This window comes from Rhynchophorus ferrugineus, unplaced genomic scaffold, assembly GCF_030347505.1.
Source record: "Rhynchophorus ferrugineus isolate W39M unplaced genomic scaffold, kcgeb_rfMv2 rfM2, whole genome shotgun sequence".
NCBI classification, from domain to species: Eukaryota; Metazoa; Arthropoda; class Insecta; order Coleoptera; family Curculionidae; genus Rhynchophorus; species Rhynchophorus ferrugineus.
Genome location: NW_027472581.1, coordinates 40643234 through 40715322, shown reverse-complemented (window position 1 = coordinate 40715322; position 72089 = coordinate 40643234).

Genomic DNA, 72089 nt, shown 5'->3' with positions numbered 1-72089 from the left:
ACATCTCGGACGCAGAACTATTAATTACGTGGAGATGTATTTTTCATCATTAGAGACACGATTCTCTCCTACTGAAGAATTCATTGAAATTTCTTTCCTTTTGTAACTTGGAGGTAATTTTTTTACACTGTTTAAGATAACATCGAATAACGGTCGGGAGATTAGTTCCTTATGTGCGTCTTGTTTAATTTTTTGAATATATCGCCGTTTAATTGTTATAGTGATTAAGGAATATTTTTTTATATTTTTCGGAATTATTTAAAAATCAACACAAAAAATGTTTAATTTTCAAGTATAATCTATTATTTTTTGATTACAATAGTTGATATTAATGAGATGATATTTCCTCGTATGATTCTTAAAACAATTTGGTCAAAATCTCGAATATGGTCTTCAGATTCTTAAAGATAGTAATTCTATATTGGTTATAATTTATTTCTAATCTATACTATAAAACAGCCAATACACGTCATCAAAATTTATGACGTTCACACATCGCAATGTTGCCTCATCAACTTTGACTTACGGTTTACAACGTTTACAGGTTTATAACCTCTAATTTTATTACTAATGCTTTGAAGTATGTTGTATTTTTGTACATTTGAGAACAGGGTTGAACGGTACCAAGACAAGTCGAATTTTATAGACTGATTCAATTACATGTTCCTATGCGTCAGGCAACGTTCTGTCTCTTTTTAACTAGGAGACCTTAACTAGTAAAATGAAAAGGAAAAAACTAATTTTAAATTTTTACAACTGTATTTGTCACTATATTCGACGTCATATATTATGTCCCATAGCTGTTTTATTGGAGGGACTATATGTATGTAATTTTTATATGTTTTAGGTTTAACACTTTGTTGTTTCAAAAAATTGATTTCTTGATTGTACAGAAAAATGCATGTACTTTATACAGTAAGTTATATATTAGATATTTCGATATATCCATATTTTTTATATATTTTAATATTAAGTACCAAAATGTTATTAAATATAATTGAAACGTTTTTAAAATATTTTAAATTCTTTTTTACAATAATATAGAGAAATATTGGCTAACAAAAATATCGATAATTTTTTAAATAACGATATTTTTCGACATCCCTACGATACATAGTTATAGTTCAAATATGTTGCACTCCCCAGGTATAATGCTTTCTAATTTTTACTTGTTTAGATGGATTCATCATGGCTTCATTGGTACACGGTTTCGAAATGCTGACGAAAATGGTCGATCATCATGCTGTCAGAAAAGTTGAAGAAAGTTATGGAAAATATTTTGATTTATCATACATATTAATCAAACTTACTAGTTAACTCAATAAATGCCTTTTTAAAATGAAAGAAGTCATCAGAGTACATGCAAGTACCTAATATAATACAGCATTTAATATTTGGCAAATAGTTTTTGCGACATAAGAACGAAAACAAGCAAAATGTATTTATTTCGAGAAACCTAAAATGAAATCCAGATGCTTGGCAAAAATCGTCAATTAGGTTAAAGTTTAAATTTTTAACTTAATTTTTTTAAAAAAGAAACACAGACAAAACAGAAGAATAATTATCGGACGTTAACTAATTACAGAAAACTAATTTCATATTGAAATTACCGTGAACAAATTAATCGTTCGAGTTTCCATATATTGTTTCTACCGCTATAACCTAACGAAATCGAATCTTTTTAAGCAAATACGATATAGGCCGCGGAAAGTGGATGAGGTATGATAACACTATGATAATAATGAATAACGAACTATGAATCAGAAAATATGAATAGAACGTTAGAAAAACACAGAACACCGTTATTAGAAAATATGAAACAGCGAAAAATAAATATAGAATCCTATAATACAAAATTATAGACACTAAATTATTTAATAAAACACTTTAAGATAAATATCTAAATGATTCTTGATAATATAACTCAATCAGTATCAGCATGTGCATCGACTTTTTTCATGAAGTGCCAATTTCAAACAAAAAGATCTATCGTTGATAAATGACTCCCTTCAAGACAAATCAATTATATACAAGAAAAAAGTGAAAATGCAGCTAGTTTTTATCATTAAACAGACGAAGGAGACTAGGGGGAAACTTAACTAATCACAGTATGCAGGAAAAGATGGGAGAACGAAGCAGGGGAGAAGTTTCATCAGGTGCATTAAAACCCGTCTCATAGGGTGGACTACCTAAAGTGACGTCTGCTAATTATTTCTTCATTTTCTCCCAAACCATTAATTTTGAATAAATGGATGCAGGATAAATCGATAGCAAACTTAATTAAACAAGATATAGCACTGATGTTACAGAAAATATCAGGCTATTTAATAAAATATGCTTAATAATATTTTAGAAATAACTTACTATTATTAGGTTAATTATAAATTATTAAGAAATCTCTATTAAGCCTAAAATAAATTTAAAGTTAAGATATATTTCAAAATAACTTAATATATAAATAAGCATGATTTAAAAATGTTGGAATATATTGTTCGATAAAAGTATAATCTAACAATAAAAATTTGTTTTCTAAATATTTTTATAGAAAAAAACAATAATCTAATATCTCTACATCTTTTTGGTTTTATAAACAATATTTATCAATTGTTGCAATTAGTTGAATAGAATCACAGACAAAAGCCTACGGAGATAAAAATCCCGCTCAGCTTTTTTTCTTAGGTGTAGTCCCAGCTTTCAAGATAGGTTGGCATGCGAAGTTTACCCACAAAATTCAGAAACTGTTAATAAAACAAAACACTGAACTCTTACACTCTTACATCTTAACCAAAATATTTGCACTCAAAGAAGGAATCTGATCTAGATTAAAATAAGGTAAAGCAGGTGCACAAGGAATTACAATTTTTTACCTACCTTGCACATATAACATACCTGAAATGGAATATATCTGCGAAGAAGCATATTATAATAGCGAAGTGGCAATATAAATAACTGGACACTGGCATGGATATTAAAATATAACGAAACAAATTGGTGCATATTGAGATTTTACATAATAAAACTGAACATACAACAATAACAATGAATAATTCTATCACTCATCTAGAAACAACATTGGAAGGAACACATTAAAAGTAAAATAACTGTGTAAATCCAGTTATACAAAAATATATTGGTCAAACGGGAGAAGCTCTCAACTGTACGTACATAATTTGTACTGTAATTTGCAACAAGAACTTTTGGATAACACTCGAGCAGGATATGGAATCCGAAGAATCAAACTATTTGATCTTGTAGTATATGTTAACATTAAAAAAAATATTTTTGAAAAATAATTTCAAGGATTCATTCATTGATTCAAATTCATTCATTCAAATTAATATTAATTGTTAATCAATCAATTTACAGAAATATCTGAAAAATATTTTTTTAATATTACTGATTTTATTGTCATATTCAACATCGGTCTATTTTAACGAAAAAAAACATCCAAAATAAATTGGTTCTGTTTTACTTTCCTTCAGTTACCTACTTCATTGGCCAGACCATGTACAAACTCTAAAAGCGCCACGCTAATCGAAAAGTTACGAGGGAATTTTCTCCAACGAGCTATGAGTTCGACGCAACCAACCGAAAAATTGAATATTTTCAAAATGCGATCGAACCTAAAAAGCGAAAAATGTGCACGCCTCCTATCATCAAGTTTTACGTATAAGGAAATCATATTTAGAGCAACTGACGAGGGCAGAATATTAAAGACAATATTTACCGACTGTTTTTCAATGGGAATTATTCCGTATCAACTTTAAGGCTTTTTGTTTTAATTTTTTGAAACGGAATTTCTTTTGGATATCTGGAAATACCAATGCTTATGTTTTAATTTAAACTCTTACCAGCATTTGAATATTGTAAGTAATGTCTATACTTTTAATAACATATATTATATATCATATTTATTATGAGATATTTATAATTATTTTTCTGCTATTTAATATTTATTGCGTCTATTTAAAATATATATAATATATATATATATATATATATATATATATATATATATATATATATATGTATATACATATATATAAAGCTTCGGTAGGTTATTTATTGTTTAATTTTTTTCCACTCTTTTCGACATATTTTCGACAGTCGTGATAAAATCTTCCTCCTCCTCTGCTCCTGAGAGACCTGGAATCTTTGAAGCAATCTCCATCTTTAGGACTTTACAATTGCTTCATCATTCAGTTTCAGTTTATTCGGTTTACTTAATGTGGCGGTAAAATAACTTTATATGGAAGTAAAAATGTTATGAATGACTAACCGTAACACTTCATATATTCATGTTTTATATGATTGAACATATGTATTTAATCTATTTAATTATTGTTTTGATGTATAATAGATTGACGCTTTTTCAAAATTATGATATGATGTAAACCTGATACGCGAAAATTTTCATAAATTCCTTAAGTTAGCTGGATTTTTGCCAAAAGTTAGCAGCGATTTTCAATTTCTAACATATATTCAAAGATTTTTTAGCCAGACATTTACAAATTCAATATAATACTAATTACATAATAAAAGAGAATATACTTGAAAAATATTATTTTATTTACAGACCATTAACGAGACAAATATGTTATCTTATATACGTTCAAACATAAAAACTTTTTGTTGTTCCCAGTGGCTCTTTATAAATGTTCGGTTGTGGGAAGGATCTAGAAAGTTTTTCCATTCTCCTAACCTAACCTAACCTTCCTTTCTTTAATGTCCTGGTGAAGTCGTACAGCTAGATCTTCACCCAAATTTTTGGAAAATAGTCGAGGTGGAAATGAACAAAATGTACCTCTAGACCCATTACGCAATTTCATTCTTCAATTTCAATCTTGAAATGCTTTTAACATACTTTTGACGATTTATTTATCGTTAGGGTTTTTATAGTTCCCTATAAATTTCTCTGTGACCTTCTTAAAAGCAATACACCTTTCTTTCTAGTGGTCGACCATAGTCGTGATAAAATCTTCCTCCTCCTCTGCTCTTGAGAGACCTGGAATCTTTGAAGCAATCTCCATCTTTAGGATTTTACATTTGCTTCATCATTCAGTTTCAGTTTATTCAGTTTATATAATGTGGCGGTAAAATAACTTTATATGGAAGTAGAAATGTTCCATGGAAGACGTTCTTTTCGCCAACTTCAAGCTGCCTCGGCGGTATTTTTTTTTCTTTCTTTTTTGCTATAGTGATTTGGTCGTCTCTGATTTTCCATAAACACTAAAAGCAAGGGAATTTAGTAAACTAAGCTTGTTATTAGAGAAACATGAACAATATTTTAAAATTACTGCACACCTGCATTGTTTACGTATTTCAAAAACTCAATTCCAAATTCTTGTAGATTTCTTTGAGTTGTATTTAAGTTACCTATAACAATGAAAGATCTGTTTAAAGGCTTCCTTTGATGAACTTATGAAAAAAATCCTGAAGAAAATATCTATTAAATCCTGACGTCCTGGAATTGTTTCCATTTTATTTTCGTTTTCAGAATACCAACATACATAGAAATCACTTGAAAATACTCAAAAACTTTTTTTCAGACCTGTGTTATCCATTTTAATATATTTTGTATAGACTATCAGAATAAGTCTATACTATTTATTGTATAATAAATAATATACAATGGTATTTATTACATCCAAGTTATATTTAACATAAAACCATGAACAAATTCTCAATATTTCATGTAAAAAGCAATACTTTACTGCTAAATAAATGATATTTAAGGTAATAATGAGCTATTGAATAGTATGAAATACTTTTCAGCTATTTAAGCATTTCCAAGTCGGCGTCCACGGACTTGGCAATATGTAACCTTACAACATATCATTATTACATTTAGCCACGTTTATTTATTTGATAGGCATGAAAATAACCTTTCGCATTATTTTCTAAATATAAATACGTATTTTTCAAAAGGAACTGTTTGAATGGAAAAATTGTTAACAATGAAAAAGGAATCAGTCTGGTATGATATATTGTGGTAATGTGACATAGTATTATTATGAGTTATTTAAGTTAATTGCGTTATTGGAAGAGTCAATAGTTAACGACGAATTTATGTTATAACTAATTTAGAAGGAAAATTTTTAAAAAATTATCAAAATTTTTTTTTTCTTAAAAAAACATTTTTGCATAGGAGGGATTTTTAATTATATAAATTGAAAGAAATAGACGAAAACTTCTTATATATATTGTCTGCAAATATATAAAAAAAAGTCTCACACAATTACTGTAATCTCTAAGGGCTTGTTTAAAAAATATAAAAGAATAATTTTTATTTAGGGCTCATTCATATAGCCCGAAAATAATAGTACAAAACCTAATAAAATATTAAAATAAACAATAATTTATTTTACAGTTAACATGTAAATACAAGCATGGCTGCAACATAATAGAAATGCAAAGCGCGGAAAAATAATATGAATATCCCATCGATTTTCGTACTCCTGCTGAAATATTTGATACAAACGATAAATGATTCCATTATGATATTGAAATTCCATTTTCATACAAAAGAATGGTTATGTCGCTTTTATTTCCAGTCAAATAATTTCACATTTCTGGGTAATTCTTTTATTTATATTTGCATGTGTTTTTGGTATATGTATCCCATATAAAGATAAGAAAAATGCATAGGACATATCAGCCAAATAAATTAAAGCAATATAAGGCTAATGATAATAAAAATAAATTAATAAAAATTTACCCCATTCTCCATTTCAGCAAATTTTATTTGGATAAAGAATATATAACAATAATTCATATTTTTTCAAATATGTAGAAGCTACTTCTGTGAGAAGTTTTTTACTATTTTAGATTTTACTATTTTAATATATATTTTTCTTTGATTGGTCATGCAAGGTACAAACCAGACAGACAGCCGATAATGTTCAGTGATAAAAAATTTGAAGAATTGCTTTATGAATTATTATACTATATAAATTAGTAAGATTTATAAAGGTTTAGTTCTTCATTCAGATCATTCTTAATGTGGCAAATATACATCATAGGCAATATAAACATTTTCTTTCATCAAGGAATAATTGAAATTAATAAATCACATTGTAACTATGATTTGTTTTTTAGGGTTAAATGATATGGCTCACTGAATGGATGCAAAGCGAAATGAAACAGTGGTGTTATATTATGTGACCGTTATTTATTGTCGATATAAAATAAAATGTGAAAATACTAGTGATAAAAAGGATCGGCGCTGGGTTTACCTTTTAACAAGGCTTGGGCAGTGGATGGTGGCACGTCTAAACCAAGCGATGGTCGGTTATTGAATGATTGAAAGTACCCTTCAATAACATTCCAGACAAAAGTCTCGGGGTTGCCAGATAATCGTTATCGTTTCATAGTTGATGCTGCTAGCACCCCGCCCGTGTTATATTTCTCTCGGATTATATTTCTGGGTATTTTGTAGACCGTTATTCCACGATGTAAAATTCGACATGCCTCAAGGTCGCCACAGTAAATTTGTTGCTTTTGAACCGTGTATTGAAGGATAATGAATAAAAGACAACAACAACAAGAACAAAAAAGTTATGTTCATCTCACTAATGATTAGCGTTACCCCTCAAAATTATACAAAAGCATTTGCAGACATCCAAATGGAATTTTTATTCTACTTACCATATTCTTCGGGTATATGTTGGTCCACATTATTACCATTTGTTCTGATCAGTGGCACATAGCTCCTCTACAAATCATTCTGATGAAAAATTGCAAGAATTAAACGAAAGCTTTTTTAAGAACTGTTCAAAAATGGAAACAGTAACAATTTTAATGTGTTCAAACATAGCAAAAAATAAATAATGAGTTTTCAGTTAAAAAAAATTAGGTAAAAGATGTTGTTAATTAGGTACAGTCGTCGCTTTGATCTATTGTAGAAACACAACTGAAAACAGTCAATAGTCGCAAAACAGTCGAAACAGTCGATAGTCAAAAATCTAGCAAATGTACGCTTCAACTGCTTTGTTTAATTCGTGACGTCAGACGAACATGTACGTACCCTTTCCTGTATAAATTATGAGAGAGGAAAAGAAGGAGATAACTGCTTGGAGCAGTTAATTTTTTATGTGCTTATGTTCTCCAACGGTAGCATAAGCGAGACGGAGATGTACATATTCCTTCACACGTACTAACTTTAAAAAAGAAAAGGAAAAAAAATTACTGAATACTATTAACATGCAAGTAATAATTTCATTTTAAACGTAGTAGTAGTTTAGTTAAAAGTTGAGTTACTTTTATATTTGAATATTCTGTGGATCTGTAAAAAGGATTGGAATTTTTCTATGTAATGGGATAATGTTTTAACACATAACAATGTTTTAACCCCACAAATGTTTTATCGCATTTTAATATGTTAATTGCTGTTTTCAAATAATATACTATGATAACTATGCACTATACAATAGAACTTAAACAAAACCTAAAAACTAAAGATGTACAATAATCAAAAATCCTAAATAAAAATTACACATATACCTAATCATAGAAAAAAAACTAATTCATGACATAATTAAAAATGATCGCACAATAACTACTAGAGCTTCTTTAAATAAAGTAAATGCTTTATTAATTATTGAACGGAAATATTTTTTTACAAAAATCGAGAGACTAATCGAAATATTACCTATTATTGCTATAAAAACAGTCTTCAAAAGTATGTTACTATTTATCATTCATAATTTTAATCTTTTTACCTTGTTACATTAACAATCTAGAAAAATATCGTTCCAAAATGCTGCTATATTAATATACAATATATTGTTATTTACAAGCAAACTACCAAAAAAATGATAAAACTATATATACTACATATAAATCTATGTAAGCATAAATTGGGTACATTTTTGTCAAGGTGGCGGCTAGGACGACAGAGCCAGAACGTTAAAAACCAGTCGATTGAAACTAGTAGAACCAAAAATAGTAACTAAATAGTACACCACTGAAACAGCCGATAGTAAATAGTAACAAAATCCGTCGGGCCGAAAATAGCGACTGAAAACAGTCGACTGAAACAGTCACTGGTAAAAAGTAGTAAAATCATTCGAACCAAAAATAGCGACAGAAACAGTCGATAGTAAAAGATAGTCAATTACTAAACAGTGGGATAGTTCTCAACACTAGTTTTAGTAGAAGTAGTCTCATTAGACTGTTTGAGTAATATTTCGACTTATATTTCGAAGTATTGGGTTTCAAAAAACTATGTGTATAATGGGTGTCATTTTCACTAATAATCCAAATGATAATACATTTTAATATATCCTTAAAAAGCAATGAAGGGACTTCTATTTATTACTATAGATGAGATTTAAACTTACGAACACTGGCGTAAGGACGGATTCCCTGGACACTCTCACATTATAAAAAGATGCTGCGTTCATTTACGAAAAGTATTATGGTTAGGTGAAGAACCTAAAACATTTATGAAGACGGCGTCTATTGTCAACAGATTACCCAGGATTGTGGTTCGACGAAGGATCAATATCGCTGAGATGGAAATGTACCAAAAGTTCAAGTTTAATTTCAAATTGTTCACCGAGGGACTCAGTTACCTTTTCAAACAACCCCCTCCCCCCAGTTGAAAATTATATATCTGTTATATTTTATAGTCTCCTTTTCACCAGGTAGTGTTTACAGAACCTGGTGTTTAATGTGGGTTTAGAACCAGAGTCCTCAGCATTAAACTTACCGACTGGCAAATGGCAAGCTTAGAAGATATCCGGTCTTACCCAGTCTGGTTATTGCCGTGACTAGGATCATTTTTCATTGTCGAGTTTTGCTCTCCTCTTGCCTTAAGGATAATCAAAATAATAAAGAATCACAAACATAAATTTACGGCTATGTCACAGCAGGATTCGAACCACTACTATGGCAACAGTAGGAGAAACGTCCTATCGCCTTGACCACTACGCCAACCAGGCCGACAGAAATTTATATTGAATAATATTTTATTATTCTTCGAACAACAAGAGTTAAACTACTATAAACGTACACTACAATTATTTGATTAGTAATACTCAACTAAAATTTTGCTCGAATCTATTTGAACATAAATTAATTAAACTGTATTTGCTTTGAGAGTTTTAATATTTATCTGGGAAATACGGTCGTCTAGACCAACGCGGAATTGGTCAATTACACACAGCGCAATAAAAAACGAATTTATTCAGTAATGCAAATATTTAATGCAAATTCTTGCCCAATACGGAAACTTTACCTCTCGAATATATCCTATGTTTCTGCATATCAATAAATGAGATTTAATTCACACTGAATCAATGCTTTTTATAAATATTAAACCTCATCTGCAAAATTCGCAAATTTACATTATTACGTAAATATTTTAATGTTGGTTCTTTATTGAGTAATTCACATATATAATTTTTGAATGTACTATTCAGTTCTGGAATTTTATATTAATGAAATACGCAAATATGTCAATTATTGGATAAAAACAGGTCTATTGACTGACTTACATTCATCTTTTTCTCACAGTGCACATAAAAAATGTTATGACAATTTAAGGATTCGGTCGCAAATGTATTTAATCATCGCTTCTTATTAACATGTCTAACTATATCACAAAATCATTAAAATTAATAACATAAATAACAAATGTATCCGTAGAAAGCGTCCGGTGCGACCAAAACAACTACATCACCCCCATATTTGGAGCGTTTTAGCGGACATTTTAAAGTTATATTATTTCAAACGTGTCAATTTTTTCTTCAAATCCATTTTCTTATCAGAAATTATATTTATTCTAGATAAATTAACTACGTAGGATTGTCATAAAGCAGTTTTTTTAAAAATAGCCCCTAGTCTATTAAAGAACTGTTTGATACCTCTAAATTATCATTTGAGTCAACTCAATTTATTTTAAAGTAATTTCGGGCTTTACTTTTGTACCAAAAACCTGTTTTTAAGTTAAAGGTGTCATGTCAATAATTAATTCTTGATTATCGAAACATTTTCAAGTATAATATTACGATATGTTCCAATATAAACCTCTAATTTATATTAATTTTATAGATTTTCAAATGTTTTTAAAGAGAATAAACAATTCTGAAGTGATATCAATAACAGTTATGGTCCACAGTAGCAATGTGCATTCAACAGTCTTTCCTATGATTTACAACTGTTTTATTTTCTGTATATTGTACAATCATACGTAGTAGATCACTTTAGTAATTCAATCAAATTATATGTTATTCTAAAAACTATTCTGTTCTTATGTCTATTAATCAGTTTGCCTTGGATATATATTAACCTACGTACTTCACTGACATCGTGCTCATTGTTTGACAAGTGCGTCGGGGTGAATTGACATCCTTTCCTAGTACTTTACACTGCCACTTTGGATCACACGCATTATGGATTCTAGGGGTATATCAGGCAGAATTAATTTGTTAGAGACGTAACACGGAGTGTCAACGAGGACACGCAGCACTTTCTTTGGCAGCTCTTTATCTTAATTACTGGAACAATGTTATTTTATGTTGTTTTATTTTAAAAATTATCATTGATTTGTTACATTAATATTGGAAGTATAATTTAGTTTGATCTCTTTATTTTTTAAAAAATTAGCGTTTATTGTGAAAGGAACTTTCTGTTTCAATGAATATTCCTATATAATACTTTTCCCATCTTTATGGTGGAAAAGTGTGGCAATGGTTTGAGTTTGTTAGTCTCACCCATGATAATGTCAATTTTTAAATCCTTTGGAAACACCCACGGTTATTTCAGGATTTAACGCATTACACTACACAATTTCAACGTAAAAAGTAACGATGATACAGAATTAGTTTCTCGAACTTATGTGGATCCTTCATAACATAAATAGACCAAGAAGTAGTTTTTAAAAGCTATCGAAATGTCAAACTCAGCGACAACTTGACAATAATAAAAGTATCTTCCAGTTTGAGATAATGTTAAAGATTAAAATTAATTTCCAAATCACATTAATATAAGAAATATTAATATAGTGTCGTTTTAGACCGCAGATTTATGTATTATAACAAATTTATGAAATTACATTAAAACATATGTGCCTTTGTTAACATAACCAAACAGTCAAGCGAAAAATAATTCATCCCAAAAGAAGCATTATGACCTGCGTCAGGTGTAAATAACATTAATTTTAATTTTCTCGGTCTTTCTTGCAAGAAAATTACGTGAAAAATGTCGAGGAAAGTACACTATTTGTGTAAGATTTATACGACGAGGGTTTCTTCGGGGACAAGGGAAATTTACGGGAAAAAGGTTAAAGGATCCCTGTGTTTGGCTGATGTTTAGGAAGGGGTGGAGAGGGACAAATTGCACAAGAAAATTTGGTGTTTTATCAATCGCGTAGTTCGCATACCTTTTCAGATATTGCATCAGAACCTTGATTTAATATGTGATGTGAATTCTTGAAAACATGCCTCATACAAATAACGGTAATTGATTCTGTGAATATGATACGACATATTGACTGGTTTTATCACGGAGCCGAATTCTAATAATTTTACAATTAGTTACATCGATTGTTTGAAAGAAGTATTATTGCAATTTATACATTTATTGACACATGAAATAAAATATCCCAACATACAGTAAGTAACACTTAGCACAACACTTACAACATACATATTTCGCTTAATCATATTTCAAACCATTATTAGTTTCAAATGAACGATTAACATTATTTCGCAATAATGAAAAACACTTTTAATAACGGAAAATTAATTCGAGAAATATCCATGTTTCCGAAAATTGTGACTCTGTGACAAGAAAGAAAATTGATTTTTTTATACATTATATTGGAATAAATGAATTTATTTTAATAATATCAAGAACTCTGAATTATGATCATAGAATATATTTAAGTAACCCAACAATCTCTTTGGCGATATAAGCATATAGGTATTTGAATCAAACAATATTTCATGGCAACGACTGTGGAAATATGAATGGAAATGAAACAGTCTTTATTTATTATTTTACCACACAACAACATCACACCAACTAACCATATACCTCTAACTTATTGCACCGTTGCTAAAGTTGTACAATATTTATTTTTACCAAAATTAAAAAAACAAAATTCTTATTCCAAGGCATGAAATCCTCCAAGGCATAACCATCTTATTGACGATATTAACCCACTTTACGAAGATAAATAAATAAATAAAACTCAACCTCTGATGATTAGACTATTCAATATATCATGTGGGAAATTATGATTTAAATTGTATTTATTTAACAATAAGGGTTCTTTATATATAAACGGTCTATAAAGGAATATCTTTAAAAAGAACGAATTTTTAATAAAACTGAAGTCATAATTTAGAATAAATTATTTCGACAATTTTATAAAATTATGGCTTTAAAATAAAATAAAAGTAAACCTCCACCTGATTCTTGTTAATATTGGTGGGTCTTTGGTGGGTTCAGTTAATAAAGTAACCACACTATCGATCGTTCCCTCTCTAATGAATTATAAAATATTACTCACTCGAAATTATTTATCTCACGTGTGTGATAGTTACAAAAAATTATTGTATTTAAAATAACGGTCATATCTCTTTGACTATTTACAGTCATCAAGCAAAAATCTGAAATCTGGTAAGTTATTATTGCCCAGTCACGCTAGCAAGTAATTTGTGTAAAGCAGGAAGTATAGGTTTATAACCGGACCAATGCGTGTGCTGATAAGGTTTGATGGTATACCTGTAACCGTTGTTCAAATTGAGCAGGAAGAATATAAGTAAAGCTACATAACTAGTAACTAAAAGAATGTCCAGTTAATTTTTAAAATTTGAAAAATAAAAACTTTTTTATTACAATAAAATAATATAAGAAAAATATATTAATGATAATAATGTAAAATATAATCAAAATGTAATTTATTCCAAATACACCACATATTATTGTAATGGAAAATTAGAATACTTTGATAAAGAATGTCCGAAATTTATTGACATTCCTGTTCAAATAAATTTTAGATTCAGATAATTAACTGTGCATATAAATTAATTAACTAAATAAATTAACAAATAAATTATCATATGGGTTTTACCAGACAAAATTGTTTTACTGGTAATTTTTGAACTATTGAGTATCTTCTAATTTGACTTAAAATAGTTAAACGTATATATCACCATGTTGTGCAGTTTGTACGATGCACCATCTTCAGACGAATGCCCTTCGCCAGCCCTCCGAAACTGCAGGGCGCCTGCTCAAGGCCAACTTCCATCGGCGTCGCGACGGTCTTTGGACGCGCTGATCTGTTGCATCCGCAAGTTTCCAGAGAAACCGGTGCGTGAAAGCCGGTAGTGTCGGGAAAGTTTTGATGCAGTGCTTTTGTTTTCCACACAACGTTGGAAAAGGTAAGTTTGACGAATTTTATATAAAATTATTTAGTTATTTTCACATTTTTAAATAATTACATTTCGATACCAGAGCATTCGAAACGGACCTGGAATATACGACTTTGTATTCGTTACCAAATCGATTATATTATTGCTGCATCAGTGCGCTGAAATTTTTGATTCTTTCTTTCTCGTTGAGTGACAATTATATTTAAACGTGTAAATTATCTGAATCAATTATTTTTGACTTTCATTGGAGTAAGAAATATATATCTAATATTAAGGTATTGGTGTAAAATTACAGGTTATTATCTAATTAAGTATCATTCATTATCTATTACCGACGAACTGTGTGAAGCTTTCTTTACATTTAATAATATTAATATTTGTCTTACTACTAAATATACATCCAGGCTATATATTTACTAGCATTTTTATTATGAATTGAATGCTTTTGTCTTGAACTAACTTTCTCTATCTCTAAACATATCTTAAGGTTGCTTTGAAGGTGTTATAGATGTACAGGGGGGCTTTATTATGTATCGTCATCTTAACAATATTTTCACACACAGTCATTTTCTTTCCTTTCAGTTTACTTCTATTATTAAAAATTAAAATTATTTGATTAATTTTGCATTTATTTCATGCACTTTAATTTCATGTACTGAAATTCATATTACCAAATTCTTTTAAACCTGATATAATATTTTGTTTGTTTCTTCTGCACATACTCCTTCAATTTGAAGCATGATACCAAGTATTTTGCTGCATATGGAATTATTCTAAGAGCTATTATTTTTAGCAAATATTATCAATTCTTGTATATGAGGTCCACATGTGTATTTTATAACATTTAATTGTATTCCTCATTTCTTAATATAGTTGTCTCTATATCTATAGTTATTTTTAGCGAATTATTGTTACACTTTCACGTATAGAGATATCACTAGGATATAAGCGCAAGGATACTATCTATATACGTTAATACAGACCAGCATAGATGGCTTTCAAATTTGAATATTCGTCGTCATATTTTTATTTTAGATAAGTATAGGTGACAATTAGATATGCAATATTTGAGACTCTGACTTATCTAAGTTACTAGGTAGTTCTTCATCTTTGATATCCTCTTACCATACTTCATCAAATGGACAAGGTTTATAGTGCTCAAAAAACTACTTATGAATTTGCTTGGGATTGAATTACTGTGATGGAGAATAATTGCACTGTCCTACTGCTCCTGTAATATAAAATGTAATACTTTTAGTAATTCTCGTAAATGATCGATCTTATAAAAAGTCAATAGATAATAGTGCAGCATCACTTTACACATAGTAATACATTTTATCAAATCTCTAAAGTCACCTTCATTATACTTTATCGCATTGTGTTCATCGATGCACTAATGCTAAGTAAATTCAAATTGGAACTTGTAGTTACAGTAAATTACTCAAATATATTTTTAACCCATATTAATTCAAGTAATCACATGACCTGTTTTTTGTTAAAGAAAGACAATGTTGTTGATAAAATCAATACTGCCAGAGCAATTCTCTGATTTCAGTCACTTTGGAGTGATGTTACTTTTATTTCTCTCCTCAATGGACCAACTAAATGACACGTTTATTTTATTAAGGGCCCTGTTATTCGATTCCAGAACCTTCAAAGTATCAAAACTATATCGAACACTTTTTTAGCAGATGCCGATATATCAATATCTATAAATAGAATAATCAAAATTTTAAAACGATACTTACTGCCACTATATGTTAGATTATTAAATATATTATTTAATGAATTTATGTAACAATATTTACTACCCCAAAATATTATATTGTTATTGTTTTTAAAGTATAAACGTACTGAACGTATGTACTGATTATAAATAATATTCTGTAATAAGCAGTAGATTCCATTTATAGGATTAAAATGAAGTATTCATATAAAATTACACCAGCAAGGTTACAAATTCTTATAGTGAAGCAATAAAGATAACATCAATAATTTAAATATTGCCTTGATCATCATACGTACTATTTGACTAATCAATTCAGAAATTTCTTACATTATTCAATCTTTATATAATACTATACAAATAAATATTAATAGGCGAATGCTTTATCGATGACGATCTTTTCAATGGACGACAAATATATTGTTTGGTGAAGATATAGCTTCATTAACTTTGAGATTATAGTGGTACACCAATATTAATATATCACCTGTGATATCTTTGATATAAATTGTAATTTTGTAAATATAGTTTGCTTATGAATATGATTTTTAAAAATAATGCCACTTTAATTGTTTTAATATTTAATTTTGACATTAAACACAACAATTTCTTACATGACGATGTTACTTGTTGATGACAATCGTTACTCTAACGATGTATATTTTGGTTTGATGGAAAAATAAATTAAACCCAAAGGTTACGATAATAATATAATTTTATTACTTTACCATTTTGGAGGCAATTCATGCACAAAATCTAACTTTACCATATTTCTAAACTAATCATAATAACTCCATTATTTTCCTATGAACTATTTTTAATTGTTAGTTATATTGTTGATGTGATGAACAACCTAGTGTTTCGTAATTAGTATTGTTGAAAGTAAAATTCTTATTTTATTTATGGTATCTTCTGAATTTCTTTAAGTTTCTGAATTTTATATTATGTTATTATGGATCTAAAATTATTTAGAGCACGAATTATAAAAATACATCATAGTTATTTAAATATTAGATCTAAATTGGTAATTTATCTCAGTATATTTATTAAATCTATAGCGCAAATTATAAATATACATCATAGTTATTCAAATATTAGCATTAAATTAGTAGTTTATCTCAGTATATTTATTAAATGTATAGTACAATCAGATGGTTAAAGTAAAAATAAGTTGTACATTTGATTTGTTCCGCTACTTAAAATAACTGCTAATTAGAAACGTCCTAACGGATTGCCTATATCTAGCGTATGCTAAATAATATTTAGAACAAATTGGTGAACAATGTTTTGTAAATAAAAGGCACAACTAGAACATACACTTACGGTGCTAGCTAGTAACTTAACTTTTTTAGTTATTTGGTTCAGAAAACCTGTAAGCAGAAAGAACATGCAACATATGCCTAATTCCTATTTTTATCAAAATCATACTTAAAACTGGGCAGCATGGTTATTCTTATTGTTAAATAAATTATTTAATTGGTACAATAAATTTTCCCTTCTGAAAATTAGTGTTTATCTCATTTTCTCAGCAGAGTGGTTCGGGCGACAGGGCGGTACACATGGTACTGTGTTAGCCGAAAGTTCGAATTGGGCTAGGGTTGGAATTTACCTTATGTTAGTAATTGCCGGTAATTGAAACTATCTATAGACAACAATGTAAAATCCGTCAAGATATAATATCTATAGGCTCACAGCAGACAAAACTTAGCAGTAAAAAATGAGGCTAAAATATAACTAGAAAGTTTTTGATTTTAACTTATTTCTTTTGTTGTATGCGTTGTTTCTGTATGTTGTTCTGCGAAGGGGTATATTTGCGAGTGTGCACATATATGGTAAATATAGTGGGATAACTGACAAATTTCAACAAATTCTTTCTACCTCTTATCAACTTTGCAACATGTGGCACAGTTTTATCAATAAAAATTATTATTATTATTATTTTTATAGATATGGGTTGTATTAAATTGATCTCGTGAGAAAATTGCTTTAAATCGTTGTTTTTAAATATTCTATTCACTAGTCAATCTACACTATCCAACAATTAAAAACAAATTAAGATGTAGTGTTAATGGACATTTCCAACTTTTTCAAGATTACGTAAGCAAGAGCTGCAGTATATAAAATATCTAATTTTATCATTATGTATATGTCAATATGTTAATCGAATAGTTTTTTAAAACAACATGATTTGTTTGAAAGTAGACTACATATCTAGTACCACATTATTTAGCTATCGTTTTGTAAACATTCAAATTTCATTATTGAAAAAACAACGTTCTTTGAGGTTATCGAAAAGTTTACACATTCTCGGATGTCTTTATAAAAGTGTACTGCATACCCATACTTTATTAAATTCAATACATATTGGACTACAATGCGTCGCAAAATATAACTGCTCGAGACCTATATATCAGCTTGGTTTAATTAGGTATGAGCGTTTAAATACTTCAATTTCTTCAGAGATGACCAAAGCATTATTTGTAACATAACGTATTAATTGTATGAATCAACAGTTCCATATTATTCCAAATATTTATTTACATTTTTTCTAAATATGTATAATAGTGCCTACAATGTACTTTGTATATAAATATCAATTTACAGAAATAATTTACAGATTTATGTTTTGAAGCCATTATTTTAAGTACGTTTAAATATTTAAACTAATTTTATTCAAAATGTTAAGAAATTTAAATCATTATAGAACTATGTTTATATATTTATCCGTTAACGTATTTGATGGACAAAATGCATAGATGTAGTATCATTCCAAAACAATTCAGTTCTATTTTTTGAAATAAAGTAAAGAATATTTCAGTAGTCAAAAGGACTAGGTCGAATATAAATAACGAATGGAATAAAAGTTTTCCAAATATTTGTTGACTAGTCAAAATGAAAATTTTCCTATCTTTCAAACCAATTTGGCCGATTTTGGACCAATACTTACTTCGATATAGTAATTTGCTATCAATATTATTTCCTATTTATTTTCGTATTCGGTAAATATAGAGCATTTCTTTGACAAGGAGGATATTTCTTTCGGATACAATTCAGGAATGACGCTATACTCTTGGTTTTGAATCATTAAAATATTTTAAATAACTGAAAATAGTAATGGATCAAAAACTTTTTTCCCTTTCATAAGTGGTCCTGTAATTTCTTTTTCATTTACCATTTGTTTCCATCCAGTGCCGTCTACAGTTCTTCATCTTAAAATTTGTCTAACCGAATAGTCTGCTCAATAAAAAAATCACCATATTTGAAGTGATCCCTATAATATTTCCTATAAACTTCTCTTATCATTGTAAAAAGAACCCATTTGCCCACAAGTAAATTCAGGGGAGAATTTTGTTATTTTTAATGACAATTCAATAAGCAAATTGTGATAATTCTGCCAGTAATAATACATATTATTGTAAACATATTTTACATATTATTTACTATTAGCCCATTAACTAATTCCTAATAATGAATCAAAAAGGAGATCCCTTCAAAATGCAGATCTAAAGAGTTTCAAAGGTTTGATACAACGCCGAACAAAAACCATTTAACAGACTAACACTTCAGGTGTACGGCTACGGAATGCATAATGAATATGTGGCTTAGAATTTAGATACTCACAAACAGTGTTTTCAATGAAAATGTAATTACATTCCATGCAACCTAATCATTTCCAGCGGTTTATTCTATTGTATTCTTTACGGCGACTTTAGGTTAGAATCTTGTTTTTGATTACATTCTTCTGTCTCCACAAGACCGAATTTGCATATCCCAATCAGAATTCGGATCTGAGATATTCTAAATGGGAAAATTTACTGCTTCTACAGGATCCTTTAAACAATATAACAAATTTATTTTGAACATTTAAATATATATATATATATATATATATATATATATATATATATATATATATATATATATATATACATATATATATATATATATATTCTCATCCACTGTATAGCATGTAGTCCCGTTTAACTTTAAGCACATATTTGTAGAAAATAAATGATCGCAAATAATTTTTACTTTTACACATATGTTTTTGTTAAAGCTTCCTTAATTATTTTCCAAAGCACTGATACGGTGTTCATTGATATATCGTAGAAAATTAAAGTTTGTCTCTTATAATTGAAAATATGATACATATGTTGAAAAATTCAATTCAGTTTCAGTTCAATGACTAGTGTAGCTAGTTTGGCAATATATCATTTTCTTAACAAAATTTTGGATAAAAGTGTTTTTTGCTATACAAACTTTATCTTTAACATTATCGTTATCCAATTTATTATTCAAAAAAGTAGTACGTCATCCAATAGTAGTAAATTAATATATTTGTACTACTTAAACTTGTCTGTCTATAAATATGATTATATTATATTGTTAGAATATGAATGTGATATGATGTTTTATAATTTTCCAGTATAAAGCATAAATTATTAAATTACTAAAAATTAGGTTCTAACTATTTTGTTGCTTTTAATACAAGGACAGTTTAGCGAATCAGTAACTTTTTGAATGAACTTTTTGTCTATCAACATAATCTCCTTTTAACCTAATATATTTAACTCAGCGATTTTCCAATTATTTTATTCGTTCCAAAGAATATGCTTCCTTAAAGCTTTCAAAATAGACGTTCCTTGCTTTTTTCCTCGGATTAGGAAACAGGAAATACTCGTAATCTAGAGAAGACTACATATACTGAAAGGGGTAGTATAGATAATAGACCAATATTGACACAGGTGTCCACAAACATCTGTGTATTGTCATGATGAGAAATCATCATGATGAGAAATCATCATGTGGTCATTTTTGCTTCAAATATTTGTTAAATATCTCCAAGAACTCTGGATAAGATACGCTAATGATCTTTTTAGATACACAACATAACTCGGTAAAATATATCTTAATTATTGAAATTGATGGTACAGTTCCCCTAAGCCATTCCTTAGCTGCAGTGAAGTTTTCTACTATCAATGACTGTTAAACACAAATCAAGTGACGCTGGTTGCTCAAAAATTCAAATAGTCCCTGATTTTCGCTATCTGCCTTCACACATTTTTTAGACACAATTCATCTCAAAGAACATTATCATAGCCGATATCGATTTATCAGCTAATAGGATAAAGGAAAATATATTTTGTCAAAAACGATCCCTACAATTTATCGAATTTTAGTTTTGTTTTAATTGATGTCAATGAAGTGATTAATATATTCTCTGATACATATAGTCTTTTCAATTAACTGTTAATGCACGTCATAGATAACGTTCAATCCACTGCCAAATGAAGACTCTAAAAACGTTAAATTCGTTTTAAACTCAGAGCAGATTTTTCCTTCTCATTTTTATCTCAGTTAAAAACACACAAAAGCTGTCTGATGCGTCTGAGCATATAACCGAATCAGTTTACAAAGTTCAATGTGTGTTGGTACTGGTCTAGCCTGTTGTCAAATTTCTACAAAATTCTTCGATATATTAGCTACAAACCGGCAAACGTTATAAACCAAAATTTTAAATTAATGCGGCAGCATCGAAGCAATAATGGCAACAACAACAATGGCTTTCCTTTATCTTAACAGCAAAAAAAAATACTGCCAATGTATTGTCGCTCATACATTGAAAGTAATGCTCGACGCCACTTTTCCAACAAACTTCAGTCATATGCTGCGATTTGTGTTTCCTGAATTAATTGTATTTGGTACCATCTTCTATTGAAAAGAAAACTTTAATATTTTTTTCTAGAAACGAACTTAAACTCAATTTGATTGATTAAACTTGTTGTTTACGGTATTGTTTATCATAATTTGTGTATTCAGATTGCGACAGAAACAACGTTTAAAACCAAATCGAACAATCATTATCTGGTATTAATGATGCAATTGAACAACCAATTAATTCGATGATGATTTCACCGATGATAAAAAAACGACATATAAACATACAATGTTGCCATTATCTACAGACCGGCGTATCAGCCATACCATCCGAACAAGAGTCTTCGAAAACCATACAACGACGTCGATTTTCAAAATTTCGATCACGTCATTGTTATTACATTTTGGCCGGTTTCTCGGTACCGAGCGGAGCGCGAGAAAAAAAAATCGGCGTGATTAAAAATCGCTCAGGATTTTCCCGCGCCGAGACCAAATTGGAGTGTCATCAGGCAGTCGAATCACATTTCCGCGAATGAGGTTGATGTTTTATGTATAAGGCCGGTCGATGCCTCAGAAAATGCGTACCGTAGGGACTATGGCGCATACATTTTGTTTTATTCGTCTGGTTTTCAACAGTGCCTTTTATCTCTGGTCGAATCTCTTTAATAAAGTAGCGCGGAGCGAAATAGATAAAGAGACGAAAACTAAAACAACAATTTGAATGAGGAAAGACAAAGAATTTCAATTTATGATATGAAATGGGTCATAACGGTACGCGTTTGATTATATCCGTATACAGATGATTTACGGATGGTTTATTTTGTTACTTCCATATTAATATATGAAAGGAAAAAATCTACGTAAGCAGATAAACCAATTTCCTTAGCACTGTATGACATCTATTGTCAAGAAAATACATAGACATTCAAACAATCACATCTTTGAGATCGGAAAGGAAAGAGAGGGAGCATTTGAAATAGAATTTCATAATAACATCTACGATAGTTCAGAAAGTTTTGTCGTTCGATAAAAACACAATTTTATACAGTGAAATATACCTTGTTCTGCAATATAGTAATCTTGAACTTGGGTATATTTATTTTATTATTCTTTTAATTCAACGGGAAATGAAACCTGTCCAATAACTGTGTTGGAAGTAAAACAATTTGTATTTTACACTTGAAACTGAGGCGGTCACTCATATCTGTACTATTAGTTTTCGGATTGGAACAGCGTTTATTGACTAAAAGCGGTTCACATTTTGAAATTGTTGCATATTATATTTAAAGCAGTGGCCTACTATGAGTGGCAAGAACATTGCTTTTCACGGTCCGTTAAATTATTAAAAACGGGGGAATAGTATATTCTTATAGTCTTTGTCCTTGTTGAGATTATTTTGCTGTTTATAACCCTCAAAACCTTTTCGATATGGTGATCCAAACTCCTTTATCGATTCAATGTTCACTGATGGCAGAGATGTATTTGCTGATAGACATGCTGAGGTTTCTAGTATTATTCCTGGTATAGTTCGCAGGCTTATATATGGCTTGACAATTAATAAAGGAAAGACCAATCTAATAACAATTGATGGATCGCCCGCTATTTTAAATCTCCACGGAATTTAGTTAGAGCAACTGCGGGAGTTCAAATGCTTGAGATCATTAAGCTGTAAGAGCACTTGCTTTTTTAAGATGGCGCCTGTAAACAGAAGAACTGGGTTATTTCAGATGCGATGCTTAGGGCAAATTCTACATGTTTCTATCTAATATCGTATTGGAAATGCAGCCATTTGTTTAAGGTGCAACAGTCAGTGAACAGCTGAGGAATAATTACAACGGTTTGGTCATGTCTCTTGAACGAAAGGTGAGTTAATTCCAAGCAGCTCCAGAAAAGACATAGATCAATATAACAGAAAGCAAATTGAAAAATATGAGGCACCAACCACAGCATATTGGTAGGAACTAGTCACTCACCCTCAACGCCGTTGTATACTGATGTTGATTATGAACTAGAAATGCAGAGCACTCCAGAACTGACGAATATATGTTATATGTTCTATATATAAAATATATGAAATATATTGCAATTTCTGTAAAATTAAAACTCCTTAAATATATTTTATTATATCTCATAAAAAAAGAGAACTATAATCTACTCCACAGTTCCAATTAGATAAAATATTTTCTAAATTCTCTTCTTTAACACCTACCATGTTATTACAAGATGCTATTATGTGGCCATTTACCTATACACTTTGCATCATAGTAAGCAATTTCCTAGAAATAAATTAAGTAGTGACGGAATTATTATGTATAGGCATGGAATGATCAATACATTTAAACTCACTGCGGTTCAGATATGTACTGATTTATGTCCTTTGGATTATATGTATAGTAGTAGGTGTTGAGCGTATACGTGGAAAATAATGGCTCTTAAACATCATATTATACTATAAGAATCATTGCAGTACCACAATAAGCTATAATAGAGAAAATCACTATACAGTATTCAATTTGGAAAAAGCAAATAAATAGTTTATCACTTGTAGCGAATTGAGGCATGTCGAATTTTACATCGTGGAATAACGGTCTACAAAATACCCAGAAATATAATCCCAGATGTTGAACACGGGCGGGGTGCCAATTGGAACCCGACACCGAATAGCTGGCGGCAACCCCGAGACGTTTATCTGGGATATTATTGAAGGGTATTTCGGTCATTCAGTGCTCAACCCTCGTTTGGTTAAGACGTGCCACCATCGACTGCCCAAGTCTCGTCAACAGGTAACTCCGCTGCCATCCTTTTTATCTTTGTATTTTTCTCATTTTTTATATTGTCAATAAATAACGGTCACATTATGTAAACACCACTGTTTCATTTCGATTTACCTCCATTCACCGAGCCACATCATTTTACCCTACAGTGGTGACCCCGACGTGATGTTTCGCAATATTGGGTTTAGACTCGTGAATGGAGGGTACGTAGAAAATGGTGTATTTTACGTGACCGTTATATTTTTTTTTGTTTCAAAATTTTAAATATTTTTAATTCGATCCGTTTTCAATTTTACCTTCAAGATTCATTTTCATTTTATTCCGATTAATTTCATTATTTCCAATTCATTTTTAAATTTTTTTTTTTGCCAAAATTTTTATTTCACAATCTTTTGAATATTTTTCATCACTGTTTAATCATCAGCGTCTCGGCTAAACATTTCTTTCGGCGCTATGTTTAAATCATAATGTCTTCCCTCGCTCGCCGTCTCCGTCATAATGGCAGATATTTTGATTTAAAAGGCTTTGGGCAGCTTCGGTCGGATACCGTCGTTATTTGTTTTTTCTGAATTAACCTAACGTATGTGACTACGGATTAGTCACAGAGCAGCTCCAGAAGCTAGGTACCGATTGCAGTCACCGTAGACTCGTTATGTCTTCGCCGAAGTACCAGAATTGCTAACGTCTCGTCGTCGAAGAAAATAAGCTACCACGTCGTCGAACAGTCGATCCTCCCACAGCGTCGATTACGGGAGCCCTGTCTGAAGAATAGCTTGTTTTCAACGTCGTCGATGGACCACATTCAAGTGCCAAAGCGACGATGATGCAACGGTATCTGTAGGACCGGAAGATATCAACAGCCGTACCAGATCGCAACCGTACCAACCACAACCGTTTCGAACTATCATATTTTTTCAAAGCCCATTTTACACAGCACATTTTTTTTGGTATATGTTTTTTTTTTGTATTTGATATTTTTTGAAAACATTTTTGTATTTTTGTTGAAGTAATTTTATGTAAAATTCTGGCAGGGGAGTATTGTAGCGAATTGAGGCATGTCGAATTTTACATCGTGGAATAACGGTCTACAAAATACCCAGAAATATAATCCCAGATGTTGAACACGGGCGGGGTGCCAATTGGAACCCGACACCGAATAGCTGGCGGCAACCCCGAGACGTTTATCTGGGATATTATTGAAGGGTATTTCGGTCATTCAGTGCTCAACCCTCGTTTGGTTAAGACGTGCCACCATCGACTGCCCAAGTCTCGTCAACAGGTAACTCCGCTGCCATCCTTTTTATCTTTGTATTTTTCTCATTTTTTATATTGTCAATAAATAACGGTCACATTATGTAAACACCACTGTTTCATTTCGATTTACCTCCATTCACCGAGCCACATCATTTTACCCTACACACTAAATTTACATATCATAAGGATATTTATAATAATCCACTATATTTGCCTTAATCTTGTTTGCTTTACTAACTGTGTCTTCAAAAAATGATTATTCAGCAACTAAAGCACCAGATGGCTTTGTTCACGTGATTTTGTTATGCAACTGAACAAACAAATTCAAGCAAATTAAATTGATTGAAAAAGAAAATACAGACATTAATATAACTGAAACTGAATGGATATTACAAGCGGCTACAAATGTTTGACAAATAATAGCCGTTAGATTAAGAAGTGGTTTTTGATATCAATTGCAAATAAAGTGCAAAACTAGGAGATACAATAATATTCAAATGAATTCGTCCAAAATATCGACAGCATCGATATATTTACTTCGATTATACGTCTTGATTGTCTTTAACGTGATTTGTATATGAAATCTGTCCACATTTTTATACAGCATGATATCGTTCTATCCTAACATAAAAAATATTATTTCGTATTTAATCTTATTTCAAAACGTTTATTTATACTTTAATAACTGAACGGTATATCAAATATGAAATAGTAAAAAATAAAAGATGTAACACAAAAAATATGGATTTATACCATAAGGCATAAACGTTACTGATTACGATTCGCATCTGTTTTCCTTCTTAATTTTATTGTTAAAATCTGGAATGGATCTAGATTTAATGATGCCTAGAATTTACAATTCCTTAACAGTCAGCTCTCTGTTATTGTTAACAGTTTATTTCGCCTTTGAACGAAATTCGATTTTCTCAGTGACAAGCCATATATCAAACCCAAATACTTCAAGCAACCATCTGACTCACTTTAAAATCATCATTAAAGATCTACCTCTACAATTACAGGTATTCCGCAAAAGTTGAAGAAAGAAATTTAAATTAGATGTTAAATATTCAATTGAAATATAAAATTATAAGACAGCAATAAAGAACTATATACATCATTTGGGGATGATTTCACTGACATTTTTTGATTATCTAATATATTGTGGTAAACTTATACACCATTATAGTGAATAGAAAATGGATAAAAGAATACTTGTGAAAATGGACTGATTGATCTTTTTCAATTAGAATCACTCAATGGATAAACTCAACCAGTTTCTGGCTCATTTGAAATCTTGAACTTGGGAACCGACAATTACTACTTTCTTATATGATTTAGTTCAATGAAAGAGCAGCGATCGACTAGGGTCAAGTTAATCAAATTAACAGAAAGCCAACATAAACGAAGGTGTGTTTGAATCCATCTTCAGGCTACACCGCGCTACCGCCCATCACAAAAATTATCCATCCCAAATTTTTTAATTTATAAGCTTTATTTTTAACTTTATTACCCTCAAAATGATATTTTATAATGTTATGGGTACCGTTTAAAACTATATATCAAAATATCCTCAAAATAAGCAGAAATATTCGCTCTATAAAAAGTAAAATAAAGGACGGTAAGGCCGAAAGAGTTTCGTTAATAGTACTCCCATTCCTCCAAGAAACAACAAACACCATTGGAAGGATCTAAAGAAAACCCATATATTTTACATTATCACACAAACTGCACAGTAAGATGTACCAATTCTTCCTACTAAACAATAAGGAATCCGGTAAAAGTAAACATGAACTGTGATTGTGGGCAGTTCTACACAGGAGAAATTGGAAGGATGAGAAATAAATGGGTAGAAGAACATCAAGGATGTGTGAACTATAGACATACAAAGTTTAATAAAATCGAGCTTTTTGCCACTCCACAAGGCTATTTAAGAGAAAATATCGAGAGAATGTTGAGGTTTACAAACCTCAAAATAGTCTCAACAAAATCAAGGGCTCTAATATTAACCCAATCTAATATGGCAAGCCATCTTTTCGTTTTTTTAATTACTTAGTATAAAAAGTGCACTTTATTGTTATAATATGTGAAAGGGTTTAGAAAACAAAAACTATTAATTTACTTGAAAATATTATTTTATTTAACGCAAATGAGAGGCGGCTTATTGAGTGGCACTGAGGGTAAAAACAGACCAACCCGTCTCACTCGTTCATTATTCAGGTAATCAAATAAAAAGCAAATTGCCGAATAGTCTGCGCCGTATAACATTTATCGGCGTAAATAGATCCGACTATCCTTGAAAATTTAGTCAATAAACATGCTTAGAATCCGGAAGCCAATAATTCAGATACGAGAGACCCTAGAAGTTTCAAATCTAAAATGAAATCAATTTAAAAATCGTAGAATTTGCTTTTCATATCAAAGCTGTAAAACAATATCTCGAAAACTTCAAATATAATCCAGCAGCAAAACTAAAACTCATCAAAATCATATTAAAGTCATCAAAATATAACGAAGCTTTATAGAAATACAAGGAGAGCTCATAAAAATCCAATTAAGATTGTCAATCTTATTTTAGGGAGGTATAGAAAGCTATCTCGAATCCGCAAGCACTCCTGGGATCCTAAATATTCAGGCGAGATGCCGTATGGAATTAGACGGTAGTCGTCAGACACTTATTATTCAAGCTTGAAATATAGTTGTCTTTGTTTTCAATAGAGGGAATATTTTAATCTCACGGGAATATAATTATTATGGATTTCGAATATTTCTGTAATTATATTTTTGTTGTATTATTATTCTGTTTTATTAAGTTATTATGGAACTTTAGATGCTTTGGCAAACCAATTCAAACATTAAATGACATCTATCACTTTAAAACATTTACTTTTTGACATTTAACATTATTAATATTAGCCGTATCTACAGCTGACTTGTGGTAGATAAATGTTGACTAATTACGATATTATAATAGGATTTAATGGTCTGTAATGAATTTTGAGTGGGAAAATGGGATATAGTACACAATCATCCATACAGTATTAAGTTGTATACTTCTCAGAATCGGTATCCGGTAAGTGATTGATTTTTAATATGTAGAATACTGAGTTTGATGGATGCTAGAGTGACCTTGATGTTTCAATATTTAAAACTGAATTAAATTAAAAATAATAGGAGAGTTATATATGACTTAAAAAAAAAATAGATGTTGCCCATAATTGGAAAATCAAAAACGTTAATGGAAAAAAATATTTTCAAGCCTTGTCGTATTACAAACCATAAAATTTATTTTAAACCGTCTAGTATGACGTAACCGAAGTGCGTATTGTTAAAAAGAAAGATGTTATTAGTAACAGACGGCCCCATATGGCGAATAATATGAAAAATTATTTAAAACAAATCCTTAAAATAGTTTCTGTAACCCAAACAATAACAGTCAGTTGGCCAGCATTACAGAAAATAAGAAATCCGTATTAGAGACGTCTAATGACATTATGCATATTTAAAAGTCTGGACACTTCCATAAACTTATTGTTACATATGGATATAAAATAAGCTTATTGTAAATTGATAGCTCGGAGTTTCGGATAAGAAGTTATACATTGTCCTCAACTTCATGTTCAGTTCAACGTGTTTCTTTTCTATATGCTCCTTCCACCCAAGCTAGGCATGCAAGGTCTTGCCAATGCATTTTGCTGTGTTGGCATTTTGTTGTAGCGTGTTGTTCTTATTTGTGAAATCAATATGTATAGACTTTGCAACTTTATAACTTAACAACGTTATCAAAAGAAGATTGGAGTTTCCGGGTTGAGCTCTACAGTATCGTTTACTGCTAATATTGGCATGTCATCAGCAAAGGCAGCACTTGCGTTATTTAATTAAATATAATACATTTTAAAAAAATTATTAGTTTGTATGCAGGCATACATTTTGATTATTGGTAAAAAATACAAAAACAAAGTACCAATGTTAAAAAACTTATTTAACTTAACTGTTAAATTCGATGATAGTTGAGGACCGATGATGGACAATTTTAATACTTATCTACAGAAAACCAAAGTTTTCCATTAATCACAAATTAGTTGAATATATATAACATACTACATAACATACTAACACGAGGGCCACTATTTATACTTTGGGAATAGGACAAAAAAAAAAAGTTAAGCTGCGAATATAATTTTATTGTTTTTCAAAGTATTCGCCACGATGCTCGATACACTTTTGCATACACTTAAACCAATTTTTAAAGCATTTATTCCATTCCGAATGACGTATCTTCAAAAAATGATTTTTGAACGCTTCAATAGCTCCTTCGGGCGATGAAAATCGTTGACCACGCAGTTTATTCTTCACGAATGGGAACAAAAGGAAGTCATTGCGTGCCAAATCAGGGCTATACGGTGGATGACCCATCAATTCGATGTTCTGATTGCTTAAATATTCTCTTGTTTGAGAGCTCGCATTGTCATGATGAAGAACAATCCAGCGTCTCTTGTTCGTTTTCTTATTTCACCGAAGACTTCAAACAAATATTTGTGTACCAATCGGAGTTTACTGTTCTATTATCCTCTAAAGGCACTATTGCAATATGACCAGTTTTCCCGAAGAAACAGGCCACCATTTTTTTGAAGTACTTCGCGGGCGAGAAACTTTTATTGGATTTGGTTCATCTTCGAACACCCATACAGTCGACTACTGCTTACTTTCGGGCTCATACGAATATATCCATGATTCGTCACCTGTCACGATTTTATAAACGTTATTCGAAGCACCGCGATTCAATTTCTTAAGCATTTCTTTGCATCAATCGACACGAGCCTTTGTTTGAGCGATTGTCAAATTGTGTGAGATCCAACGCGAACATAACTTTCGCACAGCTAAGACTTCATGTAAAGTCGCATACATGCTGGTGGGACTAATGCTTAGGGATGCCTCAATCTCACAATAGGTGACATGACTATCTTGCTTAATCATTTCGCACACAGCATCGATGTTTTCTGGCACAACAGCCGATTTTGGACGACCTTCACGAAACTCGTCGCACAGCGAAGTACGACCACGATTCAATTCACTAAACCAGTGATGCACGGTGGTTTTTGATGGAGCTTCATCGTCAAAAGTCAAATTAAATTGATTTATGCACTCTTGTTGCGATAATCTACGTCGAAAATCGTAAAAGTCATTGCAGAAAAATGTTCACGATTCAGTTTAATTTTTTGCCGAGACGAAACTTTCAACTAAATATAAAATAAGCAAATAGCGTCCGTGCGACAACTGTCAAACTTTACGATGGAACCGTCAGATAGACTCACATGACAACAGTGTTGCTAATTCCCGAAATATAAATAGTGACCCTGGTATATAATGACTAATTCATGGAATGCTGATTCTGCTTTTAGGATTGAATGCATTTTCGACGTTCATGACTTCATTAATCCGAAAAAATCTGCAGCCAAGGCTCATCAAATTCTTTCAGAAACTTATGGTGATATGGAATTTCTTTGGTATGTCTCTTTGTCGGTTTTAGTTTGAACGGTTTAAAATTGCTGATTTTAAACAAAGAACTTTCGACGGTTGATTCATCAACTTTTCAGTAAAAAAGGAAGAGTGTTCCGTAGCGTATGGTTATTGGTGAGAATAATCGATTTTCTACCACTAGGTTATGGACACGTTTAGGGTAGCCATTTACATCGACACCGAAGCGGAATATTCATGGCCATGAAGTCCTGTTATACACGATAGGGGGTAGGGGTAAAAACTATTATTGCGGAAGAAAAAATTATCAGATTAAATTTGTAAGTGTAAAAAATTAAAAAGAAAACTGTTACAAATTATAATGATATAAATTAAAGTATTCCTTTATTTTTCTTCAAAAAGGTTATCTCTAAACTTATTTCGATTCCCAAAAACCTCATGTGAATAAGTAACGTAAATTTATTTAAAAATTAATAATATTGTACAAAGTGTTACAGTTTTAGAACTTTTTGCATTTCAAATGTTCACTTTATTTCCTCGAAGAACAGTATAAATTCGTATAACAAAAATACAGTTTTATAAAACTTTAAATTCAAAAAGAGGCATTGTTACCATGTAACAACTAGCTCTGATACTTAGAATTTTCGCATGTCGAATATAATTACAGCGAACATTAAACGTACCACTAAATTCATTCTATGAAACAATATAGAGCGTGTGATGTTATAAATGTAAATCGAAAATACTCAAAATTATGTAAGGTGATAACAAATTCATTGATTCCCATTATTATGATCGTTAAGAATGTCCACAAATGATTATTTAATTTAATGGTCGATTCGATGATTGCATATTTTGATGATGACAGCACGTAACTTCTCCGACACATACATTATTTAACAGAGCATCCATATTGCATAAATGTTTAATACAATTTAAATACTAAATTTTAATATTCCGATTTTTTTATATATTCTTAACTAGAAGTTAGAAATTATATTCTGAAGTCTTACTATTCCCAAAACTATGATAAACGGTAGTTTTCTGTTATAAAACATTATTATTCAAAGCAATGTAGTGCACAAAATAATTCACTAAATTACACATTAATGTAATTCCGTACAGTAACAGATAAGAGATTTGTATACTAAGTAGTATTTGATTATCAACAGGATCTAACAGAAATTTAAAAAGTCGTATCCTGTACTAGGAATTGCCAAAAACCATCATTGTAGATTAAAAAAAAAAGAAATATATGTACAGTCAGTACTCTATCCTAATATAAATTGTATAATTATATTCTAGTAGTCTTACAGAAGCAAAAAATACATTTGTATCTGTCAATATCGAAATGTAATGTATGTTTTCCATGTAATCAGTGTACTTAATATTCTTTATCACTAGCTTTCTCAGCTGTTCAATGAAGAATCCGTTACTAGTTTGGTATACAATTCTAGTAACTCGTAATAAATGATTATGTAATCATAGCATTTTAGGTGATATTGTATCAACATGAAATAAATAGTCCTAGTATTAGGTGTAAATTAATTTTTATTAATTTTTAAATAAACAAGAATTACTTCAAATAAATCTGAAAAACAATCTTATTCTGGATTAGTTAGAACGTCACATTTGGATATAACGACCCTCCGATTATTATTTTAACCTTACCCAAAAAAGCAGTCGATTTTTAGCTGGCAGTAGTTCGCTAGGCTTAACTCACATTTTCTCCACTTTGTTGTAATTAATAAATTTTTTATTACCGCTAATAACCCGATGCAAAAATGCCTCCCTATTATTGTAATTGAAATTGTAAAATTAACTAACCTATGGGCTTTTATCCCGGAGCTATTTTCCGATTAGATAATTTAGTAATTAATTAATAAAAATATATATTAATCAATTGTTAGTTATTAATTCAACTATCCAATTTATAATCCTGTAATTTAGACAATTATTAAAGTATAATTAGTCTGCATTGATTAATTGCTTGAATATTTCTTCAACGAACATGTTACCGGAAGCTTATTAAATTTAATCCTTATTAAAAAAGTGAATTAATTTATGTTTATTAAAATAAATATCAGGATTTATTACATAAGGACAAAGTTAATTCATGTAAAGACATTTTGAGTAGTTTCTAAAGAGAAACTACTCAAAATGACAGGAGCGTCGAAACTCCTAGTCTTGATTGTAATATTTCCTCTTTTCGAGACACGCCTTAAAGCTCCTACTGCTTGATTCTTTCGGATTATTACCTCAGTCATAGATATTCCTATAATACATTTTGGATCACAAGTACTTGAATTCGTCTACTTCCTCTAATTGGTCGCCGTTGAGATATGCAACAGTAGATTCATCAGTTGTCAATATTTTGGTATTTTGTTAATTAATTGTCAAACCATATAATTTTGCAAGGCTTAATTTGTATTGTGAAGAATACTCGAAGCTTCAATACCTTTTTCAGCGAAATAGGGCTACCATCTGCAAACATCAGTACGTTTAAAAATTGTCTGGTGTCATATTGAAGTTTATGTCTCTTTTCAAATATATTTTACACAAATGAATCCACAATCCTATGTTAAAAAGCGATGGAGAGATAAAATAGCCTTGGCGAATACCATTTCAGGCTTCAAATAAATTTGACATATCATTTAGCGCTCAGCTAACGGAGCCATCGTAAGAAGTTTAATCAGTTTTAGAGGAAAAGAGTATTTCTTTCACAAACTCTTTAAATTCCAACTGTAAAATTTTCATAAATAGTTTTCCAGCAATTGATAGGAATCCCGATAGTGTTTACCATAACTACTATCTTCTTTTTCAATATTGGAACAAGTATTACCTTTTGCGTAAGCCGACTTGGTCACCTTCATCTTACCATGCTGTAACCGTTTTATTGCTGTTTGTAATTCGTTCATTATCAGCTCATCGTCAGGTAATTGCGCTAGGAATGATGAGATGAATGATGAAGAAGAACTACTTCTATTGCTCAAAATGCTCATCGTACGACTTCACAAAGGTTCCATCCATTTCCTTAGCGTTGTCCTTCGTAGATTTACTCTTGGCCACTCAATCTCCTAGATAAGACGTATATGTATAATATAAATAACATATTGTCATATTTTAGCTGAAAAATGCATGACTAATCACATAATTATATCCTATATTATTTAAATTAATTTTATTATATACAAAATTAAATCCACAATAAGCATTACATATTAATATTTTACCACAATTATTCATGACCTAAAATTATTAATTGGTCTATATTGTTTTATATTTGTTGTTTTGCAGTAATTCATTTCAAAACAGACCTAGAATAAGCTATATTTTAAACAGCACGATAATTCAATGTAACTGAAAGCAGAGTAATGTTAGAAAAAGTAAACATGGTGTGTTTTATTTGAAAATTATACAGTTAATAATTTAGATGTTGAGTATTCTAATACCATCAAGTTTCAATAAATTTTACTAAAAAGAAAAACACCATAATACGGTATATTAAGGAATAAATCAAGTTAAGTATGTAAATAATCTTTCTTTTTACAGTTTACTGGGTGTAATTTTCGGTAGTTTTACAGTAAACAATATTAAGGTCTTGAATCACTTTTAGGTGTTTTTCAGTATAGAATACCAGGTCTACATATAACATATATTTTAGAATAGTATCTACAAATACGAAGAAATTTGAAATTCAGCATCATTTAATGTATTTTCCAGAACTATAAATATTATTTATAGTGCTAAACATATTACAAAAATTGAATATTTGAGGGAAAATATTCTATTATTTAACTTAAAAATCTACATCTAAAGAATTTTAAATTTTTATTTAATTTAGCTGTCAATAAAAGTTCAGAAAATATATTCTTATTGAAACAATTTCTTTAACAATTGTAATTTATATATAGAAAATAAAAAATGCGTTAAATCACCAAGAGGGCTTGGAAAAATTAGAGGCATTTTCTTATTAAGATTCATATTAGGCACTAGCTAAGCCTGTAAATATATGTAAATATAATAATTGTACCATAAAAGATTACTTAGGAAAAAGGTTATTTTATCATGTCGTAACTGTTTCACATAAATCGGCACTCAACATATTGAAACCTATTTCGTCTGGAGTTCCACAGGGTAATGCCAAACAATACAACAAAGTACTGGGAACATTTTCCGACGATACAGCTATTATGTCAAAGACATATCTCTACCAGGGACTAAAGACAAGTACAAATGCCAGTCAACTAGATCCAAAAATGGATTTGAGATTGGAAAAGTTAAAACAATTTAATAGCTCGAAATCATCTGATGTCAATTTTTCTTGGGACAAGATGACAAAAACCTAATTGTATCTTTTGAGGAATGTCCGATTCCTCAAAAAGAAGACCTTGAAAGCGAAACAGCTCTCCATATACCTATCTCGATAGTATGTTGAAATGGAAATATTATGCTAAACAAGAACTGAATAATTTTTTAAAATTTATTTTAAAGTCCCCTTTTTATCAACGAGGGTTTATTTGGACTGGACCTACAGTTTAACGTAGATTCTGAACCAGGGTCATTGGCATTAAGCCTACCGACTGCCCAATGACCTACTTGGAGATCATCCCAGAAGACATCCGGTCTTACCCAGCCTGGCTACTGGCGTGACTGTGATGGTTATTTATTATCGGATTTTCCACTATTGCCTCTAAAGACATTTATAATTACAATCACAAACATAATGGATGTACTCCATGCTCCAGCAGGATTCGAACGCGCGAGAACTATTTAGTTGGAAGGTATACCAGACTTGGCCTAAAATATCTAAAACAGGTTCAAATCCTGTTGGTGCATGGTTGTTATTATGTATAGCTGTGACGTTTCAAAAGGCGAGTAACCAAGCCGGGTAAGACCGGATGTCTTCTGGATTATCTCTAAGTTGGTCAATAGGATTAATGCTAACGATTCTAGTTCGAAGCCTACGTTAAACAGTGAATCCAAGCCATATAAACCCTAGTTAATAAAAAGAGATAACCCTAAAATCTAACTTTAACACATTTTCATAATAACGCAAAAATTATATAATATTATATAAATATTTTTCCGATATCTAAAAGTGATATAATTTATTTAAAAATAGAATTATTATCTTTAAAAATGTTCTGTTAATCAAATAATTTTCTTAAACCTGTATCATGATTTTTATCAGAAAATTTATCGTTACGAAAATCAAATAAAATCAAATTTGATTGCACCTTAATTCACTTGGTTCTCGTTTAGCTTCGGGATGAAGGCAAATAATATTTCGGAGTACAGCATCTCAATCGATAAACCCACTTAACTGGCGATTAATTCAATTAGGGACTCGCCTTTGATGGAAAACCGGAAAGTAAGTGCTTTTCTCCATTTTCATCCTTTTTCGACTCGCCCTGAAACGCTCGGCTTCGGTTAAGCGTCAGCGCCTTAATGGAAGGCTGCCCAATAAAATTTTGATGTAATATTTTTAACAAGATAAGAAATTTGATTTATCTTCATTCCATAAAAATAGGCAACACCTGGAAGATGAGAAAACAGTAAATAATGCGTAAAACTTTTATTTAAATAATACTTTACACAGGATTTATTATTTATTTTGTCTTGTATCAATATTATTTGATTTTATTTATTATAATTTGCAAATCAGCTTTTACCTGAAAAACTAGCATATACTTTGATCACATTTATTGAGAAAAATTGGTACAAAATGTTTCACATCAATTTCTTCAACTTTATCCCATCTTTGACAAAGCATGGGAGTCATGTCATGTTAAAAGAACAATGTTTGTTACATCAATCTGAATAAGTGGTAATCATAAGGCATTATGCCTGGTGAGTATACTGAATGCAATAAAATTTGACAACTGGAAGTTTGAAAAATGCTAAAAACACTGAATTTAACAGTTGTCGAAACGCATAATGAGCTAATAATAAAGCAATTATTGGCTAAAAGCTCAATATAATACTATCAATTTGTATTTACCATAGCAAGGATACTTAATAGTTTCATTAGGTTACATCAGTTAATAAAATGATCCCCCAGGTTGGCTTTGCAGTACAGTGGAAGAGATAAAAAGGTGAAAAATTAACAGATCCTACTGATTTCGAATACATGGTGTCCACCTAGAAATTTAATTTCAAACCAAGAGCAATTCTATAAAAGTAATTATTTATCAAAATGTTTATAGTTTCAATATAGTTTATATAAAGGCTCTAGAGCACTATACTGTGAACAGAGAGTATTATATCTTCTCAAAAAGGTTGTTTAGTCGTCATATCTTAATTATTTGCTTGATTTAGAATATCGTAGGGTATTGTTGTTCTAAAGCCATTGAACTCTTTCGGAAATTGGCAAAATCGTTGACAAATACAAATACCATTCTATTGAAGGATTTGTGCTCACTACTTTTTAATCATGTTATTATAGGCTCAATAGTCACAAAGAGCTTAAGTAGCAAGGTATTTCTATATATTTTTAACGAGAACCAGCTATTTAGTTTATTGCAGTCTATTTGTATCATTCTATAATATTCTAATATATTTACTGCTTCTCTTATAATATACTTGTACTATTTCTGATAGAATAGAGTTTTTCACAAAAAAAGCTTCCTTTCTATTTTACTATTATCAGTATATAGTTAGTAAACAATGAAGTTAGGTGCGGTAGCATTAAAATAAATTATTTGGCGTATTAATTATGAATTATAAATGCATTAGTGATGCTTGGGCCCATATACGTTGAAAGCATACGATACTACAAAAAAATCTAGAGATTGTAGAAGTTCAAACATGTAAAATGACGTTTGCATATCTCTGATTGTACGTATGGCCTTAGTCATATCCTAACTTGATCAATAAAGATCGATATATTTATGATATCGATATAGATAGATTTATTTTTTTAATAGAAAATATATCGAGAACTGTATTTTTTCACAAATCATTTTCTTACCAAGGATCTTCTTTGGTCTTCGGGGTAGTTTATATTTTTTTAAATAAGGATCTGACATATCTATAATATTATTGAACATTGACGTAATTCGATCTAAGCGACATTGAATTTATCATAGTGGATTACTGATTTTATGTTTCCATAAATAAACTCAGTCTGGATCTAAATATATAAATAAATACCTTTTAATAAATCCATTAATCGAACTTCATTATCATAATAATTATAGTCCATCCTAGTCGATGTACTATAGCATATCTACTATGTACTTTGAAATATTTAATCTTCTGAAATCAAGACAGTAAATCGGCATGCTGACTCCAATCCCTTTGAGGTTTTGTTAGTAGCGCCCCAATGTATCATAACATTTACAAATTATGAGCCACGTCATACTGAATATTTAAAACGTTTCGCTGACCATTAAACTAATTTCAAAACACATATTAATGCTAGAATAGTATACAGAGTTATTGAAGGTATATATTTTATAACTAATAGTAATAAATAACAATAAGTGTTACTATATAAAATGTAGACAATACTTAGTATAAAGAAGATAATTATAAGAATACAACAAATTGAAAATAAACCATTCTTAATTCTAACCCTGAGGATATTTATATGTATATACATACAGCTCTTAAAGAGAACTTCTGATTTATTACATTAAAATTTTGATCAGTATTTTTAAAAAATGTCGGGTTCCAGTGTCTTCCATTCACTTTGTAAGTATTCCTACAACCGTGTTCAGCACAATGGGCATCGATTCCTCACTTTTCTATCAAGTTCAGTCCATACCAGTTCGGTAGGAGAGAAGTCTAGCGATTGTAATCGTCATTATAATATTTGAAATCTAATATCTTCCATTCATTTTTGTTCTATCAATCTTTGAAATAGCTTTGCCGAATGAAAAATCTGCGACCAATTAGATTTGGTCCAGAAGGAATCACATTTCCCATATATTTCAATTTTCAGATAGATCTTTATTCAGTTTTTCATCAATTTTAATCGTCTTCTTATTAGCGAAGCATGTCCAAATCATCATGATAGCATTTGATCGATGCTCACGTCTATTAGATCAATGTTTTAAAATCTGCAATATTTCGTTTCAGTATTTGTGTTTTAGCCCACTTCAGTCTATTGGACTTGGGAGTACTAATTAGTCTTGGGTTTTTGACTGTGCATCTTCTCAGACGAAAAGTCAGTAAAAGTTTTTACAGTTGTAATTGAAACTAGTTTTTCTTATGTTTCTGTGGCAGTAATTAAGTTACACGTATTTAGTTTTGAACCGTACAGAAAGAGTACTGAAAGAGAACCGCTGTTCAAGAGAAATTTGTATCATTTTGCCCATTTAAGTCACTTACGAACTGTTGTAACTATTACATGAACGTCACAAAAAAACACTAATCTCGAAACTAATAGTTTTTGCAATTATAAATTCATAAGGACTATATTCAGTATAAAAGTAATAACTAAAATCGCTAATCCTGAAAAATAAAAAATTGGTGGTGTACTGCACCTTGGTGATCATAAAATACGTCTGGAGATATTTTTTCAAACAAGGGACAATTGAAAAGAAAATACTAGTAATTTTGTTGATTATTGTTATAAGCACAGTCGCAAAAACATTAAATGGCACATGTTTATTTAAAGATTTATTGCATTATTTTTTGTCAACTAAAAATAGGTTATAAAGCAACATATTATATCGCAGGAGCAAGACTGGTTAACACTGTCTAAAATACCATACCAACTCTTCAAACAACTTTATGACTTCATACGTCGCAGAATAGTTAAGAACAATAATATTTTGCATGAACATATCGTTTTATTTTTCTTGTATAAATCTTCGGAGTGATTTAAAATCGAGATGCATCTACGCTCGAGAACAGACATGCTTTATTTCGAGAAATTAACTATTAATTTTCACAATCCGCATATATTCCAGAACAGGTAAACTATGCTCATCAAAATGCTGAAACTATGCAAATCTCGTACGTTCTCGTTAGAATATCTGGCACGTTCGAAAACGCGAGGTATCCGAGCGGAACGGAATTGGGCGTATGTATTTGAATCTCTGCAACGGCTGCACACATGAATAATTGAGTCACTAAAGTCGGAGTCCAACTATTGATTTTGCAGATACCGTCCCGTAATTGGGATAAATTGATCCCGATGCTACACGATACTGGAGGGTGTTCAATATTACATCCTGTTTTAAAAATTCAAGATCGCCTCCAAATGCCAACCCAATTTTTCATAAATTATATCAAATTAATTTTGCAGGATCTCATACAATCAATAATTCGTACAAATAAAAACAAACAAAGAAAAAGAAGTTTTGGATTTAAATATTTTTTATTATTATAAATATTATAATTGAAATTATATTTTAAAGTGTACTATTTCATATTCGGTGTTTTCGTATAGCTTCTAGCGTTTTATTGTATAGATTTAATTTTATTTCTAAATTATAAATATTATGATGCTTTGAATGTGAGGATCAAGCACAGGTCTAATTTTTTGCAGTATATAATAGATCACACCTACCAATACATACCAATCCACAAATTGGATGACTGGTGACTATTAGCATAAACTCATTCTATTCTGGACAACAGAATCGCAAATACTCTTCTTTTTACCAAAGCAAGAAATCCCATTGCACTTGTTTATAATATCTTAAGCTTATAAATGGTTCTTGTTCGACTAAAGCATGACTATTGTGTTACACTAAAATAAAAAAAGAATTAGTAAAAATATTAAAACAAAAAAGTAAAATACGATAATACAATATTATAAAAAAATTAATTATTAGGGATGTTATTAAATCAAGATCTTAAGTGAACCGTTACGATTTAATATATTATCTGAATTGATCCATTTTTCATCACCAATTACACTATAAAATAAAGGTATTTTTTGTATTCAAATAAAAGCATTAAATGACTTGGGACACTGGCACAGTGGCAGCTGCTGAGACGAAACTCCCATGCTCAATTTCTTCGTTGTATATTTCCGTGCTCAGTATATTACCGTGCTCACACTCATAGAATGTAAATGTTTGTCCACATTGAGAACCGAACTTGATATTTCTTGCTGTTTACCAGACCTCACCTACCCAAGTTCCTTAGGCCCATTTCCTTGAATTCGTTGATCTACAATCTGATATCTGATACCAATTTTTGCTATCTATCAACTTGTCCTTTTATACCTCATACATTGTGTTTCTTGTGATCTACCCCATTTACAATTACTCTATGTACCTAGTTTTGTTTGTATTTATAATATAGTGATGATTTCTAATGCTGTTTTTTACCATTTAATCTCATATGCTTAACTACTCTGTTACATCCAGGTCTCCAAATGGCAATCCAGAATTACTTTTTTGATAAAGCACAAAAGCACGACTCACAAAATATCTTTAAATTGTCTCAAATTTTTGAAACACATTAGAAAATATAATAAAATGTGTATCAATAATGATAAAATAAGAAGCCTCTGCACTATTTTAAATGAAAAGCACAAAAGGTTTATGATTTTCGAGAAAACTAGACCGAAAAGTTGTACTAAATATCTTATTCCTGTTTTAGAAAACAAAACAATTCACTGTAACTTTTGCAGACAATAATTTACTCGGACAAAGGCAATGAATTCTCCCTAAATTCGGGCTTGCCTACTGGTAATAAAGGTATCCTGCATAATAAAATCTTAAGTAGTATAAGTTTATCATATTTGGTGTTTTTGCATCATCATAATAATCAATATATAACTAGTTTTAATGGAAAATTCTTCGAACATTCTTGCTCAAGCCTGGAGATATATATCGTCGTATAGATATCTATATCGTCCACTCTGGAAAGAAATACGGTTAATCTCCTATTCTTTAATTTTATCAGGTTCTCAATCCATAATTATCCAGTATTATGATTTATAACATGAAGTAGTCACTTATTAAATATAATAATCATTAATATTTATAATAACCAATACTCATTTTTATTCATTATTTCAGTAATGACTCATTCAACGAATTGGAATGATCATTCGACCCAAATCTCTTACCAATATTTTTTCCATGTTTGGAAAAAGAGAATGGTCACAAGGAGCTAAATCTGGAGAATATTCTGGATGGGATACCGTAACCCAATTTATAATATTTTTCCGTTGTGACTAATCAATATGGAATATGTCCGAAGCCTCTGAATAATATTCCCCGATGATCATTTTACCCTCTTCAATATAGTCGATATGTATGTAATGAACTGTGGCTGACGAGCTGACATAATTTGACCTTCTTTATTGCAATTTCACTTGGAGAATCCCATTGTTTTGATTAGTCCTTGATCTCTGATGTTTTGTGATGTATCCATGTGTCTTCGATGGTTATGATACCCTTACCTTTAAAGCAGACCTTTAAAGAGTTGTTAGTTGTTAACTATTGGTTGCGCTTATGTGAGCAATCGTGACACCCATCGCGTAGAGCTTTTTTATGTCCAAATATCAATGTAAAATGTGATATACAAGCTCAATTGATGTGCTTACAACCTCAGCTACCATCCATAGTTTCATTCTCCGATTATCGTTCCATGTTCTATAAGTTGAGTCGCCGTAATATTTATGAGCCTTTCTTTGCTTTGAGTAATGGTTTTTCTCAGCTAAATAATATTTTGCGAAAGCTAAAGCACAAGAAAATCACCTTTACCGTTTTTGTTAAAATTCGAGAGGGTGTCTGCTTTCAAATGTAAAATAAATAACACAGCTTGCTCAAAATCTCACTGTAATATAATAATAGATAACCGTTGAGGGCAGCACTGATGCATTTAAAGTTACTGCGTAAGAAATTTAAAAAATCATTGAATTATCAGACTGCCCTAGTGCCTTAGAGTAGATTCGTCAAAAATGTGAAGTAAATTCAAATTGTATATTGATTTTCAGTAACCTCTCTACTAAATAATTTGCAAATAAGTGTATATGTCAGTATTTTATACAAATAAACAAATATTTATAATTAAACAGGGAACCCTATATTTAATACTATATTATATTAACTTCACAAATCATTCTAGACTCTACTAAAATAATTTTATTAAAAGATTCATCATTGACATAGGATGCAGCTGCATTATGACAAGACACGTGCTTAACTGAGTCACCAGGGTTTGTGCGAAATTATCGATTTCACATATATAGACCCCTTAAATTCGCACAAGAGACGAATATCATGGGATTGAATTGAATTCAATACAATGACTAATAGCGTAATAATAATATCATGTGAGTTGCTGTTCACTGCATCAAAAGTAACCCGATTAATGATGATGATGTACACACATTTAAAGATGAGTTGATACGACACAATGATAGACCTACGTCATTTCCACACTCCCAGTTCATCAAATCGTAAATTGGTAAAATCAAATTGGTAAAAATGTGGAGAAACTATAGAATTTGCAGGTATTATCCTAATTGGAATAAATTGTTTTCCATGTTCAATACAATATCGAGGCATTGTGTATTGATTTTGCGAATATGGCGTGCTTAATAATATAAAACGTAACATTTTCATATTACATTTATTTCAGTTCAATAAATTCAAATGAAACGTAATTTTGTCTAAAATCTTGTGAAGCTAAATAAATATATTCATATGTTGACCGTTACAATACAATATTAAAACATTTATGTATTATTTCTATATGTATTTATTTCTATTTTTGTTAAATCTGTAAAATCGTTTATACAAATGAAAATATTAATTTATACAAAATTGTTATATTCCGAAACTTGCCCATTGATTGACATAAAGTTGCATTCGAATATGATTCACAGGTTTTTATCAAGTTTATTAAAGATACAATAGAATTTTGTATAAAAACTATCACTTTCAAAAACATTTCAATTTTACAGCTGTCTAGTTATAAGTGATATTTATTCAAGTAATGAGTTTGTTTAATATGATATATTTTGATATATTAGAACATAAATGATCATGCAAAAATAATAATGGTTTTAGCTCGTATTTATTTCTATTTAATGTCTAACAATTGTATGTTTACAGCATATATCACAAATACTAGAATAATTTAAAATATTGGTCTTGTGAAAATAAACGTATTGGAAACATGGTAGCAAAATTTCATTAATTATTGTAAACCTTAGATGTTATAAATATATATCCAAAATAGGAAACAGTCATTACATATGTTATATAATACTTTTAATTAATTATAAGAAATATCTGTTGAAAATCAATGTTTATCAATAAAATTAATATGATTATTCTCAGAATATTTCAAACAAAACCTCAAAGTCTATTATTATGATCCTGAATCATTCTTATCAGAGTTACAAAGCATTGGTGCAATAATTTTGGGTATCATAACGGCTTCTTTGATGTATCATATATATTTTAAATAAAATTAAACAGCTATTTTTTTCCTAAAAGCTGTTATGTAACGTATATTTATATTACATATCATACCAATCAATTTCATTACATAATAGTACCGATTCATCACTTCTTAAAAATCAATTCTCTTTAGTTTGTCAATAAATCTACTCAAGGTAATCATATAGTTTATTAGTTTTAGTGCTTCACTGTTATTAATTGTAGTTTATTCATAGTCATTATCAAATTTCACACCTTTTGGTGTTCGTTTAATATAGCAACATTAATCATAAGAAGTAATATTTTGCATTATATTGACCAACCGAAAATAATCTTTTTTCCTTATTTTGGTAAAATTAGCTATTGGATCATCAGTAATATCATCATCATTGGATCGGGCTAATAAAAAAAACGCCTTGATGGGAATTCAGCAACTTGTTCTATCTATTATTATATAAGAGATTATTTCAACTATTATTTTTAATACACAACAACAATCAAACTAGACAAAAATAAATAGTATTTGATGTGTATTATTAGTCATGCTATATAAAAATAATGAATTTGCTTAGTTCTTGTATCTTACTAATAGTGCGGAAAATTTAATAAATCTTAATATATTGTTTAACGCTTATTTAAATTAGTATAACCTACAACTGATAAAGTCATGACTACGAAGACTGTGTGTTTGTTATTCAATTAACAATATCATGGGTGATTAGACAATTTGATTCTTCTTATAAAAATATGTGAGGAGGAAAGATTAGTAAAGGAAGGGAAACATTAATACCTTTTCAACAGGCACTGCAACATAAAACTAGAGTATAAAACTGTATAGTTATAATTACACTATATATAAAATTTACACCACATGTTTAAAAATGTCGAAGTTTTTTTGATGTAACTGTACGTGCATTACTACTTATCTGCGTCACCCCTCGTGAGGCTAATAAGAATGACTTTACCATCAACTGGTTGAATATCAGTCGAGTATAATGAAGTAATTTCAACACGAGCCGACACTGATATCTTATCCCCGTAGGGAGGCACCCCTCTTAACGTTCACCGTGCTCTCCTTTCATAATAAACCATCCGGTCCTGCTCTCCACATATTCCTTCATTTTTATTCCCCCTTCAATTCCACTTGCAGTACGTGCAACTTCGATTGCAAATACAAAATCTCTCAAGGAACATTTTTAACTGAACTAGGTTCAATTTATTGTGAAATGTATATTGAGGAGTGCTTTCGTCTAGCTAAAGTTCGACTGCATTGAGTAATGATAAAGCTTACAGTAAATTGAGACCTCTTAGCTATTTCTAGTAGAAATATTTTTATAAGGAATTTAATTTTTGAACATAGTCAGTTTTTGTTTACATATAGTTTTTTATTTAGTTTTATAGAGTTATTCAGTTTATACAGACGCTAATCATGAAACAATAAAATTTACGTTTTTGGCATTCACTTCTTATTGGTTTTCCCATCGTACCCATCGCACAGTCTTTAAAACTTATTTTAATGCTGCTGCATCATATTATATTCGTCGATTTCGGATTCAATGATATAAAAGTGGTTATGTTGATTTTGATGACAAAGATCAGAGTGAAGGACCAAAAAAAGTCCAGAAAAATATGAAGACGATGATTTCCAAGACTTATTAAAAAAAAGCTCAGTTCAAACTTTCAGACAGCTTAGCACTTGATAAATCTACTGTTTGCAGATGCTTACATACAATGGTAAAGGTACAAAAAAAGGGGAAAGGCTACCAAACGAGTTGACTGAAAACTTATGTAATTTACTACGAGAACCACATACACAAAATGGGTTAATTCAGAAGAGTCATACATATCGATGCCGAAGTCGTATATTAATGGTTATAAATTATGGCTTTGCATAAGGTGATCTACTACACCTGGTAGATGTATTACGAGTTTCTAGAATCCAGTGAAAATATTACGGCAAATTTCTACTCAGAAACCAATTAAAGAAATTAAACAACGTATTAATGTATAAAAGAACAACAAGGAGAGTAAGAAACACAAAATCATCCTCCTACATAACAACACTGAGCCACATGTTACAAGAGTTACAAAGGATAGACTGTTGCAGGTTGAATGGGCTCTGTCACACCTAGTGTACTTAGACATAACGCCTTCTGATTACCACTTGATCATGATTATCACAGTTCGATACACCACATCAGTGGAACAATTATCAACTTTCAGTTATCAAAGGTCTTTATGAAGATCATACAAATGAGACTTTAAAGACCTTGGAAGGAGTCCAGCCAAGAAGAGCAAGCAGGATATAGACATAACTGATGGAGGAACATATTAGATATGGAACGTATATGATTGTTGTTTTTATTTTGTTATTTATTTTCGCTGTGTTTTCGACTGTGTACATTTGCCCTTGCTTTGCGTAGCTTTAGAAATTGAACGTGACCCCTAAAACTAGTAAACTTCTTCAAGCGTCGTACGATGGCCCCAGTAGCTGTGCGCACGCGAAATTATTTGTCAAGTCTAACATCTGTAATATTGAAGTCTTTCAAATACAATGCTTAAATCAAATTCTACATGTTTCCTTACGAGAGCACATCAGAAGTGCCACTGACTTCGTTTAAGATGCGACAATTAAAATATACTTACTTCGACATCCCACTCGATGGTAGATTAAATTGGAAACATCATGTTAGACAAATAGATAGGCCCAAAATCATACAACTGTACTTAGTTGGTTAGTCGGATGATACTCTCACCTTCACCTAAAATCAAGAGATTGGTTTATTAGTGAATAGTAAAGTTAATTTAAACCACAATTCAACGCTGCCAAAATAAAAGTTCGCTAAGTAACCAACGAAGAGTTACATAATGACCTCGAAATTAAATAGATTTACTAAGTGATCTAAGATTTCGCCTTATATCATGAAATAGGATTACTAAATCACAGGAACGTGTAAGCAATACAGCAATATACTAAACAGCACGCAGTAAAAATCACAAATTTGAAGCGATATAAACCACATGAACTTGTATAATGTATTAACCTAACCTGTATATTAACCTATGTATTAACTTAATCTAACCTTAGATTAAGTAATTTAATTTAATTTTAATTTGGGAAATACATACTAATACTCCAATACTCACCTAGCTTGTTTATTAATGGAAATACATCAGAACAATAGGAATAAATTAATTTGTAAGCTAAGATTTTACTGAGCATATCTAATGTAAGATATAATTAATTAAGAAATTAATATACAATTGAAGAAAATATTCAGAGAAGCAAATTACAATGGTTATGGACGTGTCTACCCTCACGGATTTCTATGACGAAATTTTGAGAAAAATGTTCTAAGTTCTGCGCAGCAGCGTACTTATTGAGACGACAGTAAAAAACCTATACAACCATGCATCCATCCATACAAGTTTCGATTGGTTAGAACTGCACATGCGCACTTGATCTAATCTCACCTGAGAGTTTTCAAAACTACGCGTCCTTTTCTATATACGCCTTGTTTACCACAGTTGTTGTTAGAAGTCATTTTAAGGGTTAATTTTGTATTTACATTTTGTTGAGGTAATAATAGGCAGTAGTAATAATAATTGAGGCAGATAATGCGAAAGTAAATCTATACGGTGTAAATTATTAGTAAAATATTATAATTATATAACACTAATTATGTAGATTGTTGTGGAACAAAGGATATATTTTATGTTAAATAATATGGAAACCCGACTTATTTCAAGATTGTAATAAAGGTAAGAATGAAATATCATAATGTTTGTTTAAAATTTGAAGTCAAATATTACAAAAAAATATACAATGTAAATATCAATAAAATCTGTGAGAATAGTTGTAAATCATTGTATAATAGAGTGTTTAATTTGTGTGTATGTCTGTAGCTCTCCAGAGTATACGGTAAAGAATAATCTGTGCAGATAATGTAGTTATTGCTCGATTAGAGAAGATACTGATTAAAGTGCAAGACAAGAAATTAGAAAAATCATACCAAAAAACACACAGTGACAAGCAGAAGGAGCAAATAAGGAACATGGCATCGATAATAGAATTGAAAATATACCTACAGATTCGAAATAAGTCAATCAAGAATCTCAAATCGAAATTGTTAATAACATAGAGGTGGTGCTTATAAATTATAGAATTATAACAATATGGTGCTTATTATTTTGTATGGTTTGTGCGTATGTCTCAAAATGTGAAGTGCTTAGATCTTTTTTTGTCATTTTCTTTGTTTATTTTATTCCATTTAGTGCAATAAAATGTGTTAAATGATGTAATATTTCGACATTATTGATCTGCTCCGAGGAGATATAAAAACCGAAAAAATAACAAATTACAAAGCTTCAAATCATACGTTATCAATTTATTTCAACCACTTTCTATTAAATACCTCTTATTATTTACAATATGCTGAAAATTCATAATACTTTTTTAAAGATTTAGGTTCTTTCTTCTTTTAAAATGCCTGTCAGAAAGGTATACAATATACTTTACTATAATCTTCAAACAAGTTCTGTTTCCATATTATTTAACGTCAAAATATATCCTTTGTTCCACAACAATCTACATAATTAGTGTTATATAATTATAATATTTTACTAATAATTCATACCTTATACACTTATTTTCACATTATCTGCCGCTATTTTTGCGAATGAAATAATTATATTACCTCAACAAAATGTAAATACAAAAATAACCTAAAAAGACTTCCAACCACAAATGTGTTAAACAACAAGGCGTACATAGAAAAGGACGCGTAATTGCCAAAAATCTCTGGCTAGATTAGAACAAGTGCGCATGTGCAGTCAATCAAAACTTATATAGGAATGGATGTATTGTTTATTACTGTCGTCTTATTTGTTGACTAGATACTCCCTTGGGCATGGATTGATTATGACGCACTACGACCCATAGCTCGCACGTGGTTTCCAGATGCATTGCAAAATTATTTGATACTTGAAGTGCTTCTAATGATAAGAATATATCTAAGCAAGAACAGATAACAAAAATAAATTGACAAGAAGTAGTTACCACTCTAGTTAGCAAGGTAGACAGAGCCAGATGTTTTCTGAAATTAACATCACCGTTAGTACCCTTTACGGATATCAAAAATATATGGAAGATATGAATCGATAATGTATTAATCAAGGGTAATCGATGACCGAGATACGTGACAGATATGCCAAAGTAAAGTATAAAATAAAGTCACATTTTAAAATTAAAATATCAGTCCTAATTAAAATGGTCTTTCGCAATTTTACTTTCAGCAGCAGCGGGTCGAGACACCAATTTTCCGCCTCTTGAATTTATTGTGTTTACTTTCAATTTTTAATTAATCCCATTTTTGGCTGATTAATATCCTGTGAAATTTATTTACCCGCTTTTCGTTCGTTCTTCTTAAAATAGCGGAATAATTTAATTTTTATGACGCTCGCCGGCCTATAATAAATTTGATTTTATTTCAAAGATGCCTTCATTTGATATTACGAGGTACTTTGAAAATAGGCTCATTGCACTGCGCTGTGCAATAAAAATCTAAGATATTGTATAAAATGGTTTTTATAACCATGTTATCAATTATTTTGACCTTTATTTTACAAAATTCATGTATAGCAGTTAAATGTATTATTCAGATGCATTATAGGTATATGTAATAGATGTAGTACAAACGCATTCAAACATAAAGATACCAAATGAAAAGATAGCAAACCAGAGACTGGAATAGAATACCTCAATTTCTCGAAAGTTCTCTTTTTCAAGAGATTTGTTCAACATTCAATCATTAAACGCTTAATTTTGATTGTTGTAATACAATTATTTATCTAAAATAGATGATTATTATAGCGTTGATCAAAAACATACACAAAATAATATGGATTGCATCAAAATATAGTGTACAATCAAACTACAGCAGTGTTAGTACAATTGTGTTATACAGTAGTGTTATATACAAAATATGTGATAATAGATGAAATAGAGATGTATAACATGATTATCCAATACTCAAACGACAGTAAACTGAGTGGAACATTTGAATAATCACTCAAACGAAATGATAAAAACAACATTAGTATTCCTGTTATTAAGTGCGCATATAATATTATATATCGACTACTTGGTAATTGACATTCTTATTAGATAATTATATAAAAACTCGATATTTTTATATTCAAATGCAAAATAGATTTTTAAAAGAATCTACATTTACTTATTACCCACTATCCAAAAAAGATCTTAGTTATTATTATTTGTTCACAAGCAAGAAAGGAGACTTACCTTATATTTATTTGAGCCACCCTTTTGTAAAATTTTATATTAATGTTGAACAAGGTTTATCACAAACAGAACGTTAAATGAAAAATTGTACAATCTATTAATTTTAAAACTATATTTTATTTTTCTCAAAATTTTGGCAGCTATGTTCGAGACAACTTCTAGGACTATCCAATAATCATACACATTCGAGTATTAGTATAGAAATTTAAATACTGCAATGTCAGAAAACATAAGATCGATATCAATAATATATAATCGAAGCCAACTAGATCTGACAAAGGCAATTTCTATGTAATTAAGCACCCTTCCGTTTGAAGGGAACTAAACACCACGTTTAAAACATCTGAACCAATGCTCAGAATCAATTATTAATAGAAAAGAAATTCAAAGTAAATGATCAAAATTGCTGAATCAATTTTGAACTGGAAAATTAAAAGTTAAAATTGAATAAGTAATGTGAATAGAAACGTGATATAAGTAAAAGTTTTTGGACATTTTCAACAATAGTTTCACTGTATTTTTCCTTTAGAAACTAAGTAAAGATCAATCAATTCGTCTAAATAAATATGTAGCTTTAATTTAATGTAAATACAAGTTGCAAAACTAGTCAGCAAGTATTAGCAAAATGTATACTTCAATAGTCAATCAAACGACAAACAACAACGACAAGGGCAAACGAATCTAAGCGGACACTTTGATATTTGGAAAGATAAGATAAATATATATCATCAAAATCGCCCAGTTAACATCACGGAAGTTGTACTTAACATCCATAAAATTGATAATTTGCTAGTGTTAATATTAAACAGGTGATAGTTATCTCATCAATGTTCATAAATTATTCTAGATTTAAGGCTTTTGATTGATTTTAATGACTGAGTAACTTATGAACGAAAAATATATATAATTCGAATATTTACTCTTTTATTTTGCAAATATATTCAATATCACTCATTCTAAACCTCATATTTGTGAACTAATTAAATATTATCAAGCTGATTTAATTTCAATTACCCATTGCTCATCGGTGTTTTTCAACGTACTAATTGATGATTAACTACTGTTTTTATTTTACAGTATATAATAAATATTGTTACATTAAAATTTATAAACTAACGTTGACTAATACATAACACTCATCGTGCTTTTATATTTACTAAATTGCTGATCGATTGATTTTAATTAATATTATATAGTAAACATTTGTGTTCTAGAAATATTTATAGGTAAGCATAAAAGCGACACTTTAATTGTTTCTATGGATGTTGAAATGAAACTTAAATAACCCGTTCTAATATAATAGTCAACAGAGTTACCCTAAAATAATCTGTAATAATGAGACCATGAAAATATTTTTGAAACAACTAATAACTAGTATAAATTCATTATATATTCCTATATATAAATCATGCGACAAAATTTCATCATTGGAGATGTAAGTTACCATTAGACCAAAAGACAACTTTATAGAGTGAAATCAGTTTTTTAATGATCTATCATTGTAGAATGAAAACATTAATATACGCTTATAAGTATTTAACTTTAACACAGTTTTAATCTTTATTTACGATGACTTCATAAATAGTTAAATTGAAAATTAAATTGCTTGTGTATGGTACTACTATTTATTTACGCACAAGCATCCAAGGAGACCACATTGGAAAATCTTTGTACCGCATCAAAGAGTTAAATGTTTGTTAAATCGAGTTAAAGGAGAAGGAAAAACCTACTATATGTATATATATATATATATATATATATATATATATATATATATTCAAGAGGTTTTAGAATATTATATCTTTTTTTCAAGAGGTACTTAGAATATTAGGTACGATAAATAATTACTTTGCTATGCCTTCGTTCATTTGATTCTGTACCGTTTACAAACAAAATATTTACAAAAAAAATATAAAAAAACTCAAGATATACTGGAAAAACAAAATGAATATTGTATTATTAAAAAGGCCAACGTGACATTATAATTACATGGAGTATTTTTCGGTTGTATCTGTTAATTCCTAGTAATTAGTAAACCTCGTAAAATTACTTTTCAATACAGATAGAAAGTGAAACAATAAAATAAAAGAGAGTACTATTTGTTGTCTAATTTTAATCAAATTAAAGTTATTCATAATCTCCAGTGAAACGATTATATTAATGTTAATTATCAATTAAACATATACTGATTTGTAACTTTCTTTCTAATTTTAATTTAAACATTTAAAATGTAGTCACAGGTTTATGATATTTAACAGATTAAACTGTTTTTTACGATTTCCGAATAGGATGCTTTTCTCGACACCAAAATAAATTAAAACATCTATTTATAATGTAGTTTTAACGGTTTAAATGGTTTGATATAAAAAATTGACATTTTAAAGTCTAGTCCAAATTTGTAAAGATACTACAGTTTATAATTTCCGGCCTTTTTTCAATTATTTGACCTTAATTTCGTATTTTGTCTTTTAGACTATTAATAAATTAATTATAACTCAATCATTATCGGAAATAATACCATTTATTAAGTAATACGGATATGATTCACTATTCTATTAGTAGTGTTATTTAAACTTATGTTTCTACATGATCTAATTTCTACATGATACTCTAATGATCAATATTCATAGAATATATATTTTTAAATATATATTGCATCATTTTCTACAATTTTTCCTTTAGAGATAAAGTGTCGAAATAATTGTGTTGGTTTAGCAGTTGTCAAATCATCTATCCATCTTTTTTCTTCCAGGTCTTCTTCCAAACTATTTCAAACTTCATAAATTGTGTATTGTGCGACAGAAGTGCAACACTACACCGTTCACAACGTTTGCAATGTGTGACCCAACTTTGTTATTGACGTTGAGAGTTGCCTTGGTCACATTCGTCTACTACATCTGTTTCACTCGGTATCCTTCTTTCTCTTCTTATTTTCTTCCTTTTAAGAAAAACTCTTCTTTTTTCAGTGAAATCACAATCTTAAAACTTGATTGTACAATATAAAACAATGTATACTTAGAATATTCATATCGTATTCAAGTGTTGTGTATTAGTTAATTCACTGTTTTTTGGAAAGTTAGTGAAAGTTTCAGGTCGATTTTTATCATATAAGTCTTGCAATTTCTTGTTTAGGTGTTAGTTCCCCAATCTTCCTTTTTTCGTTTTTCATTGATATCGAAATCAGCACTTTTTAATCGAAATCAAAACCGATAATTGGAATATGACAGAGCAACATCACTGTAAGTTTCTAAATGTGTTTTCTAAAGGATTGGGTATATATGCTGATACGAGGTTACTAATACTTGAGCTCGGTTAAATATATGAAATTTTGTGATGTATCCGTATACTTAAGCAAAATAAATATACTTAATAGAAAACTAATTTTGTTCTACGAAATTGTCAGAACCTGTTGAATTTTACATTTTAGGCTCTGTTCTTCCATATAAGCCAAAATAGTAAAATGGTCTTATGAATTACGGATTTCGTTCCAATTCACATTCCAAGTAATATTCGGCATGTTAATTACGTAGTCGTTTTCCAAATTGAATTATCTCTTATAGTTTCCGACATATGGGCTACCGAAATTTTACACTTTAGGCTCTGTTTTTCCATATAGGCCAAAATTGTAAAATGGTCATATGAATTACGGATTTCGTTCCAATTCACCTTCCAAGTAATATTCGGCATGCTAACTACGTAGTCGTTTACCAAATTGAATTATCTCTTATAGTTTCCGAGATATAATGGAATATAACAGTTAGGCCAAATTGTTTACATGGATTAACAAACATCTAATAGTTAATACTTTACTGGCTTAGTTATCGCAGTGGTAAAGACGAAAAGACGGTTCTCCTGTTGTTGTGACAATCGCGGCTTCGAATCCTGCTAGGACATGGTCATGAATTCATGTTTGTGATATCCTTAGGCAAGAGATCCCAGTTACAGTAACAAGGCTGAAGTCTTCTATAATGATCTCCAGGGACCATGGTTTAGAGCCCATGTTAAACAAAAGGTCCAGTACAGATAAACTAGTTGGTATAAAGGAGACTAATATATAATATATATATATATATATATATATATATATATATATATATATATATATATAAAGAATTTTCTTATGCGCAGTTCTTTGCATATTCTGGACTTATTCTGACCGTTCAGTACCATTAAAAATTGTATTAATGTAATAAATTGTAATCTGTGCCAGTATAAGTTAAAGCCTCGTTGGGTTTGAACCGGGAGGCATTTTAAAAATATCGTCATAACTTCTCTCAGTTAAGACAACATATAGTTAAATGCTTCTACAAGTAGTATATATGCTTAAAACAAAACTAACAAAGACATCTTGCAAAGGACAGTAATTTTGACTAAAAAACCTTACTTTGTAAAATGTGTCATCATAAACATCAAGATTTAATAATAATGCGCTGTGTAACGATTTCATTTTTTCTAATTGACCTCGTCTGCCTGAAAAAATACACGTGCTATATATAATGCGGATTTGCGGTTATTTTCATCCATCAAATTGTCAATCGTACAAAATAGTCTGTCTGTTAGAAATCGATAAATTAAGACGGCAAAGAATATTAATAACATACCGTATAATATTCGATCCGTAATAAATTATTAAGGACACGTGGGTGAGTTTAATCTCAAACTATCGTTTTTATTTTCAGCAAACCATTCCCAGTTTCAATATTATGTTTACCTTTAATATATATATATTCCGTTATTTCCTCTAGTTTCTTTCTAGTTATATTGGAAGTTTAACATAAACAAAATAACGTGACAAAAAGTTGTTAAAAATTGGGTTAATTTTTTGATACACATTTGTTTTACTTGTGTATAAGCGGATACCGAAATAATAATTGTTTTAGAAACTATATCCTAATATATGTAACATAAATAAATAATATGAGTCGTTTAATATAGAATTATTTGTTTTGTTCATTGAATTATGTTCAAGTTACTTTAACACTGATACATTCCTTTAACTTCAGATATGCTTATTAGATCTTGATTATTAGTATATCATACAGTATACATAAGATTTTTGTCACACACACACATACTAACTAAAAGGTTTTATTTCGCCTTACCCTCGTTATTATCCCCTTCGGTGCGTCCATACGATATTTTTTCACATTCGCAATCATAGCCGCATCTAGGTCTATGTAGCTTATTATCACATATGTAGTATCATAAGTTCTTTTTACCCTTGATGATTCCACAACCTTACCAGTGAGCGATAAGTAATTCTTGTAATAATTATTATTTATTATTATGTAGCGAATCACTTCAGTAAGTGATTTTTGGTCAAAACTGTCTCATTCATAAACAATTTAGTCTATATAGTTCACATTCCCCACGCACATTTAAGTGATTGGTAGGTACATTGAAGTACACTCTTTCCAATAACTTAACACTAACAATTTGAATCGCACTTCGTATGGGTTGTAACTAGGTCACCGTAGAAAATATCGATATATCGTTTTCTATATTTAAAATATATCGATATATTTTATAAATTTATAAAAACATATGAAATGGCTTAAATTATTATTAATTATATAATATTTAAGAAATATAATTATTTTTTGAAAAAATATCGCAAAATACTGGTTTAGAAAAGTATCGTTATATCGATATATCGGTCAAAAACTATTGGCCAAAATTATCGATAGTTTTTCCAAGAATCCCAAGTTGTAGACTTGATAGTAATCTAGTTAGTTATTGATATTTATAGCAATATCTGAGCACAATACATAAGGTCTAGCTTAAGCCTAGGTTGTTTTGATCTAGAAAGTATGTATTTTTTCAAATTAGACGTCGATCTAGATGCATATCAAAACATTTAGCATCCTCTTCCTGGGGAAGTTGGCAACTATTAATATTCGGTGGTAGAAAAAAAATCTAATCCATTATTTAAGAATTCCCTTAAGGAGATTTCTCCTAAAGTAATTGAGATTTTAAGGAATCATATTAAGGGCGTATTCTTAAAGAGTAAAGCATTGGAGATATATAAAACGTTCTTTTTTAATTTCTAGACTAAAATAAGGTATTTGGAGGTTTCTGATAGTATTATTGGATCTTCACAAGATTCTAAGACTGCCATGTCATCTACAAATTTTGCCGCAGTAATGATATTTATTTATTGAAGCCAGAAATTATTGAACCAAATATATATATATATATATATATATATATATTCCAGCTGAAACCTTATCTTATATATGAATTGTTCACTATAGAATAAGATGATGATCATCATTCACTATAGATAAATATTGTTAATATTAAATAATACATATTTCTGGTAAACAATTACCATGAATTCTAAAATACATTACCTTTATTGATAGTTCTATACCTCAATGAGCTTATTGGATAGTTTGCTCAGATACACCAAGAATTTATAGAACGCTTAAGAAGAATATTTTGTGGTGACAGAAGAGGCAAAAACCAGAAGAATTTAAATCAGTTTAAGAAGCTGAGTGCTTGCAATGTCATGAAGAGAAAGTGTATAAATATTATATTAAACTTTTAAAATCTTATAAATATATTGATACACTTAAAACAAGAAACTAATAATTATAAAAAAACTTAATTTGAGAGTGATTTGAGAAAAATTGTTGCTTGAAAGCAAATACAATTATTATAACATCGAATAACTTTAACTGCAATATAAATACTTTAAATTGCCTTTTAATACAAGGAATTAATATCTATACATTTTAATTTATATTACATTCGTTACGACTATAACCAATAGAATCAAGTTTTGTATTAATAAATGAATATAAGCTTAAATTATATAAAGAAGATATAATAAGGTGCGTGAAATCCGATCCATTTACTTTAGATCCGATTACTTTAGAAATGTATTATTGGAAAGCTGTCAAAAGTTGGCCAATATAACATTCAACTACTCAAAGATGTTGGAAAATATATCAGTGATGGTCATGGGATCAGCTGATAGGATGGGATTTAGTTTCTAGCCCAGAGGCCAACTTCTTACTGCTGCACGTCTTCCGTGGCTGGGTACCCATAACAGGATTCCCCTTCCCGGTTTCAGACCAAAAAAAAAAATGTTGGAAAGAAATAAAAAATGCAAGATTCACAACCGAATATTGAGATATAAAATAATTTCGCTTCTCCATTTATGTAGTGCAGACTTTCGTTGAAAACTAGAAATTTCTACAATTTTGAAAATAATATCAAAAGGTTCTGTGGACAAATCCATCATTCTGTAGAAGATCAAACTTTGGAAACCTCCAATATTTCGCAAGTGAAACGTATCTAGAATAAGAGAGCAAAACTATATCTTAACATTGTATAAATTATAGTGTATGTAAATAATTATTAATAGTTAGGAATAAATTTATGATTGACCTAGGAGACCATTTTTAGAACAAAAAAGTGTTAAATTTCTTGTATTAATTACTTACATATTTGAATATGTAAGGAAATTTATGAAAAGGTGATATTATTTGAAAATGTATTCATTTATGACCAATACTGTATGTATTAATCTTTTATTGAACAATCGTTGCTAAAAAATAATGAAGTAATAACATATAATATAAAAATCCAAATTAAAAATTAATTATTTCCAACGGTAAGGAATTTGCCTTAATATACCGTGTAATACGTGAGCTGTGGTAAAATATTGAGACATACGGGTGAGTTTGAGATCGGAACAATTTTTTTCCGGAATGGAAACTTTATTACCAGCCTCATTTTAAGATTACGTTAACTTTATACACATATTCCGTTATAACTTTCCTATCGTTTCGGCTATTCAATCAAAGTAAAAATTTTATTAAATACAACATTAAAACGTGACCCCTATAATTATATTTATTTAATGTCTATATTACAACTTTAAGCGCTTATACCAAGAATTTATTATAAAGTATTTTGTTTTATCGGTATCTATAGTAATAATTTATTAAGACCTACTAAATATTAATTTTACTCATACTCATACGATGTTGTGGTTAGGTAATATTCATAATTATGAACAGAAACATTGTATTTCTGTTAACATTATTATTAAAAAATATATTAACGTAACATTCATCACTAATAAGCAATCATATCCGTTATGTTATGAGATACTCTATGATTCTGAGAAATTTGTTCATATAAGGTGGATAATATGATTATAATAAATGACATCTTGATTAAAATGTTGAATGTCAAATTTTATCTTGATAGATGTTATAATTTTGATAACCGGATTTCAGTGGATACCAAATATTTCATTTTTTCTAAGGTTCCTTTGTAATGAAGTCAATATAGCCATCTTAATTTAATTTCAATTATAACTCTTGAGGAATATATTAGCTGCTTCAATATATATTAATCAGGTTAAAGAAGCAAACATATCGGTTAAATTCGATTGTTTTGGCATTCATCTACATGAAATAACTATAATTTCCTTTCAGTATTATTAATTACCCATAAAATTTGTTCTTTGGAAGTAATCTGCGAATACGAAGAAATGAGAGAGCTTCAATCTGAAAACCCCTCTACTACTGTTGCTGAGATTAAGGATATCGCATCTCTTGAGCCTGATGATGTCCACCTATTCAAGACAGCCCTAATGCTAATTCCTTTTATATTTTTTCTTACTTTACTGTTCGCATACCGATATCCAGAAGCATATATTTGCTGTTCAAGTTCCTTAAAGCTTGTTCTGAAACCTTTCCAATGCTTCTATATAGATGGTGCTTGCTCCATAATTGATTCGGTCTATCCAAATTTGTTTGATGATGCTGATTTGTATACCAGTATATTGTTCTCATTTCTTGAGTGGTTTTAACGACTTGTTAACCATTTCAAACTACGGAGCCTGCTGTCAAGTTGTTTACACTTGTTACACTTACACAAGTTACACTTGTTAAAGAAATGCTTCTTCCATTTTAACCACGATCCAAGTAAAGGCCCAAGTATTTTGCATGTTCCTCTTGTGGGATGTTGTCTATATATAATTTTATCGACGGAGAGGTTTCTCCTCTGATAATGTAAGTAACATGAGCGGACTTGGTTTTGTTTGCCTTTATTCTCAATTGGTTAAACCATCTCCAGATTTTATTCAGATTACATTGAAATTGGAACGAAGCATTTTTTGAGTCAGAATGCTCTGAGGGTACTGCAGTATCGTTAACACAGGTCGCAGTACATGCATCCTTACTAGTTTCAAGGTCCGCAATGTAAATCAAGTACAACATCAATTCCAGTACGTTGCCCTCTGGTACATCCGAGTGTATTCCGTACAAAGATGAATATTATATTTTGTGCACTTAATCCATTACGACTTGGGCAATATTCCATTGTCCTGAAATGTTCGAGCTTAAAGCAGCCATCAAATATTTTTACTAAGGCCATAGTTCCCTTTTCTGATTTTTTGAAAGAGTTGAGAAAGCGCCATCAAATATTTTTACTAAGGTCATAGTTCCCTTTTCTGATTTTTCGAAAGAGTTGAATCGACAAGATCGTAGCCTTAGCGCCTGGCTCTCAGAACCTTTGAGAATATATTCTTTTATTTCTGCTATGTTTCCCTGGTCAGACTCCGAGAATAATTGAAATACACTACTTAAACAGTCAGCAAAAGTACTAGATTTCTCCTTATTTGATCTTAACCACCCTCCTATGTTGTCCCCTCAGAGTTGTTATTTGAGCTTTAAGTTTATTTATAGTTTCAGTTGCTTTCCACAACGAAAAATTGTTGACAGGTAGTTCTAGAGGTTGTTGTTTGTGAACATTTCTACGAGACTCTTCAATCCTTTCGAAGATTTATTAAATAGGGTTTTGTCTCTTGGGTATCGAGTAGTATGCCAAGTTCTTCTAAGTCGTCATTACTTAGGGTATATTATGTTTCAGTGGAAGCAGGGGTTTGTTTGTTCTAGGTGTTGTTTTATTGGTGGCTCTTTGTATGATAATGTTTAATTCCTCGATGGCATTTTCAAAATCTTCGGCAGTAAAGATAGTTTTTCCCTCTCTGGGCATTTCCTAGTTTGCGTTATGTTCGACTAAGGGGATCGAGTTAGGGCCACTGTTATCGTCAGTATAACTAAGGTGTGGTCTGACATTAAATTGACAAATGTTTCCATTTTAGAATTTATCTCAACATTTTTTGTGATAAAACAAGTAGTTGACAAGTAGATCAGGAATATTTTTTCTGTTAGTTGACCAAGTAGGTTCGCTATTGGAGTCATGATAAATAATTAATTGATGAATATATATTGTACCAATTTTTCTCCTTAAATGCATTTTTAAAGTGAAAAAAATGATCTACATACATGCAAGCGCCTAATAGTATTGTCACCTAAATATATGCTTTGATTTTTGCCAGTTATTAAATACATAAATGACTTGCTAGTGCTAATAATCAATCCTGAGTGTTAAATTATATAACTGGCTTTTATATTATCTAGCAATTTGTCGAATTAGTAGTCGATAGGAATAAATATATAGGAATGAGTCGCATCACATAGCATATTTTAGTTCGGCTAGTAAAGGGTAAAGGGTAAATAATGCCGAACGAACTGACAATATCAGTCGCATGGCTCTCTTCTGGGGGAGACAACCGTGGGATTGTTCGTGATTCATTGAGTATAGCTAGCTGTCTACTTCAGTTATCTCCCATCAGTTCTCCTTTATGGGTGTCATATTTTAAAAGCTATGGTATCCAAAAACCGATCTTTAAAATTTCCAATTTTCTCTAATTCCAAAATAACCACTCTTCCGAGAACTTAATATTCTTAGCACTTGGAAGTTCTATGTTCTAATGCCTCACAACTAAAGGGTATTAGTTTGGTTTCGAAAGTTTAAGTACTTCGAAACTTCAGGCAAAAGGGATGTAAATGTTCTTTATAATAATACGAGATATCCAACTTCCGATGGATTACTTTTATTACTTGACCGATTAGATGTATTAGACGAAATATTAAGGATCAGCATTACAGAGACATAATTAGTTTCAGCTGTTAAATAAAATACGCAACTTCTTATCAATGCTGTAAATGGATCTAAACAGTTAAGATATCAAAATACCTGTAAAAATCAGTTAATAAGCTTCAATGGCAATAGAAAATAATTTGATATGTTGATAAAGCAAGTAGCGACCTATTAAGTATTGTGCTTAAAAACCACTCGAAAAATACCAGTGATGCTCAACAATCTGATCATCGAGCATTAGCTGTTGTTCCCAAAAAAAAATGACAAGAAAGGAAAATTTTGAAAAGTGAAATTTTGTGACATAGTTAATATCTAAAAGATATAAAAATTATATAAAACCGCCCAAACAAAATCGCTCTTTTAAAGAGGCATTAAAATGTTAAAGAAGTATTCCTCAGGGAAGCAACAATTTAAAAAAAGTGGCTTTATAATCTGTAAAAGACTAATAATATATAAACTTTTTACATAGACAAACAAGAAATATATTTCTATTCAATGCTGATTAGGTTTAACAGAAAATCATGTACTTCTAGAACTAAATGAATTCAGCTTCTGCTTAACAGGAAATATGGTGAATTGATCTAATTGTACTGGAATCCGGCTTCAACTAAAATGGATTGTTCAGGAAACGTAATTAAATATTTATGGTCACTTTTATTATGACTATTGCGCTATTTTTTATTAGAAATGTATAAAAGAATTCAAAAGCTATTTGTGGTCTTTATAAGTCCGGATATGAGCTAGTACTAATTATAGGACGTCGAGTTGTTATAACCATAAAAAATACATCGACTATAAGATGAGAGTGTCAACGAAATATAACTGTTCATGCTATTGAAATGAAATTATTTTTACAGAAAATTAATGGAATACGTTGTAGCAAACTAATATATATCATATTATTATTATGGTTATTATTTGAATCGTTAGCACTTTCAGTTGTAAACATATTAAATCTAGAAATGCAGAGATTAATAATATCGATTATTGCTGAAGTAACAAATATCAGTAAAAAAAAGTAATCTAATGAAGTAGTCTGTCATAACATGAACTGGATTACTCAGTAAATGGTGCTACAACTAACAATATTTGTATAAGAGTATTTTTTCTTCTAAAATTCTGGTTTTTCTAATTTAATTAACTAAGAATTGTACATTGCAAATGAATTTGGCAAAATATTCAATACATCCGAAGCTTCATTTAAATACATTCTATACATATGTCCTTCGTTCTAATGAATTTGAATAGATGGAATATTCGAACAGGTAGAAATACAATATACAATATAAGTTCCAACTCACTACTTGTATTTTCCAAATATCCCCAATGTAACTAACCATATCTGAGCCTAGATAATTACCACCCTGAAACCGCTGCGAGCCAACTATTAACTCTGTATTTTGCTGATGATTTCATTTCATCAATAAATGATAAGTAAATAAAGTTTGTATATTTTATAAGGTGTTATTATTCGAAAATAACAGTTTATATTCGGGCGAAAAATATTAATATTTTAATGCAATCATATAAAAATATTGATAAGCATCACTATAATTTAGAGGCTGAATGATTAAAAAAAGTCCTTAATTCAATAAATATTTTTCTGATTTGATGAAGCTAAATTTAAAATTCAATTAATCGAAGTGTAAATTTTAATTCAATAAAACAAATGTGATATTATTATAGAAATCTGGCAATACATTTTCAGTTTTATGATGATCTGTGGAGCAAAAACATTTCTATATGCATACTTATTTTATGGTCACTCTAGGTGTTCATAATTTTAATTATTTTGCAATTAACAATATGTTATTTCAAACAATATGTTTTTTCAATTCATTATATTATAACAGCAGTTGTTATAGTTGTAAGTGTCTTAATTGAATTTAAATATATTTGAATGATATTTTATTACAATTTTAGATGGTATTTCTGAGGCTTAGTAATATCCTAATTGATATAAAATATTAAAGTTATAACCAAATATTTCTCTTTAATTAATTATGAAATCGTTTGAACGTCCTAATTTTGAAAACACGTAAAAGAGTAAACTTATTATATTGTTAAAAAAGAACGCAAGATATTTAAGTATGCAATGCAACAGGGTTTGTTATATATATATATATACAGGTTACACATATCTCGATGCTATAAAGCAATGGAAATTTACAGAAAGCAGTTGGTTTATAAACCTTAAAGATAATATTATTATATGAGTAATTATATTAATATAATGATGTTATTATATTTATAATTTAATATTTTCGAAAAGATTGACTAGAATACCTAATAATAATAAGGCTTGTTAAAAAAATCCCTCTAATGACTTTAACATCTTTCGAGGTAATTTTGTTTTTTTTTATCAAATTAATTCAAATTACAGATATGGCATTTGCGCCAAATCATCTTCGTAAAATGCCGTCATAAAATGATTTTGGCCACAATAATACCGGGCATCGGTCGGCAACGGCATAGTCGGCAACGGCATAGTCGCAAGAATTCGGTGGATTTTCGGCCTCAAAAAAGCAATTAGCCGCATTCTTGCTAAGGCTAAATCTTTCCGGACGTCGCCGATCGCCCGTTTTCGAGGAAATAATTGCCGCATAACAGTACAACCTGTACAAAAGAATATCCTAAAAATATTTGGCGAGATAATTGAAGTAACCCGCATGATGTTACTGTGTTCAAGTCACATTATTTTAACCAAAAAGATGTATAGAAGTATTTCTAATAAACACATAGGAACATATATTTTACATATACCGTACCGATTATTTATGGAGATGTTTTGAATAACAACTTTATAACAAAAAAAGGAAATATACGAGGGTCACTATTTATATTTTGAGAATAGGAAAAAGAAAACAAATAGTTAAGCTGCGAATATATTTTTATTGTTTTTCAAAGTACTCGCCACGATAATCGATTGCACTTTTACATACGCTTAAACCAATTTTCGAAGCATTTATTCCATTCCGAATGATGTATCTTCAAAACATGATAATTGAACGTTCAATAGCTTCTTCGGGCGATGGAAATTGTTGACCACGCAGTTTATTCTTCATGGAATGAGAACAAAAAGTCATTGGGTGCCAAATCAGGGCTGTACGGCGGATGACCCATCAATTCGATATTTTGAGTGCTCAAATGATCTCTTGTTTGAGCCGACGTGCGAGAGCTCGCATTGTCATGATGAAGAACAATTCGGCGTCTCTTGTTTGTTTTCATTATTTCACGATACGTCGTGAAACAGCGCGCGAACAACTTTTGTTGGATTTGGTTCAGATGGAACGGTCAGATGGACTCATATGACAAATGCCAATTCACGAAATATAAATAGTGACCCTCATATTAATATATATTGATAAAAATATTTTCCTCGAGTATATATGACCTGCAAGCATTATTGCTAATTAATATGGACATAAAGAGAAAATTATTTTGCAATTCCAAACTGTAAAAATTATGTTATTTGAAATTAAAATTATATTATAAAATGTTCTATGAAGTAAATTAACATATATGTTGGTTTCAACGTAGAGGATTCTCAGCTGCAGTATTAAAATATATAATTTCTACGAACACACTATTTCCACTTATACATATTTTTGAAATGCAATACACTCTTCAGAATGATCTATAAATTAATTTTAAAGGATTTGAAACATGGTATTATTGTGCAATAACCTTTCCGGAACCGTGCTACAAAAATTACGTTTCAGACCGTATTGGGTAACTGGGATACCCCACGTAACACTCCGATAACTTATGGAAATTATCCATGACTTTTTTCAAGTTATAAAATAAAAACTCTAATAAATTGAACAGTTTGTTTATTGTTAAAAAAACATATTTTAATCTAGACATTAAATTATTGTTTGTGCTTAAATCGTTATTTTTACACTCAGGATTTAAAACATTTTTAATTTTGTCTCGGTAAACATTGCAAATGGGGCTTTTACATGTACTGCACGATATTTTAGACATTCTATCCCGTGATCTGTCACAAAAGCTATATCTTCGATTTGCATAATGTTGAATCTCTCTAGCAGAATTTTCTTGAATCGTGACATTGCTGTTCACAAAAAATAAATCTATTGCAGTTGTTATAGTTTCATGGAAGTTATTGCTATTTTGTTTCCTGTTTAGAACGTTTGGGAATCTGAGTTCTTGTGGCAAGTTTTGTAACGACGACTGTCTACTTCGGTCATTACAACTCCTATTCCAATTTCGTTGCCCATTCCAACTAAATTAAATAAATTGTTTAAAAATCGGCTTAGTGATATATTTTCTAGAATTTTATGGAAGGAAAAAAAACATTTATTAAGAAGAAACCGTATCTGGGGTACCTAAAATTCCACGCTCGGTCACGGTAAGGTTAGGTCGCATCGGATACATTTGTAACCAAATTCATACTGAATCCTTACTGATAGGCTTCACTTCAGTATGTGTCATTTTGTCGAAATGTGGACAAAAAAGTTTTTGAGTGTAGTGAAATTGTTTAAATTTATACCGAGTACGAATACCAAGTTTTAATTTTTACTTCAATTTGAAGAAAACGGCGCCTGTGAAGCTTCTGGCAACTATGCCTCATCGATTTCTAAGAGTGATTACTGTTTTCGACGCTTTAAAAGTGCTGATATTGATACCGAAAATAAACAGCGTTCTGATCAGCCAAAAGATATAAAGATTTATAACACGAAGAGAATTTGAAGGCATTACTAGATAAATGGGGATCGCTATCGACTACAATTGATGCGTTTGTGCTAACCACTAAACGAAAAACAGCCGGAATACGAGTAGATTTATTCATCAGCATGACAACGCCAACCATATATTGCGACCCAATGAAAAAACCGGTGAAAACATACTTGGAAACATTAAAATGAAAAGTGCTACCCCACCTATTCTCCATAACTTGCTATTTCAAATTACTGCTATTTCCGACATATGAGACGTAACCCGTCTGAGCAGCGCTTCACTTCTTATGAAGCTTCCTAAAAATAAATCTATTCGTGGATAGTCTCAAAAAATACATAATTATTTCGAGATAGAATTCGCAAATTATCTGAAAAATGAGAAAAAATGATGATGGAATAAAGTGCCGAAGATTATAATATTTGAAAATATTATGGATGGAATCCTAAGAAGTAACAGTAACATTAGAAAAATATCAAGCTAATATGTTTGCAAATAAATTACTTGTACTGATTTGAAAGAGAAGTTAGGTAAATCTCTTAGGACTGGTATAGTATATATCGATGTAATGCAATATATAATATGCAATTAAAAATAGTGATTATTTAAGGTGAAAATCAATATTTCGTTCTCATTTTAAAGAAGATTTGGCTTGCGATCAAATGATCAATCATAAAATAAAAATGAACCAATCAGCCATTAAAATTAATGATAAACTGATTTAATGCCAGACTTGTATGCTACTCGATACAGTAGCATGAAAAAAACGACATCTCAATTGCTGATCTTGTTATATGACGTAAAAATCTATACGAACTTTAGGCAAGATAACCATTAATTCGATAGTTGCCAGCCAGCAACATTATAATAATTATAATATTTAATATTTATTATATATTTACTTTAACTAAGTAATAATAATTAGTAAAATGAGAAGGAAAAATCCGCTCCGAGTTTTACATTTTTACAATCTGCAGTTGGTACTCGACGCCATCTACGAGGTACATTGACTGTTTTGTTCGAAAGACTATTTATGAGTCTCTTCAAGATTTAGTATTTATAAATCAGAATTAATAAAATCGCTTTTATTTCCTTTCCTATTCATTGATCCACTTATATGTTGCTTAGAGAAAAGCCAATTAAAAAAAGCTAACTATGATATGATATATTAATTGTGTAAAAACCTCAATTTTTTTATAGTGTAGAAAATTTCATAGTGTTTGCACATTAGTTCTCAAGCAACATTAAAAAAAGTAAAAAAAAGTCAGCTATAAATGAATTGTTTTTTGACACCTAGTAAATAAATTTGAAGTTTTAAGCTTTCAGCCACATTTTCAGCGCTGTGATATTAATTATTCTGCTTTCGTCGCATGATACTAGTGCTCTTAAATAATGGAATTGATATTTGATTACACTTCATAATTAGTAACTAAGGACCTTCTCCTTAAATATCGAAAAGAGTTTTCTGATTTCAGATATGATTGTTAGTCAAAATAGATCGCTTCAAGCGTCAATTAGGAAGACATTTAAGTAGCTGTCTTATTGAGCATTTTATTTCTGGTACAGTAACGTTGACTGATCTGGTTGCAAATTAAAATTACCGAAAAGAAAATATCATTCATCTTTCTTTGAGTACATTGTCATGTAATGGTACACGAGTTTTTTTTGTTCTGGTCTAAAGGCAGGCATGAGATGCACGAACTATACCTGATCGCGGAGACTTGCCCTGGATTGACTGTGGGATGTGAGACAGCCTCGGGGCTTACCAATACACTAAACCGATATCGCCTCACGGTTGATCCTGTGGGTCGCAACTGCTACAGCAGTACGAGTGAAAACTCACTAAGAAACCCTCTAAATATGATACGAAACTGTGAATTTTGTTTATTAAATTTTACATTAGATATGCTTAGTACAATATTAATTTACAATTTACTTTACTACTATAGTTCTACTGTATTTTCATCAATACACAAACTGGAGTGCTGGATAAATGCAACAGTAAGTAGCTTATCAAATTGTAATTGGCAATGAAACTTACAATGAATCCTTTATTTGGGTATGATGTGTTCTGGTTTTTGTGTAACTTGATTTACTAAATAATAGTGCGAACATGAATTTGTACGGAGTAGGGATGAAATTGTAATTATATATTAAGATAATAATTCAAAACAAATTAAATTAAGTATCAGTATATTAGAAACAAAAATACAATAACAATGCAAAGCTTGTTTAAATAATCTTCTGAATAATTATCTCCATCTATATTTTAGTATGCAACACATCATTTATATTAATAATAGTTTATTTCAAGATAGTTTAAGACAGGTTTATTTATCGATCTTTCTTTACCACTTTGGCAAAATTACTGATACAGTTACGACTTTTCCATACCAAATACAACCCACACCAAAAAACTGTTAATTCAAAGTATACATAATTCATTCAAATGTGTTTTCAAAATCAAGTAATCTACGCAACAATAATATATATAGCGTTAAGGGGCACTGACACCATAGAACAAAAGTGATCTTTGTAATTTCACGAAATGGCAACAACGTCTAAAGGTGACCTTAGACAAGGCCGAATTTCAGAACTAAAATAAACCCACGCTTTGTGCTTTGGGACACTATGGAATTCTTAATATTAAACTCATGACTTCGTTATTATTATTTTTTTTAACTTTGTTCTTTAACAAAATACTGAATTCGTGGGGTATATAGACACGTCGGAAAGAAAAATTGATTTTTTAACAACTGAAATATAAATTATATTCGATATGATTAAAATCGTGTGGAAGCAAATACCATCGTAATTATTTTATAGCATATAGATAGAGCATCAATATTTCATTTCATCAAATTTTTTTAAGCTTGTTTCTAAAAAAAAGTAAACTACATAAAACACAAACATTTTTTATATTTACCTCTTCAACATGGTATCGTCAAAATAAAATTCATGTTTAGTCATCAATTCATCAATCTATTTGTTGAGATGTTTTGGTGTGAAGATTTGTTTCAAATAGTAAATAACAAGTTCTTCCAAGATTTTCCATCAGTTGATTTTCGAACCAAACCAAAAAGATGTTGAAATTCGTTTCACTATAAATAAATATAATCTAGGAATACAAAATTATATAAAGAATCTTCCTTAATTTCATCATATTGAGAGCATAAAAGCATAAAATTGAATTATATTTAGACTATTTTCTCTAGAAATGCATATTGCTGAGTTTTCTGAGAATACGTCTCATATTAATACTCTGAAATACTTGCATTAAATTATAATTATACTAGAGAAAAACTCCTTTTCTTCATAGATGTAATCCCGAGCAGTGCCAACATCAATGTGATCTTGATTCGTTACCCAATTCGCATACGGACACTTTTGGTAAATCTAAAATTATATTATTGTTTTTAAAATACTTTAGTTAAAGTGGCCATATTAATATTTAATGCAGCTAATACACTCTAAATATATTTTCAACAAAACCGCAGGCACTTATTATTTAATAGTATCAGTACTTACCCCACTAACGCATTTTACAACTTTAACGCAAGCTAACTGATTTGGGACGCAATCTGTTTCTGACTATTAATTGGCCCCGGTAATGTCAATCAAAGTAATTGCAAATTAAAATTTATTAAAACAAGCAAAGCGCCAATACAAAATTTACCAATTTATAACCCCTAGTTATTATTAAAAAAATATTAACAGTTTTTCAGACATTTGATAACCAGGCAAATTTTATAAACTGATTCGGTTACACATTCGGATGCCTCAGACATCATTATATCGACAAAAAATACGACCTAAATTTAAAACGAATTTACAAACTACAATTAGAAATATGTTCGATGTCCTGAGGAGACGAGTTACCTGTTTTATACCAATATATACTTAAGATAAAATTCACTTTCAGCTACCAAACTCTTCCTTTAATTTCAAATTGTGATATAAATATGTTTTATCAGAGGTATCAAAACAACAACTTATTGTTAGCTTAGATTACATAGTAATTGAAAATTATATAATATTCTTAAATAAATATTTTTCTATCTAATGTACTGGTCATACTGCCCACAAATACAATGATTATTGTTTTGTTATAATGACTAATATCATCAATATTGTAACTAAAATAAAAAAATTTCCTGAGGTGGTTTAGGTTCGGTTTTTTTGCGGATACTACTAATGTTTTTAACATCACAATCTGGTCGTGAATAAAATTTAAGTCTTCGTTTCGTCCGTGTAAAATATAAAGCACTGATTAATATAAGATCGCTGCTGATTCGTCTGACAAATATGTCATGTACGTTAGTTACACTTCATGACAATAACACAAGTTAACCTTCTTGTGCTTGCTGCATCTCTGTGTATTCGAGCTTGTAAAATGCCACAAAAATGTTGCATAAGCGGCTTAGTGTATATTTCAAGTTCTGTGTTCCCATATTAGGTATTAATATAAATAAATCATGAAGGTATTCTAATAATTTTTTCACTTAAAAAAGCATTTACATTCATTATTTTAAGTAATTTTCCATATAGAGAAAACCATGTGTTGCCTTGACAGATTTCCAATCATCAATCCGTCTTCGCACTTAGTCAACATATCGAAATATCTGGCCAAAAGTCACGCTCCAATGATCTGAACTAGTGGTATTCAGAAGATGCTATGTCTGCTGAGTACGCTGGATGCAGAATACCTTCCCATTGGAGCTTAACAATGAATACTTCCCAACTTTTTCAACGTGTGATCAATCGTTGGGATGAAAGGAGATAACGTCGATTGATAAATGTCATTCAATTTATTTTACTGTCATTGGCAGACATCTGCATTAGCGGTTTTATTAGGTTTTTATAGTGCTACACCTTGCTGACCACACTATGTTCAGAGCTTTATTAATATAAACTATAAATATTTGGTGCCGGTCTAGATAGCTGCTCTTTTAAAAAAACAATTACCTTGTTCTTGTTGAGTTTTTGCCTTTACTATTATCATAGTAGTTCTGCTTTTCATTACCAGTCACAATACGCAACCGCAAAACTTTGTTTTTTTCTTAGCAAAATATGAATCAAATATGTTGAAACACTTCGCAATGACATTATCATCAAAATCGTTTGCTAGCCATATTCCTTTCTTTTACATCTCTGTCATCAATCTCACCGTTTAATTTCAATAAACACAATCTCCAGCTAACAAACTCTTCCTTTAATTTCAAATTTAATGATATAAATATATTTTATCAGAGGTATCAAGCCAACAACTTATTGTTAGCTTAAATTACATAGTAATTGAAATCTATATAATATTCTTGAATAAATATATTTCTATCTAATGTACTGGTCATGCTGCCCACAAATACAATGATTTTTGTTTTGTTATAATGACTAATATAATCAATATTGTAACTAAAATAAAAGATCTCCTGATGTGGTTCAGGTTCGGTTTTTTTGCATGAAACGCCATTACCATCTTTTTTA